General features: G+C 41.7%; 1 protein-coding gene and 1 pseudogene across 1 annotated transcript; one reads left to right on the forward strand and one right to left on the reverse strand.

The window, feature by feature from the left end:
- Positions 1-4,885: 4,885 nt before the first annotated feature.
- Positions 4,886-31,207, forward strand: PLEK (pleckstrin). The gene is made up of 9 exons (XM_020878604.2): positions 4,886-5,042; positions 15,456-15,611; positions 15,853-16,034; positions 17,959-18,050; positions 20,017-20,201; positions 21,860-21,964; positions 27,176-27,259; positions 28,099-28,168; positions 29,502-31,207. Exons 1-9 carry the CDS (start codon positions 5,001-5,003, stop codon positions 29,636-29,638), a joined length of 1,053 nt encoding a protein of 350 aa, XP_020734263.1. The 5' UTR covers positions 4,886-5,000; the 3' UTR covers positions 29,639-31,207.
- Positions 31,208-39,695: 8,488 nt separating this feature from the next.
- Positions 39,696-41,105, reverse strand: LOC139039489 (eukaryotic initiation factor 4A-I pseudogene; annotated as a pseudogene).
- Positions 41,106-60,492: the final 19,387 nt, after the last annotated feature.

Consider the following 60,492-nt stretch of genomic DNA (forward strand, 5'->3'; position numbering starts at 1 on the left):
TCCTTGCTAATCCCCATCTCTTTATTTTATTTTTTTTTCCCCATCTCTTTAGATCAATTGATAGGCAGTGGAAATTGGGGGAAAACTCAAGATCAAGTGCTTATGGAAGATCATGCTATAGAACAGGTGAGGTGATACTGCATAAGAGCTTGGGAAAAAATAGAGGTTAAAGGACAGGCTTTCTTTACTTTAAGAGAAGACCTCATCTGCCCAGAGAGACAATCTCTGCTGGAACAACTGCTTATCAGTCTGTCCACTCCTGTCATCAGAGCCAATTTGAACACCCTCTGGTGTAATTTTTAACTATGAAACTATGACTACAAAAAGAGAGATGACATTTTTGATACTGAATGGCCATGATATTCTTTAGACTCCAGAGAAAACTGGTTAAAATGAAGTCTTTTTGAAATTGCAAAACTGGTTCTTCTTGCACATGTGATTAAAAAAAAATGTTGGCTTGTTAAAATACTTTTTTGGAGTTCCAATTCTGCCTAAGAAACAAAAACAGGCCTAGGAAAAAAACTAAAGTTAAGTCTTACGTCCTTGGGATGCATAGCCCACTCTAACTGGGACTCCAGCCATGAAAAAATTGGTAGAACTCAAACCAAGAAAAAGAGAAGGGGCAAAGAGACATTTTAAATATCAAGCAGAAAAAAGAAAAAAAATTAAATATCAAGCAGAAAACTATGAGATCTCTGTCTATATGGCTATCAAAATTTATGTATCTCAGTGTGTATCTTTGTCCTTGGACAAAATTGCTAAAGGCTGATTGGTCAATGAGTTCTATTTAATTGGCCTAAAGAGAAATAAGTGCTTATGAATCAATTCTAAATTCAAAAAAATTAAACTAAAATGAATTTCAGACTTGTGTAAACTGGGAAATATTCACTATTGAATTGATATCTGGTATTAATGTTTATTTATTGACTTTGTGAAGATACTTTTGCAAATGACATAGCTTTGAGTGATTTATATTTACCAATCTACAGAATGATGTTATAAGGTACAGTTCATGGTTGCTAAAGGAAGGTAAGCTGTGTTTTTAATAAAAAGGTATAAGGAATGGAATTAGATTTTATTAAGGAAAAAGGAAGTACATCTGAACTTGCAGGTGGCTGTTTTCTGAATGGGCAAATAGAGTGATGAATACAGAAGTGTAAAAATGTTTGTGGCAAGTAGAAGAGAGTTTTGTACAGGATACAAGTTTCATAAGACATTAAATTGCCTTTGAAATCTTTCATTGTTACTTTGACTAAATGAATAACTACTGTTTCACAATGAATTTAAGCTGGTACCAATCTGGAATTTGATTTTCTTTTCCTGTTAAAAAAAACAAAGTCTTCTTGGAATATGGCTTTGATAACAGACTATGTAAATTTCTTTGTGCTTAAGTCATTCATATTTGCTTTTAAAATCTTTTGTTACTTTGATAAAATGAATGAGTGTTATTTCACAATGATCTATGGAGACTATGACACACATAGACAAAGCTCATTCTGCTTCTACAAAATTAACCCCTCATCAGGAAATTTAAAATGGATAAACAATGGCTATAAACCAAACAGTTGGGGCTATGGGAAATCCAGGATGGCCGCTTGGCTTTTCCCAGCTCCCTGACAAACCTTACTTTTTATTTGATAGGATAAAGCCTTTCCTGGCTGTGGGGTTAATAATCTCACAATGGAAAAAAAAAAAGGGTTAAAATACGTTTTCTGCAATCTCCAGTGATCCGGGCACCCAACTTATTGGACAGGTCATACAGACACTGGCAAACATTTCATGAGCTTCTTGGAGACCATCACTTTCACTGATGTCCTTTGTGGTCAGGCAAGGACCACAGAACAAAGGAACTGGTTACATGAGATTAAACAGACTGCTAAGTATGAATACAATTTTCATGACTTTTTGTCTGACACATTGCTGCTGCTGCTGCTAAGTCACTTCAGTCGTGTCCGACTCTGTGCGACCCTATAGAGCCCACCAGGCTCCCCCGTCCCTGGGACTCTCCAGGCAAGAACACTGGAGTGGGTTGCCATTTCCTTCTCTGATGCAGGAAAATGAAAAGTGAAAGCGAAGTCACCCAGTCGTGTCCAACTCCCAGCGACCCCACGGACTGCAGCCTACCAGGCTCCTCCATCCATGGGACTCTCGCCATTGCCCTCTCCAGTCTGACACATTACTGGCTTCTAATCTTTGTTTTCAGATATAAAAAAGCTTTTCTCCTCAAGTCACTGATGGTTTAAAACAATTTAGTGATTTGCACCTGTGGGTAAAATTAAAACATTTTTCTTTTCTCTCTGCCTCATCCCTCCAGAAACTCAATACACATGAGTTCTGAACAGCTTCATCAAGGTAAAAAAGACTATCTCCAGACATATACAAAAATCTCGGAGTATACTGGGGAGCCCAAACTCATATAGATGAGGAGATTAACAACAGGTCGGTGGATTTAAAAAATGCAGTGCTACTCTTGGAAGATGAAGTACAACGTCTTAAATTATAAATACATTTAAAGTGTGATTGGAACATTACTACTTTCTGTGTAACCCCCCAGGAATATAACCAATCTGAACACTCCTGGGAAAAAGTTAGACGGCACTTGCTGGACCATACAGCTGACAACCTTCTAGATATTAAAAAACTACAAGCAAAAATCATTGGCATGCAGCATGGTTCTCTTAGACTATTAACAGGTATAGATAACCTTCAAGGAATAGCAGAAAGCCTTAACTCATTGAGTCCTCTTGAGTAGATCAAAGGCATCAGAGGTGGTCTCATTGAAACACTAGCTATGTATTGCAGTTTGTTGTTTTAGCTATAATCTTTGGTTTAGTCCTCAGATACATGTAAAAATCCCTCCGAGAACTAATGAAGAAAGAAATTGTTACAGCATCATATTTTCTGCTACAAAATCAAAAAAGGGTATGTTAACCCCTGAATATCAAGCCACCTGTTATTCTGGCTAAGCCATGAGAAAATCACCATGGGAAAAGAATAAAAGCAAAATATAGCAATACAGCATAACACAAATAAAAGTACATTGGGTTGATCAGTTGGGTTTGTCGTGCCCTGCTAGGCTAAGGAAAAACATAGTGAGGACCTTGGAATGCCAGGTCAGCATATGTTCAGAACACTGCTTGTGCACACCCTAAGATTTTTTCCCAAGGTATATGAGGGTCTATGTACAAGAAAATAACAAAGATGGTTTAAAGTAATCAATAAAATGGGAGATGTGACCGGGGACACAGGAGGCTAATGATTTCATCATAGCACAACAGATACTTTCTGCTTGCCAAGACACTCAGTAAAAGTGATGTAGCTCTGAGGAATGGGGCTCTTGACTCAAGAGGTCTTGAGTTCCCCAGTCCCATCTTTAAAACTTTAATTCTGTCTCTAGTTTCTTTTTCCCAAACTGTGCATTGACCACTTTTGATCCCTACCTTGCTGTGCTGGCCGCAGCAGACATAAAACATCAGAAATTCATTGTTTCACAATCCTGGAGGTTAGAAGTCTGAAATCAACTGGCAGGGCCATGTTCTCTTTGACTGCTGTAGAAGAGAAACTTGCCTGCCTCTTCCAGCTTCTGGTATTTGCTGACAGTCCTTGACATTCTTTGGCATGTAGAGATATCACACAACTGCCTTCTTTCTGTGTGTCTCACTCCTTTTCCATTTTTTTTTTAAGATTTTTTTTTTTTGATGTGGCCATTTTAAGAGTCTTTATTGAATTTGTAACGATATTCTGTTTTATGTTTTGGTTTTTTGGCCACAAGCCATGTGGGATCTTAGCTTCCTGACCAGAGATCAAACCTGCACCCACTGCATTGGAGGGTGAAGTCTTAATCATTGGGTAGCCTGGGAAGTCCCCTTGCTCTTCTTACTCAAGGAAGCCAGTCATATTGGATTAAGGGCCAACCTACTCCAGTATGACCTCATCCTAACTAATTACATCTTCAATAACACTATTGCCAAATAAGGTCACATTCTAAAGTACTGGGGGTTAGGACTTTTTTTTGTGGTTGAGGGTCATTTTTAGATATTCATGTTAAATATGTTTTTGAGGGTTTTTTTCCAATTCAACTTATAACAAGAATGTTGATAGAAATTGCTCAAAAAAGAATTCTGTGGTCAAATGAATTTGAAAAACACATTTCAAATACCATGACGGTAGGATTCTTGGCTGTAGTACTTGCGGGTGTGTGTTTTGGGGGGGGGGCTTTAATTTGTACGGTTTCTCAGACATGTTTGAATACTGGCTCCTTTTTACTGTGGGATTAACATTCTGTGTGACATATGCATCTCACGCCGGATAGGAGACCCCAGCACCCTGGTAAGGACCCTCCCTGCTCTTCTGTCCCTTACCTGCTGTGTGTCCTCAAGACAACTCTTTTCTTCTCTGAGCATAAGTGTCCTTACATCTTGAGAGTTTCACAGAAGGAACAGTATACTGTCCTCTATGGGTTTCTTGTAACAGATGCATTAAATGAGATCGAGATCGGCTGAAACACGCCTCGGAGAATACCTGGAACAGACGTTTACTTAATAGTAGTTGCCTTTATGTTCACCAGACAGTTTCAAATTTCTTGGCATTTTTATTAAGCATTTTGAGGCTCTCAGGAATAATTCCTAAGCCAGGACAATTTCCATGAGTAAGGCTTTCTTTTTCACTTTCGCCTTCCTTTTGCCATTTTTCTCCCTTTAGGAGAATGTTTTCCTTTTTGGTAATAAAAATTGACCCTCAGGTAAATATGCAACCCAACTGTACTTATGGTAAGTCTCCAACATTAGCAAAGAATGGGTTGTTTCAAGCTGCAGTTCCTTATTCCGATCTTCCACCCCAGTGAGGAGAAGAGGATGTGATCACGAGATCGCCCGCAGAGGGGAAATTGTGAAAAGGACCTTGCTCTAGAAAAGCAGCCCACAACTGCCACAGCTCTCAGAGGAGGGTGAGCTTCTGAGACGACTCATCTGTAAGGGCACCTGGCTCTCTGTCCATCCGACATGGAACCAAAGCGGATCAGAGAGGGCTATCTTGTGAAGAAGGTAAGCAAAGTGTCACCTGCGATGGTGACCCTGGGCATAGGGTGGGGGAGGATTGGGGTCCAGCTTTGAATTTTCTACTGCTGAAATAGGAGAGTACTGCAGGTTGTGGAAGGTTGTGGGGAGAAGCAGTATGCATTCCACTGCCTTCTGGTTCTTATAGGTGGAAGGTTCCATCCCAGGTGTCAGCACAGCTTGATTATGTGGGACTGAGAATTCCAGAATGCAGGGTCTGGAAATCCTTCATGTTTTAGAGCATCCTTTTCAAGAGTCATGCCTGTGTGTTATGCCAGAAGACTCAAACTCTTCGGCTATAGAGGTTATTACTAGGAGAAACTACTCATTTGTTAGTTAAATTCTTCCTCCCCCTTTTTATTTTTTTGGAAAGGAAGAAGAAGCGAATGATTAAAGATGAGCTGATATAGTGATACAGTAATGGTAGCTTATTTATCTTTTTTTATTGGACTGAAATCTCTTTATTCGCAGTTCTTAGTCAATTTGTATAACATGCTGTTAAGATGGTAGGTAGATACACCATTTTAAAGTCTAGGAAATAGAGACAGGAGTTTACTCAAAAAAGCTTAGTTTCAATGGTTAGGCATCAGGAAACTGAATTTCATTAGCACTGCTGGTTTGTCTTCTGATGGTGGGTGTGTGCCGCGTCACTGTGAATCTTCCCAGGAGGGTAAGTTCTCACATAGGTTTGTTGGCATCCTGTGGACAACACCTTTATGAGCAAGTAACTCACACTGACCCAAGTGAGCTCAGGGTGTTAGAAGTGAACCAAATTCAGTACATTCCTTTAGAGGCCCAGTTTTTTAATTGATGGAGTGCATAGTGGGACTCTGTTTAGGCCATTCATTGTTTAACCTGAATTTTAGCCTGAAGTGTTCTACTAAGAGGGGGTCAAACTGCTCACATTGCTGCCTGATTCTGTTTTGATTTAAATCTAGAAGGGACCTTAGACCATCTGACCTCATTCCCTCATTCCCTCATTTCCACAAGAGTAAGCTGAGACCCAGAAGCTGGTGACTGCTCAAAGTCACATGGCTGTGACAGTGTTGGGATCAGAAACTTACTCCCTGTCTCCTGGCACTGAGCCTGTCTCCAGTACACTGGGATCTTCAGAGTAAATTCAGCCTAAATTAGGGTTTGTAATGTGTCTGTGGTTGTGAGAGTTACAAGTAAGGTCCGGAGAATAAATGAGCCCTCAGCTGGTATTCTGTCTCATTAGCCATATTTTGAAACATCCTTTGGAAAAGATGCACATATATACACAGAGGTGTATGTAGATACTTTGCAGTAGGCTCTAATAATCTCTTTGAGAACCAGTACTAATTAATGTTGCTATTTCTTTCCTGCTTGCTTAGGCTAGTATCCTGGCAAGAGCAGGTGAATGGCAACATTTTCTGCAAAGGTTTTCTGTTTGTTTTAAAAACAATTTAAGCATCTTGTAATTAAATTGCTCTTATATTGTACACTTGTATTTTTAACTCTATAAATTAGTTTCTCAGAGAGAATAAGTGACTTGCCCATATCCAGCAACTGATAAGAGGACAATCTGGGATTCAAACCCAGGCTTGCCTAACTGCAAAGCCTACCACCATCTCGTTGATCCCAGGAAGCCTTCTGAAAGGCAGGTTTCCCCAGTCAGCTAAAGGGAGGTGAGATGAACTTTGCAGAGCCAGAGTGGGGCCTGGACAAATTGGACTGTGGGCAAGAGTGTATGCAATGACGTCAACCTCTCTTTGTCTCTGATTAGGGGGTTACTTCAGACAATAAGCATAAACATATTTTGGAGGTCCTTGAGAGCATACCACTGATTTGGATATGTTTGTAATCATAGCTTAAAAGAAGAGAGAGGAGCAGGTTATATGCAACCAATAACTTAGACTCCACCAAGTCACCTCCCAAACTAACCTCATTTCTACACAATTTATAGAATGAACTGTTGTTTCTATGACAACCAATCCAGGCATCATGTTGAGTGGAAGGACTGGTCCAAAGAGTGTATTAGGAATTTAGGTGGCCTGTGAGGCTGGGAAAAGCACAGGAATAGGAGTGGTTAGAGAGAGGACAAGGGACTTTTTTAGGAAAGAAAATGGCTGGAAAAGACGGAAGCAGAAGGAGGAAAGCCTGGGGCAAAACAGAGAGCAGGACTCAGTGGTCTCTGCCCAGCAATTCTTCCAAACCTTGTCTTCCAGATACCGTGAAATAATCCCCTATGATCTGCACCCATTGAATTATCATTGTCAGAGTAGCCAGCATATGTGGCCCTTACCTTGTAGCAGGGATAGATCTAACCATTTAATGCACTTTATGTACATTTAATGGGTACAACCACTACCTTTACTTTATGGAAGAGGAAAGTAAGATCTGACTTTCATGGACTGTAGCCATGAGATTTCCCAGGCAAGAGTACTGGAGTGGGTTGCTATTTCCTTCTCCAGGGGATCTTCCCGATCCAGGAATTGAACCCACGTTTTCTGCATTAGCAGGCAGATTCATTACCACCGAGCCACCGGAAGGTGAGGTACAGAGGTAAAAGGCCTTGCCTAAGGTCACGCAGCTACTAAGTGGCAGAGCTGGACTGGAACCCAGCGGTGTGATCCCAGTGTCACAGAAAGCCGTGCCTAACCATGTTCTATGTGGCCCTCATGGGCTCAGACTGCAGTGATTTTCTTTCCCAAAGTGCCATTGTTGTGATGGGTGGTACCCAGGAGAACCTTAGGCTAGAATGACTTCACAGTATTGCCTACAAAACTATGTTATCTTATCTGCCTATATGGTAACCATTTTTTGAGCATCTACTACAAGCTAGGTGTATTATCTCATTAAGTGTATTATCTCATTTAATCTTTATAGCAATGGGAAATTGGTACTATATTATTTTCATTTTACAAGCGAGGAGAGTAAGGTTTGGAAAAAAATGAAGTAACTTGCCTAAGGCTATGTAACCTGGAAGAGACAAAGTTGAAATTTGAACCTAAACCCCTAAAACCCCAGAAACCATGCTATTAAACATTTGTGTCATCTCTCTATTGCTAACCTAATATGTTTTCACTGAGAAATTGTCCAACCTGGAAAAGTTTATTTATATAAAAAAATATACTGCTGAACAAATTAGTTTCCTTGCCTTCAAAGTATTCAAACAGGAACAAAATGACCACTGATCTGGGATGTTAAACCCATGATGTCATGGATCAGACTGGATGACTAAATGATGCCATCTATGATGTAGCAGAAATAAGGACTTCATTGACTGTAACACCAAACTTAAAATAACGTTTCCCACGAGCATGGGAGAATAGTGATACTGACTCATAGTTCTGCTTTAGTTCAATATGTAGTTTTGACCATCAAATAGTTTTCCTTTGAATTCTAGCTGTATGTCAACATGGGAAAAGAGAAGTTTGAGGAAAAGGAGAAGTGAAGAGAGGTGTTTGGGAGGGGCTTCCACACAAAATCAAGCTTCTCCACCTTCAACAATGAGTCATGACTTCTTTCTGTGAAATTGTCCATGTGTAGGAAGACCTGTCTCAGTTTGTGCATTATCACACTGACCTGGAGTTGCAGGTCAAGGTCACTCTCTCCCCGGTTAGACTGTGAGCATTTGAGAGTAAAGATAGCATTTTGTTCACTTTTTTACCACAATACAAAGGCAAGTGTCTGAAATGTGGGGGCTGCTTTATCATTTGTAGAGAAACCAATTAGCAGGGCAAAGGCTAACAGAGTTTTGCCAAGAGAATACACTGGTCATAGCAAACATCCTCCTCCAACAACACAAGAGAAGACTCTACACATGGACATCACCAGATGGTCAACACAGAAATCAGATTGATTATATTCTTTGCAGCCGAAAATGGAGAAGCTCTATGCAGTCAGCAAAAACAAGACCGGGAGCTGACTGTGGCTTAGATCATGAACTCCTTCTTGCCAAATTGACTTAAAGTGAAGGAAGTAGGGAAAACCTCTAGACCATTCAGGTATGACATAAATCAAATCCCTTATGATTATATAGTGGAAGTAACAAATAGATTTAAGGGACTAGATCTGATAGACAGAGTGCCTGAAGAACTATGGACAGAGGTTCCTGACATTGTATAGGAGGTAGAGATCAAGACCACGCCCCAAAAAAGAAATGCAAAAGACAAAATGGTTGTCTGAGAAGGCCTTACAAAGTGCTGTGAATAGAAGAGAAGGGAAAGGCAAAGGAGAAAAGGAAAGGTAAACCCATTTGAATGCAGAGTTCCAAAGAATAGCAAGGAGAGATAAGAAACTCTTCCTCAGCGATCAATGCAAAGAAATAGAGGAAAACAACAGAATGGGAAAGACTAGAGATCTCTTCAAGAAAATTAGAGATACCAAGGGAACATTTCATGCAAAGATAGCCTCAATAAGGGACAGAAATGGTATGAACCTAACAGAAGCTATTAAGAAGAGGTGGCAAGAATACACAGAAGAACTATATGAAAAAGATCTTCATGACCCAGATAATTATGATGGTGTGATCACTCACCTAGAGCCAGACATCCTGGAATGTGAAGTCAAGTGGGCCTTAGGAAGCATCACTCTGAACAAAGCTAGTGGAGGTGATGGAATTTCAGCTGAGCTATTTCAAATCCTAAAAGATGATGCTGTGAAAGTGCTGCACTCAATATGCCAGCAAATTTGGAAAACTCAGCAGTGGACACAGGACTGGAAAAGGTCAGTTTTCATTCCAATCATTAAGAAAGGCAATGCCAAAGAATGCTCAAACTACTGCACAATTGCACTCATCTCACACGCTAGCAAATTAATGCTCAAAATTCTCCAAGTTAGGCTTCAACAGGATGTTAACTGTGAACTTCCAGAGGTTCAAGCTGGATTTAGAAAAGACAGAGAAACCAGAGATCAGATTGTCAACATCCACCAACATCCGGAGAAAAATAGTTGGGACTAGGAATTGGGGCAGAAAGCAAAGAACTAAAGAGCCTCTTGATGAAAGTGGAAGAGGAGAGTGAAAAAGCTGGCTTAAAATTCAACATTCAGAAAACTGAGATCATGGCATCTGGTCCCATCACTTCATGGCAAATAGATGGGGAAACAATGGAAACAATGAGAGACTTTATTTTTTTGGGCTCCAAAATCACTGCAGATGGTGACTGCAGCCGTGAAATTAAAAAACGCTTGCTCCTTGGAAGAAAAGCTATGACCAACCTAGACAGCATGTTAAAAAGCAGAGACATTACTTTGCCAACAAAGGTGAGTCTAGTCAGAGCTATGATTTTTCCAGTAGTCATGTATGGATGTGAGAGCTGGACTATGAAGAAAGTTGAGCCCCGAAGAATTGATGCTTTTGAACTGTGGTGTTGGAAAGGATTCTTGGGAGTCTCTTGGACTGCAGGGAGATCCAACCAGCCCATCCTAAAGGAGATTAGTCCTGGGTGTTCATTGGAAGGACTGATGCTGAAGCTGAAACTCCAGTACTTTGGTCACCTGATGGGAAGAACTGATTCGTTGGAAAAGACCCTGATGCTGGGAAAGATTGAAGGCAGGAGAAGGGGATGACAGAGGATGAGATGGTTGGATGGCATCACCAACTCAATGGACATGAGTTTGAATAGGCTCCAGGAGTTGCTGATGGACAGGGAAGGCTGGTGTGCTGCAGTCCATGGGGTCACAAAGAATAGGACATGACTGAGTGACTGAACTGAACTAAACTGTAGAGAAACCAAAATGTAAGGGGTTCGTATTATAGTAACTTAAAAAAATTTCTAATGGAGTCATTTTTAGACAGTCATGTTAAACATGTTTTTGAGGGTTTTGTGGGGGTTGTTTTTTTTATTGTTTTTCTTGCAGATGAGGCCCAAGGGTTCAGATGAGGATAAGGAATTAGAAGACTAAAGGCATAATAGGAACAACAGGTTTTTGGAACAGATGTGTAGAATCTGAGGATTGAAAGGAATGTGAAGTATTTTGATAAGTATTTAATTGAACTTCTCATCTGTGTCCTGCACTTCTTTTACTAATCTGTTCACAAACATGCTAGAAGACCTCTTGTGCCAGGGAACTCACTAATTTGACTTTCTCCTGTAAGTTATGCAGTAAACTGTTTTTTTTCCCTGAAACTTTCACCTGCTGGGACTTCAAAACAAGTCAGTGTTTCACACCTCTGAAGACAGCCCTCATGTACTCTGTCTGTCCCCTTTTGAGCTCAAACTTGTGAGTTCCAATAATTCCCCAAGAGAGATGCCATTTTCTCTATTTAAAAAAAAAAATTTCATTGGCATATAGAACAGGCTTCACTTGATCTGCCACTTCGAGGTTTCTGGAGCTCAGTTTCATCCTCCAGGTATATCTATATGGTTAGTCAATCAGTCGTGTCCGACTCTTTTGTGACCCCGTGGACTGTAGCTCTCCAGGCCCCTCCGTCCACAGGATTTCCTAGGCAAGAATACTGGAGTGAGTTGCTGTTTCCTTCTCCAGGGGATCTTCCCGACCCAGGGTTCAAACTAGTGCCTCTAGGGTCTCCTGCACTGCAGGTGAATTCTTTACCTACTGAGCCATCACGAAAGCCCTGGGGTATATCTATAAACACAGACTTACAGAGACTAGGTAGGTTTTATTGGATGCTTACTATGTTCTGGATATTGCCCTTAGCAATTTACATAGATTATTTCAGTTAATCTGCCAGTCATCCTAAGAAATATGTAGTAGCATTATTCCCATTTGCCAGATGTAGCAAATGAGGTTTAAACATTCCTCAAGTTCACATTCCAAGAATGAGGCAGAGCTGGGATTTGAGTTTGGGCCACCTATTCCATGGTCACTACTGGTTAGGCTCCATCTAAAGTTAGAGCCTTTCTTACTTTCCTATGCTTCTATTTATATAGCCCACAATTGACATCAGTCATTTTGACATCCCACATCAAAGTGCTGACTCATAGAGCTTCTTTTTGTCCTCCACATGCCAATTTCCCCAAATCTTCATATATTTTATAAATCTTTTAAAAAGACACATTGAAGAACAAGATTACATTTTATTTAATTTGCATTTGTTTGAATGCTATTGAAGCAGTGCATTTCTACATTTATTGGATCCAGATGTTTTTCTCTTAAAAATTGACTGCTTAAAAAAAAATTGACTGCTTATATTGTTTGTCCATCTAAAAAAATTGATAGGGTTTGTATATTTCTTATTGATTCTAAAGGGTTGAAAATATATTAAGGATATTAATCTTTAATTATATGGTAATTTGTTATAAGTATCTACGCCTTTTAATTTGTTTTTCAGTTGTTCAGGGATTTTATTGTTATTGTTGCTGTTTGTTCATTTGTTTTCTCATTGTACAAAAATTCAATTTTTTTATATGGTCAAATATCTTGACCTTTAAGTTTTCTTTTCTCGGTGTCATGTAGTGTCAGACTTTTATGCACGAAACTGGCCATTTCCATGATGATGTACAGTGACTCACTGGGAAACTTTAAATTTGATTCAGCACCTAAAACCTGCCAATTCTGACACATAATTGTATAGATTTTGGCCTATAGTGAAAGAAAACAGACATGTGCCACATATATATTTATTTATATGGATAAACCTTATATATGTACAGTGTCATAAAGCATATCTTTTATATATGATCATGCTATGATGTGATTTGTGATTTAGATATGTTTTATGATTGATGGAGTCACAAAGAGTCAGGCATGACTGAGTAACTAAGTACATAAACACACACACATGATTTTATACACACACACACACACACACACACACACACACATATATATGAGGTTATGTATATAGCTGGCTAAGTGACCTAAAAATTGATTTAGATTCCAATATGACTGAAATTTATGTGAGAACCAGAATGAAGATGGCATCTAAGAGGAAGTGGAAAGAAGATAAAGTTGGGTATCAGGAGACCTGGATTATTATTTTGGTCTCACGTTAATAGGTCGAGTGTACTAGACTCAGTTACTTAAACTAGCTTCAACTTTCCTACTTGTGTGATGAGGGTGATGGTAGATGATACTAAATGTCTTTCTAGCATGGACACTCTGTGATCACACTTCCAGGTTTGCTGTTGTGTGAGCACCGAGATAGTTAAGGACAGAGAAGGGTAAATACAGGGATCGTGGAGGGGAGGGGCTGTCAGGTTACTCCAGGGAGAAGCTGGCAGATGCAGAGAGTGATGGCCCATCATGCTAACCTAACTAACCACTGCCAAGGCTGGAAGAAAATCCCCACTTCATAAGCTCTCCGGATTTCTCTTGTTTTTTTACCAATATCAGCCTCCTCAATGAGCACAATGGCCCTGAATCCCAAATGACACTCTCCACCGAGTGAGCAGACAGACCCCGAGGCTACATTTGAATTAGGAGAGCACAAACTCATTTTGAACAGTTGGCTGCATAGTAGTTTTATTTAAACTGTCTACAGAAGGAATGCAGTGTTGGCTGACTTCTCATTTTATGCCAGTGCCAAGGTCAAAAGCCCTGAGTGACTCTGGCATTTATAAATCTTTGATAGGTGTGAAGTAGAATCTAAAATTTGAGCCGTGAAAGGCGTTTCAGCAGTCATCTGGTCCAACTTCTACTCCTAGCTCTGTCAGTAGGTCTTTCACTAGTTTCAGATACTTGATTTTTTTAGACTTGTCTATATATTTCCCTAAAAGCACATCCCAAATTTTAATAAGTAGTAGTGTCATATTGTTAATTTGTTACTCTTCCTCAATTATTTTGAAAAATTTCAAACTCACAGAGAACTGGAAAAAATAGTGCAGTTAGCTATATACTCTTTCCCTAGATTTATTAATTGTTAATGCATGGCTACATTTACCTTATCACTCCATATTCCTATATAAATATATACACATATTTTTTTTTGCTGAGATATTTGGCAATAAGTTTCAGACATCTTGCTCCCTTGTGCCTAAGTGTATCGACATATATATTCTAAGAATTAGAACATTCTCCACAGTTTTCTTAATTGAATGTACTATATTGCTCTCCTGCCAGCCATATATGGGAGTTCCAGTTACCATCTTTGTGAAGTCTTGCTTTTCTCAATCTTTCAGAATTTTAGCTGCTCTAGTGTGTGTGCAGAGGTATTTCATTGTGGTTTTAATCTGAGTTTCCCTGATGGATTGTGATATTGAACATATTTTCAGAGTCTTTTTGGATACCATCTCTAATGAAATGCCTCTTCCAGTTTTTTGCCCATTAAAAAATAGATAATTTGCATTTTTTTTCTGATTGATTTGCAGGAGTGTTTTATATTCTGAGTTTGTCTCCAGTAGATGTAAAATAGAAAGACATTTGATTGAAATTATTTCATGTATTGGCATAGCGTCTGACCTTGCCCATTTTTTTAAAAAAGGGAAATAATCCAGTGTTAGCATGAATAGTTATTCTGCCTTTACAGAAAAGAGATCGTGTGTTTTAATTAGAAACTTTTTTTTCAGTAACTAAAACAAAGGAAACACTTGGACCAGCAAAATGATTGTTCCATGAGTACTTATCTTCTTTGCATAAATAGTCTTCCTTTTGGGCAACTGGACCTTTATATAGAGGCTCTTGGTATTTTAAGATAAGCAGCAGGATCTTCTGGGAACTGGTTGATAATACCATTTTTGTGGTAGTCATGACAGGGTGACAATCAGGAGTTCAAAGATGAGAGGCGAAGAACACTATTCTCTTCTTTTTCCAAAGTCCGCCTAAAATATAGACAAGAAAGAGAGACTTCCTAGTCAGAATGGTTATCTGTTACTCAAGGCGCAGTTGGCATCAACCCAAACTGAAAACTTTTGAAGAATTGACATGATAGCATCCTGCTGGCATCAGAGACCATTCTGAAAGTGATTTTCATCCCTCCTAGCCATGCCTATACACAAGGCTGTGCTCTGAGTCTCTTGTTGACATTCATACTCAGATAAAATCTGATTCGACCAAAGGATGGAAGTAAGTGGAGCTTCCATGCTGCCATTAATGGCACATGCTACTGATGGTGGCGCTTTTCCAGTGAGTCCAGCTTCAAGCACCAGCTACTACGCAGTCTGAGTTGGCACTTGAGGTAGATTCTTTTGCCATCCTTAAGTTGAACTGAAAACAATGGGCAGGGTTAGGAGCAGAAAATACGCTGCAGAAAGTCAGTCTGAAACACACAAGAAGGAGAGTTGAGATCCATACCATATTCCCTTGTAATGACCCAGGAGAGGCTTATGGGCTAATGATAGATGTGTATACATTTTATATTAAAAATTTTAAAGAAGTTCCAGAAGAATGGCATTCCCCTCCTCCCCTGGTCACACAAATGTGGGTCACCTGCATCCACACTGGCCAAAGTTAGGCTGTGTACCAAACCCTGTGGCATCTACAGAAGAGCTTTAGAAAACATCCTTACCCGGATCTTTCTGTTGGCATTCACAGGGGAGCATGTTCAACTCTTGGAAAGCCATGTGGGTTGTATTGTTAGAAGATGGAATTGAATTCTATAAGAAGAAGAGTGACAACAGCCCCAAAGGAATGATTCCCTTGAAAGGAAGCACTCTGACTAGCCCTTGTCAGGACTTTGGAAAAAGGATGGTGAGTTGACGTCGTTAACTGTGATGAACACTTTGTCAGGCGCTGCCCTCTGCATAGCCTACTAATGTGAATGGAGCTCCCTGGGCCAGTCCCTCTCCGCACCACTCATCCTGCACCCTGGGCATTTGGGTCTTTCTTGGCTAGTCATTTCCAGAACAGGGATGGCTCAACTCCTGTGCTTCATAAACGCCCTCACACCCTTGAAAGGAGTCATTCCTAATGGGATGTGTTTTGATTTCAGTTTGTGTTTAAGGTCACTACGACCAAACAGCAGGACCACTTCTTCCAGGCAGCATTCCTGGAGGAGAGAGATGGCTGGGTTCGGGACATCAAGAAGGCCACTAAATGCATTGAAGGAGGCCAGAAGTTTGCGAGAAAATCCACCAGGAGGTCCATTCGACTGCCGGAAACGATTGACTTAGGGTGACTTTCTATGATTACTTTCCTTCACCCTTCCTTCCTTCCACCCCACTCCTTGAGGCAATCTCGCAGCAGACCCTACTCCAAGGCCTGCTTTGGGCACCTTCGAAGGCTGTGCACACCCTTACCAGTCCTTAGTACTTGCACTTGATGTCCTAAGATGTTTACCTGGCTCTGAAGGAGTGATCGTGGTGTCTCCAAAGCCTAAAAGCTGAGAGGAGGCATGGGAATTCCCTCATGTCTGTGTAATCTTTGCAGAGGGAGGGACAGGGAGAAGGAGAGATAGAGAAAAAGGAGGGAGGAGAGAAAGAGATAATACATCATTGCATTTATAAAATAGCTATAGTAAATTACTCTTAAAAGAAAGCTTTGGGATCTATACATAGGTAGGAAAAGATACGAGCTATGTGTCCAAGCAAGTAAGATTTTTCAAGTTCAAGTTCACACATTCAGCAGGCGTGAATCTCTCTCCTAGGCAGAAATCATTTGTGTCCCGACCTAGCTTAGTGACCTCTGATGTTGACTGGTGATAGTGGACAGGTGATAGTTGTTGCCTAAAGATTGATATCACTTAAGTCCCTTTCTTTAGGAGTGTCTTTATTTTTTACTGGCTTTTGCTTTTATGTGGCACGTACCCTGTAACAGGAGCTTTGCCAGGAAGAATTTCATATTGACTACTTACAGCATCCATCCAGGATTTTGTTTACCAAATGCAGGGAGTCCCTAGGAGGAGAATGGAAAAAGCCCCATGCACACCTAATGCAGGATTTGGCAGGTCATAGGAGTTTGATGAAGTTTGCATACTGAGCTTAGAGAGAATGAGCACTTTCTCTCACCAAGAAAACTTTCTGGTAAAGACCCAAGAGGAGTTGCCTAGTCCAGCTGTAGCTGCTGGGTGGGTGGTCCCTGTGACTGCATTTCTGGCCACAACCGTCAGAGCTAAGTGGGAATGATGTTTGTGCTACATGGAGCCACAAGACACACAAAATTGTTGCTTGCAATTTTTCTGATAAGGTTATCTTTATTATTCAAGGACAAAAATGAGAACATCTCACTATTTTGTTTTATCTCTTATAAATTTTAGGATAAAGTATAAGTTTAGTTAAAACGTTCACTTTCTCGGGACTTCCCTGATGGTCTGGTGGTTAAGACTTCTTCTAATGCCAGGGGTGCGAGTTTGATCCCTGGTTACAGAGCTAAGATACCACATACCTTGCAGCCAAAAAACTGAAACATTAAAAAAAGAAGCAATATTGTAAAAAATTCAATAAAGACTTTAAAAATGGTCCACATTAAAAAAAAAAGAAACTTTAACCCCTTGTCACTTCCCCCTGCTGCTGCTGCTAAGTCACTTTAGTTGTGTCTGACTCTGTGCGACCCCATAGACGGCAGCCCACCAGGCTCCCCGGTCCCTGGGATTCTCCAGGCAAGAACACTGGAGTGGGTTGCCATTTCCTTCTCCAATGCATGAAAGTGAAAAGTGAAAGTGAAGTCGCTCACCCCTACACCCCACCAAAACACATTCACTTTCTTGGAGTCAAATGTCTACAACGGATGGTCTCTTAAAGGGTACAAAGAACTGGGACATGAATATTGAGGCCTGAGAACCTTTAATCTTTGACATATAACTGGGGACAACTCTCCATCTCAGATACTAAAAGTTAAATCAACAGAATTGAGTGAATTTGAGAGCTATTAAATACCTTCCCAGTACATTTTGCCGAATGCTGTGCAGACCACAGAGTTCATGCAAGTATGAACTCTGCCTTCTAATGACCTACTTATGATCCAGTGGAGAGATTAGGCTCAGGTTTCACCTGGGGAAGGGGAAGCTTGTGCTCAGGACCAGCCCCTCCAAGCTGGCGAGTCCAAGAGGACGGGCTATACTGAACCGCTCCTGCTCATCTGTGTGTTTTCATCTGTGCAGTGCCTTGTATTTGTCCATGAAAGACACTGAAAAAGGAGTAAAAGAACTGAACCTAGAGAAGGACAAGAAGATTTTCAATCACTGCTTCACAGGTAAAAGGTCTTGTGGGTCTGATGTGGGGCTTCTGGGGAGGGCAATATGGAGGTCTTGCTTAGCCTTGAGTGTGTGTGGGGGGACGTGGAGTGAGGTGGGGGGTTTGATGTCATGGAACACAGACCGGTGGACCTGATCATTGGACTTCCCCAGCATGGAAAGAAAGAAAGGTAGGCCCATACTTTGTGGTTCAAGGTAAAATCTTAGAAGTTCCAGCTATATCAGTCAAAGGGTCACTTTTCCCCAGAAAATGGCAGGATGTTGAAATAGACATAGAGTTGAGCAAGATGATAAATAAGGATCAAGACACTGAATGTTAGATTTAAGTGACAATATTAGGGATGTCTGAGGCTGCATAATGTTTTGTTGTTCAGTCGCTAAGCTGTGTCCGACTCTCTGTGACTCCATGGACTGTAACATGCCAGGCTCCCCTGTCCTTCACTATCTCCCAATGACTCAAATTCATGTCCATTGAGTCATTCTTAAAAGAGGTATGTAATTACCTCCCTACCTCTTTTACAGGGTCACTGCAAGGATTAAAAGCAGAAATGCACTATTAATTAGTTTTTCCTTCCAAAGAAAACCGGGCAAAGCCTTTTGTATATGAAATTCACGAAAGGTGCACTTATCAACTAACTGCTTTCACTCTTGTTTCAAAGATGGTATACCTTACTGGTTTGATGACCTGGGGCTTGTTAAGTTGATTCTTTGGTTGGCTATATTTGTACAGTATATATTATAGAGCACAGGGAACTATACTCAGTATTTTGTAATAATGTATAAGTATATTTAATAACATAAATTTATATATATGTAATATATATAAATGTTTGAAAGAAATTTGTTTTATTTATTTACTTTTATTGAAGTATGGTTACTTTACAATATTGTGTTTGTTTTAGGTGTATAGAGCAGTGATTCAGTTATACATGTACACACACATATATGTATTCTTTTTCAGATTCTTTTCCCTTATATGTTATTACAAAATACTGAGTATAGTTCCCTGTACTATACAATAGGTCCTTGTTGGTTGTACAAAATATTTTTAATACAGAGCTTCATTGTAGCCTGCTAAGAATCCAGTTAGTGGGTCAATTTCATTTTATTCTTCTCACAGTCCTCCCTTGATTCAGAAGCCTGACTGAATGACTTCTCAAGGTCCCTGCTAGACCCTGCAAAGGTGTGACATTCGATGTAAGGGATGACATCAAATTCTAAATTAGGACATACACATACTAGCACATGCTGTTTTCTGCTTAAAAACTTGCAACAGCTCCTCATTGTCAAATTCTTAATGTGCCATCAAAGCTCTCCCCACGCACCCTGTGCCTTCCTCTCTTGTCTTCTCTTGTCCTCTGTCCACCAGCCCCTCTCCCACCATCTCCCAGCAGGGAGCCCTCATGCCTGTTTGAGTCTGTCCACACTGCTGCTGCCTCAGCTCCTGCTGGTTCCTCTGGCCCCTGCCTAAGCAAATGCTTGACAAACACTGTCACTTCCTCTGTGAAACAGTACCCATTGCCCCACCCAGCCCTCCACGCCTTCCTGCAGATTTGACCCAGCAGCTCCACTGCACTGACCCCACGGCAAGGCACTTGTTACAACACTTACTCATTACCCAGATCTCCCTTTTAGACTCCCCCGGGGGAGCCTCCCCAATAGCCATTACTGAACTTAGCTCTCAGCAGAAGTTCTGGGTCATCAATGGAAGAAATGAGTGGGTTAGTAAAAACGATTTCTTTACGCATGCATTGCTCCTTAAGGAGCATGTAGATGTTTTTTAAAACTGTTTACATGGTTCCTCTTGTTTGTATCTATCTCACTAATTTCATTTTTCCTTTTTGGAGTAACAGAGACGATGAAATAAGTAAGACACCTGGGTGCCCTGCAGCTCTCTAGGGTCAACTGTCAGTGCCTTGTTCTTTGAAAAAGAGAGTTAACCTTCTTTCTGATGGTCCCATCCAGGTAACTGTGTCATTGACTGGCTGGTTTCCAATAAGTCCGTTCGGAACCGCCAGGAAGGCCTCGTGATCGCCTCCTCCTTGCTCAATGAAGGGTACCTGCAGCCCGCTGGAGACCTCTCCAAGAACGCGGTGGATGGAACTGCTGAAAACCCTTTCCTGGACAACCCTGATGCCTTCTACTACTTTGTGAGTGAGGGAGCTCCCCATCTACTCCTCTGGGCGTGGGGGTTGACCTGGGTGGGTTCTAGGTTGATTTCAGTTCATATCTGCTGATGTGAAAGAAAGCACCTAGCCCTACAGCTTTGGTCCATGTCCTTGACTTGACAGCTGTCCCTCTCCAAAATGTCTATCACATCCAGTGAATTAGTCTAAAGGAAAATACTGTTTACTTGAATAGTTTCATTTTTGTTTAAAAATTTGCTGTATTTATTTTTATTTTAAGCAAGGACTTTCTTTTGTAAAAGCTTATTAGGCCCAAGAACATGCCAGGTGGGCCTTCCCTGGTGGCTCAGTGGTAAAGAATCTGCCTGCCAATGCAGGAGATGAGGGGTCAATCCCTGGGTCGAGAAGATCCCCTGGAGAAGGAAATGGCGACCCGCTCCAGTATTCTTGCTTGGGAAATCCCAAGGACAGAGGAGCCTGGTGGGCTACAGTCCATGGGGTCATGAAGAGTTGGATGTGACTTAAGGACTGAGCACATGCCAGGCACCCACTTAGTCAAAGTAGATCCAGTAATGGAAGGAAAAATAACCGGCAAAATTATGGCCCCTGGGAGTCCAAATATACATTGAAATACGTGACTCAATACAAAATATGTTCATCCTTATTCCTTCCCCCTGTCATCATGGATACCTCCAGTGGCATGCTTTCCCACAGACTGGGAAACACTGTACAGTACAACATGGACTTAAACTTGGGTCACATGAGCCATCCGGCAACAGTGGATTTCTAGGGGGATTCTGGCAATTTTATTTCTATTTGGGGTCAGAGCACTAAAGTAAGGAAGCTACTTATAAAAATGAAGTGAATGTACCAAAGAGAGTTTCATTTCACTTTGGGGAAGTTCCTCTGTCAGAATTTTTTTTTTCTTTGCAGAATTTCAACCTGGTTGTTTATAGCTATTTAAATGTAGGACTCTAAAAAAAAATGTAGGTCTAAAAATACCGAGCACAGTGGCTTGTGTGATTCATTGGTCTCGTGTAGCTGAGCAAGGCCCAGTTCCTGCCTGAACTCAGAGGATGTGGCTGGACCTGGGCTCTTGGTCTCTTAAAGTGGGGGAGCTGAGTGGCAGGGGGCATGTGGAGGTTATGTTGTATGCACAGTATCTTATAAACCAGCCAGCTCGCTTTCAGCGGTGTGGCCATGAGGTCCCCGGAGAAGGAAGGCTTTGAAGGGAGAGATGTGCTGAGCTAGACTTCTAATACAGCTTGGGGAACCCAAGAAAATGAAAGTATATTGACAAGATCATACTTGCATGGAGACAAGGGAGCATCTAGCAACAAGAAATAAGCATCTAGGTGGAACTTCCCTGGTGGTCCAGTGGTCAAGACTCTGTGCTTCCACTGCAGGGGGTTCTGGTTTGATTCCTTGTTGGGAAACTAAGATCCCACAGGCTGCATGGTGCAGTCAAAACAAAACAAAACAAAAAAAGAAGAAATAAGCATCTAGAAACAAGAAAAGTTGGGAGGGGAAACAAGCTAACCAAGGAATAGCCTTTAACATTCAGGTTGGGATGTGAATCACAGGGAGAAGGAGTGGCTAGGGGGAAGGGGGAGATGAAGGTGGTATAATTAGCACTATGCCTAAGACTGGAAAAATAAACTGGTTCTTTGGTTCCCCAACAGCCAGACAGTGGGTTCTTCTGTGAAGAGAATTCCAGTGATGATGATGTGATTTTGAGAGAAGAATTCAGAGGAATCGTTATCAAGCAGGGATGTTTACTGAAGCAGGTGAGTGGCCACTATATTCTGCCCTAGGCTTTCTCCCTAACCGGGCCCTGTGTATTCTGTAGGATCAAACGGTATTTTGTATTCTATAGGATCAAATGGTAATTTGTTTGTTTGGTGAATAGTCAACTAGAGAATGAAACTGACCTGGTGAAAGACAGACAAATAGTTAAGTAGATGATCAAAGTGGCATTACGTCAGGAGGACTGAGGCAGGCAGGGCTGAAGCACCTAAAAATAGGGAAGTTTCTATCAGTGTTTCAGGAAAGTGCTGACCTTTTCATTAGTTGGAGATCAGTTGGCAAAGAGATGCCATCCAAAAGACAGAGATGTTTCACAATGAAAGTTCTTCCATTGGCCTGTCCTTCCGCCCTACAAAGTAAGCAGGAAATAGAAGCAAGCCGCACCCAGAAGAGGAACATCATAAACAATTGAGACCAAAAAGTACCATTACAGACTGTGGGGAGGTCACGGTGAGCCCATACCCAGGCCAGCTCTGCAGGAGAGCAACAGACGAAGGTCAAATCCGGTCAGAGGGCATAGACTCAGTCATTATCAGGTGTCAGCAGATACCGGCCACTGTCAGTCTGGGAGACAGGGGCTGGGATGAGCTGAAGAACTCTGGTCAGTTACCAAGTGCAAAGGCCTGGGACACCATGAGGAAGGAGAATCCGATGGCTGGAGCTGAGTGAGGAAGCCAGGGTCAGCACCTGGTAGAGAAGAAGCAATTGAAAAATAAGAATATTCAGAGTGAAACAACTGATGCTAGTATATGTTGTCATAGAAGCCTAAGCTGCTTTATGAGGCCAAGGTCTTGCCCCTTGTGACTGTGCCATGAGCTGTCTCAAAGGCACCGCTCCGTATATGTTAATAAAAGAGAATCTGGCTGCTGCACGATTTCTGTGCATTGTCTATAGATCTCATTGGACTGAGAGATTTGACTTATCTCATGATAGAAGCCTGAACTTCTGGGTGAAGAGGGAGGAACCAAAGTTGAGCATATATTTATGTTTAAAAAGGAGAACTTTGGGTTGACTAAGTATAGATAGAGATTTTTGAGTTTCACTAGAAGTAGAGCATTAATGCGAAAAACTTACCTTCACATTTTATTTTGAGAGAACAGGGTCCTAAGAAATAAAAAAGCCATAGCTTAGAAAGAATTCCAGACTATTCTAATAACTTGTATGCCCACTGACTAGATTAAAGAATGAGCAAAGGAGCAGGGTCAGCCTTACACAGGGTAGGTTCTAGAGGTTGCCCATAGGCAGAGTTTGCCCATCACCTGCTTCCTGCCTGGTTCTGACGAATGTTTGTATGTATATGGCTCTGATCATAGGCTGTTAAGGCAGGAGTCACTTGGGAAGGAGTTTCATTATTTCCTTATGCTATCTTCTATAATTCTATGTTATTATCAGCCATGGACGACTTTTCTTGAATTAATTGATCTGACATGTCTTAATTTAGAGTGGAACCCTGAGAAAACTGAACATGAAGGTTGAATAGGGATAGTTGAAGTCCAGGCTGGACTGGAGTGAGGTCTGGGCAAAGGATGCAATGGAGATGCTGGATGGTCAAAAGTCAGCTGAGGGTTGTGGTGTGAGTGTGTGTTGAAAGTAGTGGGACTAAATGTAGGCTTACTCTTCCATTTTTCTTCATCTTCTTTACGTGGCCGTTGATAGGTACAGGTCAGCCTTCAATAGCTCAGGTGGTGTACATTTGAATCCTTCAGGGATCTGTTAAAATTGCACCCCAGGCCAGTTAAATCAGAGTCTCTCTATGTTACAGGTCCCCAAGAGATTCTGGTGTGTGGCCAATGTAAAGAATTACAGAGTTAACCATTTTCTTAAAAGTTAGTTTATCCTATTGTCAAAATGTCACTGTTTAAATAGTCATAAACCTCCTTTTAACATGAAGAAAACAATTTTTTTTTCATTCAGGAATTTTGTTTTTTTAATATTCCCCCCACCTCTAATTTTTAGGGGAGGGAGAGGGAAGAAAAACCTCTTCTACTTGAATTGATAAGTAAAGTTGCTCAGTTGTGTCCAACTCTTTGCGACACCATGGACTGTAGCCTACCAGGCTCCTCTGTCCATGGGATTTTCCAGGCAAGAGTACTGGGCTGGGTTGCCATTTCCTTCTCCAGGGGATCTTCCTGACCCAGGGATCGAACCCAGGTCTCCAGCATTGCAGACAGATGCTTTACTGGCTGAGCCATAGTCCCCCTTTAATGTTTCTCGTCCCTTATCTCAGTGGTTTATAATCCTAGCTCATAGCAGGATCATCTGAGAGATTTTTGAAAATCTTTTTAAGTACCAAAAAAACTAATCAACCCTGTGTCTTCTGTTGTGAGTTAGCCCGGGTTACCTGGTAGAAGCCTTATCTCAAAAAAGGGCACCTGTGCTCCATACTTCATAGGTGGGAAGGAAATGCATCCACTTGGGGGTCAGTCCCTACCCTCATTCTACCCCCTTCACTGATTCCAGAGGCATTAATTCTGTTTGGGGGACATAGCCAGTTTGAGTATGAATGATACTGGATTATATTCAACATAACCCTCTTTATATAATTCATTCTGTGACTATGATGAATAAAATACCTCATTTCTCAACCACATGTAGATTCTTTGATGAGAAAGGACAATGTTTTATACATACTTTTCTTGTATCTGCTGCGGAGTTCAGCACCCTTAGTCTGTAATAGACAGCAAACATTTTTAGAGTCAACTAAGTTGAATGTAAGTACACCCGTTCCTCAGTACCCACAGAGGACTGGTTCTAGCACCCGCCATGGATACCAAAATCTATGGATGCTCAAGTCCCTTATATAAAATGATGTCGCACATAGAAGATGTTGATAGAGCAACAACAATTCTTGGAAACCCCAGCTGTGCTTGTATTCCTTAAAGTGCCTCAGGAAACACTCAGTCAATGAAAGACAACTCTTCAGCACCTCACACCGTGTGCCAATGAGGACCTCAAGACAATGTGGTAGTTGGCCAGGGTTGGCTGATTTCACATCCTCCTGTACCTTCCTCTTCCACTGACTCCTGAGTACTTGATACTCACCCAGTGATTGTGTAAGAGAACATGATTTGTGTGCCTGTAGGTCTGGCGAAAATGGTGTGGGGCAGTAACCTTAGTGTTCTTAGCCTTTGGGTAACATCAATTAAGGCAAAGAGCAGGGACTCATAAAAAGAATTTTAGAATTGATGCTTTACAAAAGCCATATAATATTGCAGATAGAAATATTCTGTTTTCTCCCATATGACTCTTCAGTGTTTTTGGCTCCATCCTTCAGGCAAGTATAGTGTTCTTTGGAGATGAGCTCCTTGACCAAATGCTCTGCCAAATAACTTAAACCCATTCTTGAAAGTGCTCTGACCTGGCATTATGAAGGAGACATCATTTGCTAAAATCACAGATATTCCATTGCTTTCTATATAAACACAGCGAAAAACTTTGGAAGCTTTCTGTATGTGCCTCTTAATACGCGGTGCTTCAGAAATAACACATAATATTCTTCATGTTGGCAATATGGAAACTATATACTTTCTAATCTAATTTTTTTAACTTCTGGAGTTAAAAGTCACTTGAATTTACTGTAGGAAATCGTAGAATCAGGTTTAGCACAATATTTTAAACAACTACTATCAGCTAATTGAAATAACTGGGTAATTCAAGGCAATTACAAATAGATACGAAGTGGCTCCCACATGCCAGGCGTAGTGCTGGGCATGGGAGGAACAAAGAGAAAGAGACACAAATCCTGCCTCAAAACCCACAGTCTAGACAATGTCAGTGTTTGACATTGGAAGAGTCATTGGTTCTCTAGGGAAGGGCCAAGTCCTGTTCTTCCTCATTGTGTCTGTCACAACCACTACTGCTTCCAATTTCCATTGCTGCTCCCTGCTGTTAGTCTCTACTAATTTTATGTTGGAATTATTGTAATCATTTCTTGATGGTCTTCTTTCTACCTTATTATATTTCCCCTGGCTTTATCTTTAACCCCTAGCTGATCCATCCTATATTTTGTCACCATATTAATCTTCCTAAAATGTTACAGTACTCTTTTTGCTTCCAACTCAAAAACTATCAGTGACGACAACCCCTGTGTCTTATTTTTACTGTCTCCTTCCACTTTTCCAAACTTGCCTCTGCTATACCTCATAACCCTGACTTCTAGCCTGATGGTCTTACTCGCCAGGGTCTGAATACGCCTTAGACATTCCCACCACTGCTTTTTCATTGTCAACAGTCTTCCCACCCACCTCTTTCTCACCCGTCTAACTCCTGTGTGTCCCACATGGATAAGTGAAGATTTTTATGAGGCTCTCTTTGACATGCCAAACCCACAATTATATATCCTTCATTTAAATCCTTTGAAACTAGGACCTACTGAACAGCACAGGGAACTATACTCAATATCTTGTAATAACCTATAATGGAAAGGTATCTAAAAAAGAATAATATACATGTGTGTGTGTATAACTGAATCACTTTGCTGTATACTGGAAACTAACACAACATTGTAAATCAACTATATTTCAATGAAAATTAAAAAAAAACAAATGAAGTTTCCAAATAATAAATAGTAAATTAAGAAAAAATCCTTTGAATCCATATATATGGAATCTAGACAAATGGTACTGAAGAATTTATTTGCAGGGCAGCAATGGAGAAACAGACATAGAGAATAGACATATGGACATGGGGAGAGGGGAGGAGAGGGTGAGATGTATGCAGAGGGTACCATGGACATTTACATTATCATACGTAAAATAAAATGAAAAATCCTTTGAAAAACTCTTATCTATAGAGATTATTTGGTTTGGACATTTGCTATTTTATATTTCCACATAGATTATAAACTCATTGAAGAGCAGGGCCATGTCTTAGATCTCTTGATAGCCCCACATTACCTAACATAGTATGTTATACATGGTGCTGTCTTATATGATGCTAAAGCTGTGAGATGATCTTAGAAATAATTTAACCCACAGTTTAATAACATCTAAATTGTTCATAGGTTCTAGTGCTATTTCTGACAAGGCCTGGGTTGTGGCCTGGATTCTCCTGGAGATAGAATGTCTTTATGCTTTTCTTCTTTCAATTCAACAAGACTTATCCTGTAGGATGTGTAGACTTATCCTGTAGGATGTGTACTGAGTGAGGCTAAAAACTCATCCTTCTGTTTTCTGTGTTGATCCTGGATATAGGGCCATAGGCGGAAGAACTGGAAAGTGAGGAAGTTCATCCTGAGAGAAGACCCTGCCTATTTGCACTACTACGACCCTGCTGGGGTGAGAAACGGTGCTCCATAAAGCCTCCCACGAGAAGCTTGTGCTGCTCCTAATCACGGGGCTGCCCAGGCCCTTCCTGCTCTGCGCCCTTCGTCTTCACCCTCCCTCTTCTTTTTCCTCAACCTGCTCTACCTTTTCCAACCCCTTCTTATTGCAAAGATCTGAGACCTTAGGCTTTGAGGCCAGCAGAATCTCAGGGGATGGAAGAAAATATCATTATATGGTCATTTATTAGATCAACACAACATAACTTTTAATTATTTATCCCAAGCTGATATTTTCAGAGGAACTCAACCAACCCACCACTGTGCTCTTGGTTTAATGTGCAAAAAAGTGATGATTCCTCTTCGAGGACTATTTCGATGAGAGCATCTTTTGAGCCCAATCGTGTAGGCTGTTGACTATTCAGAAGAGGGCTTTTTCCTTGATAAGTTGAGTCATGTCTATCTGGGTTGGGTCCTCAGCTTCTGCAGGGCTCTCTTGATCCCCTCCTATGAGGGTTCTACTACTATGTCTGTTGCTTGGGGCCAAAGGACTCTGGAAACACCTGGCCATTCTCCCATGGGGTGTGATGGTTCGGCCTCCCTACCTGCCCCGGCTGTCACTTTCCTCCAGACGTGAAGCTCAGGTTGACTGGCGTCTCCTCGTCCTCCCCGCCTCCCCACCTCCCCGCTGTGTGAAGTGGGAAGAGGGGTGGAGGATCCAGAACGGGTTCCCTTTAATCTCCTTCCGCTCTTCTCTAAACCACAGTGAGCCTATGTGGCTTTTGCACCAAGAGGATCAAGTATACGCCTATATTTTACTTTGGAAACATAATGAAGGACTCCTTTCTCCTTTAGGGGGAAGATCCCTTGGGAGCGATTCACTTGAGAGGCTGTGTGGTGACCTCAGTGGAGAGCAACCCAGATGGTAAGAATGAATTTTGGGGGGAGAGAGGTGTGTCTCCCTGGGCTCCCTTCCCACACCTGTGCACCCTGAGCCAACAGCAACCAGTCCCTCACTCACTGCCTTACTCAGGCATGAATGAGTTCACTGTCTGGAAACTTCAGAGAGAACCAAAGCTGTTCTCTCTCAACTGCTGCCCTGGCTCTCTGGGTCTTGGGGAGCTGTAGTGGTTTTGTGGATGCCTTGAATAAATCCTAGCACAATGCTGAGAAAAACCCGTCACCTCAGAACCGGCTTGGGTGGGGAGACTTTTTACCTGTAGTGTAGTGCCCAGCCTTCCTCAAAGTGCACCTTTACAGACCAGGAAATGTCCCACAACAAGAGGAACATTTGTGCCGGGAGGCAGTGTGGGGAACAGGAAGTGCTCTGGGGTGATGTTAGGTCTAGGTTACTTAGTTAGGGGCACAATTTTGAGTGAGTTGCCTAACTAAGCTGGGTCTTGGCTCCTTCTCTGAGAATGATGGAGTCCTACCAGCTGACTCTTGGGTCCTGATCACAAGTCTATGATTTGGTGATGAAATGACTGTCGTCTCAGGTGTAGGAATGAGTGAGTAGTGTCAGCAGGAGATGCAGTTCAGAACCCCAGAGCCTGGTTTCTCTTTGTCATTTTGGGCTAGTGATACTGTAGAGGTGGACTGGAAATGCTGCAGCTGCAAATGCCTAGATTTTAACTATTCCTGGATCTGCTCCCTCCCCTCTCCCCTTAGAGTCATCCTTCACTGTCAGGGTGGGGAGTGTGCTCCTTTTTGATCTGAGATGGATGTGTTTTGAGTCTTGCCACAGTATTGGCCAGTTTTCTGCCTTCTGATCTTTCAGTAGAGATGCTCACTTAGGGCTTGATAAAAATTAGTTTAGACTACACTGATGGTACTGGCGGCACATCTTTTTTTTTTTAATTTCTTTTTTAAGAAAACTAATATTGAGGTCCAGCTCTTGGTTTATATTGTGAGTGGAGGAAAGGTACTCACGGACACTATTACAGGTTATCATTATACACTGAGTGCACAGTGAGAAATTTAGTTTGCTTATAAAAGAAAATGTTTCTCCTTGAGTGTTACACTTACTTCTTAAACACACAAACACAATCATACTACATACCTGTCTATATAAGTACTATATATATATATAAATCATACATATATAAGTGTATAAGCATACAATAATGGTAAGTTTGAAAATCACATTTAATTTCCTTAGAACGCTTGGAAAATGGGGATTTCATTGCTTGCAGAAGGAGGGCGAGCTCAGTGGCCTTTCTGATGCCCATGCTCACTGTCATCACTTTCTCTCTCACCAGGCAAGAAGAGTGAAGAAGAGAACCTCTTTGAGATCATCACGGCTGATGAAGTTCACTATTTCCTGCAAGCAGCCACCCCCAAGGAGCGCATCGAGTGGATCAAAGCCATCCAGGTGGCCTCCCGGACGGGGAAGTGAAGACACTCCCTCCCGAGGGAACCACATGGATAAGCTCAGTCCAGGGCCTGGCCACTTCTGCAACAGAAGGCCCAGGGGTGGGATATTGTCATCCTTGGGGGTCCTGAATGTAACTAACCACATGCCGTGTGATGTTTGCCCACACTGACCACATCACTCGTTGAAGCCTCTCTGCCACTCTCTCTGTCCCCTGGGCAGACATGCCAAGCTGTGTAGCCTGGGGATGCTACCTACCCTCTCAAGCCTCAGGTTCCTCCTCTGGAAAATGAAGGAGTTGAACTAGGGGAGTCCTGTCCTCCCTAGCTTCAAAAGCCTGCCAATCTAATACCCATGGCAGGGCAGCTGGAGTCCCTCCATGACCAGGTCCTGGCCTTCAGAACCTGAAACAACTGTTCCTTTAAAGCCTGCCCATCTGTACTAAGCACTAGCACAAGCTTCTTTTGTTCCCTTTTGCTGCCTTCTCCTGCTCTTGGCACAAGTTCATGTATCAACACCAAGGAGAACCCTCTTCTTCCTTCTTTGCCCTCCCCGGAAACTTCCGGACAGCCCATAGTGCAGCGGTGGTTTTTAGCTTGAAGCCTTGTGACTTCAGTCTGGAAAGTTTTGTCTTCTGAGAAAAAGGCCCGAGGAAGCCAGGGGTAGCTGAGGGTCCTCTCGTCTCCCCGAGGCCTCCCAGAGCAGGCGGTTGCACTCTACTGGGGGTTGGTCAGACAAGAAGCTATCTTTGCCTCTTTCCAGAGGGCATTTCTAATTAGGAGCAGGAACTCCAAAACTGTGAGATTCTGATTCATTTGAGTGTTTACAGAAAAAAGTGGCCAGAGGGGTTTTCTCTGTGGGGTCTCTGCTTGGGTGAGGGGGCTGGACAGCTGCCTGATTGAAATGTCCCCTGCCCCAGCCCCTCCCCACCCTCACCCCCACTCCAGCTCCAGAAGGTGTAGGGTCTCGATCACAGGCCAGCTGATGGGATGATGAGTTTATACAAAGACAGCTCTGGAAGGACTTAGCTTGAACATGGAGGCGGCTGTCACATCACACCGTGCCTTCAGTTCTTGAGTTGTTGAGATTGTGGTCATGCCTTAAAGCATGTGCTTTAAGCACAAGCTGTCCCATCTCCTGCTTGGCCAACAAAGGGCCTCATGGGCCCACCATCATTCAGAGGGATCTGATCTAAATTCAGATTGTGTACCTGTTTCCAGTTTTTTTTATTCTGTCTGCCAACTAATGATTCTAAACCAAAATTGAGAAAGAAATTAAATATGTTTGTGAAGGTGTATTTTCCAACTTTTAGACTTTTAATTTTAAGGCCCTAGTGAGGAAAGAAGAGTAGCAAGTTCTTCTTGATTTTATCAGCTCCTTTTTCCCTCCCCCAATTCCACACAATATCCTTGAGGCTATTCTTACCCTCGGATTGTTTTCTCATTGGCCAAGAGGTAAAAGATTACCTTTTCTGTGATTCTTTAGTAAACTATTAGAACATGCACAGTAGTTTTTCTACATTCATGTTAGAAGTATTTATTAATGTGTAGTCAATTTTAAGTTTTGAAATAAATTTGACCATGTTGAGTGTCATCTTGGTGTGATGACTGTGATGTTTTGTCTGTCGTGACTCCTTTTTTACCACCTACTTTCCCTTACTGATTTCCACACCATCTGTCATCTATCAAGTCATCCCTATGAATTTAAAATTGTTTAAAAAACAAAGTCAGTGTATTCTAGGGAGCAAGACGATAGGGAAAATAAAGATAAGGCTTAGGGATTAAAAAGATATATGGACATCTTTCTAGTCCCTAAATCTTTATCACTGATTAAAAAAATAAATTACTTGCATTATACACTTTTTTTCTTTTCTTATTTATTTGGCTGCATCGGGTCTTAGTTGTGGCATGTGGGATCTTCATTGCATCATACAGGATCTTTCATTGTAGCACTCAAACTCTAGTTGTGGCCTTAGTTGCTGCTCAGCATGTATGATTTTAGTTCCCCAACCAGGGATCAAACAAATGTCCCCTGCATTGCAAGGCAGATTCTTAACCACAGGACCACTAGTGAATTCCCAGTAATTTTTAACTTATGAGAACTTGATTATAATGTTTAGGCAAGCAAAAGGGTCCATACATAGCCATTACCTATTAAGAATGCTGAAAACTATTTACATTAGAGGAAAAGAAGTTTCTAACTGAAAGGCTGCTCAGTATTGTTGAGCAGGATGTGCACTGCTCAACTTCAGGGGGCCTTATTCACTCTGTAGTCTAGGTGATTGTCATCCCCTGGAATTTGCATTACACAATTTGCATTACACATTTGAATATTGTGGTCTGCAAAGAATTCAAAACATCATTATGGCTTCCTAATGGGGGCAATTGGAATGAAGGCTATCACTTGCCAAAGTAGATATGTAGAGTATAGGTATAGATATTATCCCGGAGTAGGAAATGGCAATCCACTCCAGTATCCTTGACTGGGAAATCCCATGGACAGAGGAGCCTGGTGGGCTATAGCCCATGGGGTTGCAAAGAGTCAGACACAACAGAGCAACTGAGCATGCATAGATATTATGTCTGAATTGCTTTGGCTCAGAAATCATCTGTGTGAGCATGCTTAGTGGTTCAGTTGTGTCTGACTTTGCAATCCCATGAACTGTAGCCTGTCAGGCTCCTCTGTCCATAGAACTTTCCAGACAAGAATACTGGAGAGAGTTGCCTTTTCCTACTCCAGGGAATCTTCCCAACCCCTAGAGTAGAGACCCAGGGATCCAACCTGAGTCTCTTGCATCTCTTGCATTGGCAGGCATATTCTTTACTACTAGTAAATAATTGGCCTTTCAGTGCAGAAATAAGCAAACCACACAGGGCAGAGCCCCAGAGTGATGAATATTGCCCTCAGTGATGAGGGTGAAGGAATGTACTACCTGTCATTCCATTTGAAGAACATAAGAAGCTGGGAAAAGGGCTGCTCAGCATTCACCCAGGATTCCAATTTAGAGTGGGGAGAAAAAAATTGGAAAAGAATAATTTACAAGATAATTAGAAGAATATATATAAAGGGGGAATATGGATTCTTACATCATGTAACTGACAACAAGTCGGAAAAATAAAACATTAAGTCTGCTAAATCTAACACCCTTCTGGAAAACAAAAACTAGAAGGAGGACTTGTAAGGTGAGGGCTTCCCTGGTGGCCCCGCTGGTAAAGAATCTGCCTACAATGCAGGAGACCCCGGTTCAATTGCTGGGTCAGGAAGATCCCCTGGAGAAAGGAGAGTCTGCCCACTCCAGTATTCTTGGGCTTCCCTGGTGGCTCAGATGGTGAAGAATCTGCCAGCAATGCAGGAGACCTGGGTTCAATCCCTGGGTTTGGAAGGTCCCCTGGAGAAGGGAACAGCTTACCCACTCCAGTATTCTCGCCTGGAGAATTCCATGGACAGGGGAGCCTGGCAGGCTACAGTCCATGGGGTCACAAAGAGTCTGACACAACTGAGAGACTTTTAGTTTGTGAGGTGAGAATCTTACATGCAGGTGGAAATCCCAAGACTAATTTAAGGAAAGATGTGAGGTGTGTCTTGCAGACACATAGGTACACATAGAGTGGCTAAAATCCTACCGATGGGAGATGTCTTTCAAAAACAGAATGAAGAACAGGCTTAGATTAAAAGAACAACCAGTTTTCCAATGCTTGCTGGTGAGAGAGCTAAGCAGCGCATCCATATCATTTCCTGTGGATTTCAGGTGAAGTCCTCTATGGACAAACCCCCTCCCATCCCTGGCTACCACCTATGTTACCCTCAGGGTAAAAATAAAGCCACAAGAAGAATTATTTAAGATTTCATGTTCCATTTGTGTCTTGCTCCGAATAAGAAGTTTCATGACTGCATAGGGTGCTTCCCCATGTACACTGCAGTATTATTTATAAAAACCAAGATCTGAAAGCAACCTCAGTGCCCACCAATTGATGAATAGATAAAGAGGATATGATGTATATATACAATGAAATACTACTCTGTCATAAAAAAGGAGTGAAATCTTGTCATTTGCAATAACATGGATAGACATTAAGGGTGTTAAACTGATTTAAATAAGTCAGAGAAAGACATATACAGTCTGATTTTACTCATATGCAGAATCTAAAGTTAAAAAAGCAAAATACAACAAAATCTCTTACATACAGAGATCAGATTAGTGGTCACCACAGGGGAAGTGGGTTATGGGTTGGATAAAATGGGTGAATAGAGTCAGCTGGATGGTAATGAATGGCAACTAGATTCATGGTGATTTTTCTGTAGTGTATATAGATGTTGAGCTATAACATTGTACACCAGAAGCTTTAGAAAACAAAACTGCATAGAATAGATTAGGAGATGTCACAGAGAAAAGAGTGGAAGAAAAAGAAAGTTGGAATAAGCTTGATTATAAGAATAAACTCCACTTGAAATGATGGCCCTCAGTGATTTTGGCTCAGCTTCAGGGTAAAGGGAAGGTAAACTCAGATTTCACTGGAGGAGAGAAATGGGGATGGGGGAGAGTGTTTCTGGTGCCACTTTTGCCATTGGACTTTGAACTGCACTAAGGTACAGGGGAAAGACATATGGGTGTTTCTGGGGCAATCAGGTGATGCAGTACAAAGTACAGTCATTCTGACTCCTGGGACTTGGCTTTGAAAACCCCCACTGTGACTTACAGGTTTCTCTTGTGGCTCAGCTGGTAAAGAATCTGCCTGCAATGCGGGAAACCTGGGTTCCATCACTGGGTTGGGAAGATCCCCTGGAGAAGGGAACAGCTACCCACCCCAGTATTCTGGCCTGGAGAACTCCATGGACTGTATAGTTCAAGGGTTCACAAAGAGTCAGAGACGATTGAGAGAGTTTCACTTCACTTCTGTGACTTACACATCTGAGTATTGACTTCTTTATCCCTGAAATGAGAATCAGAAAGTACCCCCTCACTGGACTGTTGTTAGGACTCAATGGAAAAATACCTGTCAGTCCCCTGGCACGTGTGGGTGCTCAGCAAATCCTAGTTTTCTTCCTCCTGACCCCTCTGCCAGGGAAGTTGTCGTGGTAATCCAAGTTTTTAAGGCTTTGTAGCAATGGATTTCAACTTCTGGTTTATATCAGAACAGGCTGTGGAATTCTTTCCCTGAGCCTCCGTGTCAGGAATTCTGATTTCCTAAGTGTGCAGTGGGATCTAAAGTTTTGCATTTCTACTTTTTAACAAAAACAAGACTGGTAATTTTAATCAACATTAAAGTTAAAAACTACCAATAAAGTGCTTGAATCCCCACTGCTTCTAGTGTAGACATTAAAACTTAGCTTTAAAGACTTTTCAAGAGCTGGCCCCCAGTACCTTTCCTGAGTAATTGCTCATTTGCCCCCAACTCTGGACACCTGCCCTCTCTCTGATCCTGAGAGACCAGTAGCACCAAGGGACCCTTGAGGCCCAGAACACTCTCTGCTTCCTGTCTCTTTGGCCCCCTCATTCTTCTTCATCCTTCAGGGTCCAGCTGGATTCCTTAGCGCCTCACCCTTCTCTCATATTCCTCTACGGCTGTGGTCGACCTTACACCTCTGAACTTCTCCATTATCTGCTTGCATCAGGTATTTAGGAACAGTTGCTTACTGTGTTGGCTGAAGTTACCAACTCTGCTTCCCGTTTTAGGGTTTGTGTTCTTTGAGGTCAGAGAAGTGTCTGTGTCTTACAACTCTTTCAATCCTTCCTAACACTGTGTAGCAGGTACACTATAAATAGCTGTTAGTTAAGTAAAGTGAATGAATTAGTTACTAGTCACAACAGGAGGCTCCAGATATACCGTCTTGAGCTTAGAGAGATCACTGCAGCTGTAATAGCAAACATTTCCTCTCTGCTACCACCATTCTAAAGACTTTGCAGATATGAACTCAGCTAATGTTCATAATAAATCTAGGAGGTTTATCTCATATTATTCCCGTTTTATGGATAAGAAAATTGTGCCTGGAATGATGATAAGACTTGTCCAAGAACACACAGCTAGGAATTGTCCAAGTTGAAATTCTAGCCAGGTCGGGCTGACTCCAGAGTTCATGCTTTTAACCCCTACTTTAAATTTCCCCTTCATAAGTGCTGACTATGAATGCTAGGAACTTGGCTACATACCACACGAGTTTTCCACTTAATTTGTACAATTCATTTTTTTCTAAAATTTGGAGACATATTTGAGTCCGGGTTTTGATTTGAACTTGCATCATTTCACTATAGTTAATAGCAGTTTATGGTAGAATGGCCACACTTTGAATTAACCCAACCATGCTGTGACTCCATGTCTACCTTTTTCTAAGTGAATGTTATTTTGCATCATCTTTTTCAAATTGATCTGATAAGTTCTCAAAAAAAAAATTAGCTTCCTTATACTCAATCTACAAGTAATGGAAGACATTACTTTGATTGGAAAGAAGAGAGAAGTTGCACAGTCTAGAAGTGTTTCCTATGGCACAGAGTGGAGGAATGATTGGAAATGGGTTATTTTTTGGGTTGTGTCCCCAGTTTGCAAATGAAGGAAATGTGTTTAGTCATACTGGGGAAGGGCCCCAAGGTGGTCGCCCAAGGAGATTCAAACACAGATCAGCCTGGCTTCTGAATCCCGGGGCTTAAGTGTTCTGTTCTGTAGTGGGTAGCTCTTGCTCTCACTGCCTTTCTGCTCTTTATCTTGTTGCTAAGGGAACACCTGGTTTACTCCACCCACCCGCCTGCCCTGTCAGCTGCAGCCATTTCCTGTCAGGCCACGGCTACCTTCTAGGCTTTTCTTAAGGAAAACCTCTAAGGTTAGATACAGCTAGGCAAATAGCTCTGCCCTCCTGATGCTGGTTTTGAGGCTTTTGAGGATTGTATTTTTAATGTTACATGTGGCAAAACATTTCCTGAGTTGACTACTGTGTATGTGTCTATATATGGACACATATGCAATATATATATTTATTTGTATGCTTATGTGCGTATTTAAACTTTTTAAACCTAACTACTGAGATCATTGGGTGGATGCACAGGAAAAATTGCTATGTGCTCAAAAGCCATGCTTTGTCAATAATAAGAAACTAAAACATAACTCAGTTGGTAAAGAATCCGCCTGCAGTGCAGGAGGCCCCAGTTTGATTCCTGGGTCCAGAAGATCCACTGAAGAAGGAATAGGCTACTCACTCCAGTGTTCTTGGGCTTCCCTTGTGGCTCAGTGGGTAAAGAATCTGCCTGCAATGTGGGAGACCTGGGTTCGATCTCTGGGTTGGGAAGATCCCCTGGAGAAGGGAAAGGCTACTACTCCAACATTCTGGCCTAGAGAATTCCATGGACTGTATAGTCCATGGGGTCGGAAAGAGTTGGACACGACTGAGAGACTTTCACTTTCAAAACATAATAAAAGGGGGGACATTGTGATGAAGACATATGGTTGGCAAATAAGCACATGAAAAGATGCTCAACATCATTAGGGAAATGCAAATGAAAACTGCAATGAAATGCTAAGGCATTTCTAGTAGAAAGTCTAGAATTACAAAGACTGACCACTACAAGTGTGGGCTAAGTGCAGAGGAACCGAAACTGTTGTATGCTGCTGGTGGGAAAGTAAAATTATTACAACCACTTTGGACAACAGTCTGAGAGCTCCTAAAAAAAGTTGAACACACACCAGCCAGTCTACTCCTGGATGTATTTCAAGAGAAGTGAAGGCATATGACTATACAAAATTTATATATGAATGTTCATAACAGCTTTACTTGTAGTAATTGAAAACTGGAAACAACCCAAATACACAATAAAAGGTTAATAGAGAAACAAATTATGTATACTTATACCAGGGAATATTACTCAGCAATAAAAAGAAATGAATATTCAACATGGTGGTGTTGGTTTAGTCGCTAAGTCGTGTCTGACTCTTATGACCCCAAAGACTGTGTAGCCTGCCAGACTCCTCTGTCCATGGGATTCTCCAGGCAAGAATGCTGGAGTGGGTTGCCATTTCCTTCTCCAGGGGATCTTTCTGACCCAGGAATTGAACCCAGGTCTCCTGCATTGCAGGCAGATTCTTTATTGACTGAGCTACGAGGGAAGTCATGACATTCAACATGGGGTGAATGTCAAAATAAATTGTGGTGAGTGAAAAAAGCCAGACAAAAAAGTGTACCTACTGGACTCCTCTGGTGATCCAGTGGTTAGGAACCCACCTTCCAATGCAGGGGACACAGGCTCAATCCCTGGTCCGGGAACTTGCCACATGCTGTGGAGCAACTAAGCCCATGAGCCACAACTACTGAGCCCTTGTGACGCAACTACTGAAGTCCGCACACTTTAGGGCCCATGAGCTACTACTTCTGAGCTCGTGTGCTACAGCTGTTGAAACCTGTGCACTTACAGCCTGTACTCTGCAGCAGTAGGAGCCACGGCAATGCAAAGCCCGCACACTGCAACTGCTAGGAAACTTTCTCTTAAATACCCTATGCCCCTGCTTCGCACCCAGTCTCTCACATTGACCTGCTGTCTTGTGACTTGCTGCTTTATTTTAGACTGGAATATAAAAGAGAGTTCCTGTTATTTTGAAGTTCTGGTCAGTGGGTTTTGTTCAGTCAAATGTTTCCTGTAATTTCAATAATCAAGTTCCCTTTGAATGGTGGTTCAGAGGAAGTAGATTGTCTGATGTGCACAAATCTTGAAGCTGAACACACTTCCAAGAAAGGTCAGAGTGAGAGAGAAATGTTGAGTTAGCTGGTGAGCACACATTAAAATTGAAGTGTGTTTGGCTTCATGATCGGACAAGAAAGCCTGAAGTTCCTCCCAAAAGCACACGTCTAATAGATCAACCCACTGAAGGTGAATAATTTTAAATAATTGTGAATTTTTCTACCCCTACTACAAAAAGAGATTTTACCCATAGTCAGTAGGCAGAGGAACAAGAAATCAAATTGCCAACATCAGCTGGATCATCGAAAAAGCAAGAGAGTTCCAGAAAAATATCTATTTCTGCTTTAGTGACTATGCCAAAGCCTTTACTGTGTGGATCACAGTAAACTGTGGAAAATTCTGAAAGAGATGGGAATACCAGACCACCTGACCTGCCTCTTGAGAAACCTGTATGCAGGTCAGGAAGCAACAGTTAGAAATGGACACGGAACAACAGACTGGTTCCAATAGGAAAGGAGTACGTCAAGGCTATATATTGTCACCCTACTTATTTAACTTCTATGCAGAGTACGTCATGAGAAACACTGGGCTGGAAGAAGCACAAGCTAGAATCAAGATTGCTGGGAGAAATATCAATAACCTCAGACATGCAGATGACACCACCCTTATGGCAGAAAGTGAAGAAGAACAAAAGAACCTCTTGATGAAAGTGAAAGAGGAGAGTGAAAAAGTTGGCTTAAAGCTCAACATTCAGAAAACTAAGATCATGGCATCCAGTCCCATAACTTCATGGCAAATACATGGGGAAACAGTGGAAGCAGTGACAGACTTTATTTTTGGGGGCTCCAAAATCACTGCAGATGGTGATTGAAGCCATGGAGTTAACAGACACTTACTCCTTGGAAGGAAATTTATGACCAACCTAGACAGCATATTAAAAAGCAGAGACATTACTTTGTCAACAAAGGTCCATCTAGTCAAGGCTATGGTTTTTCCAGTGATCATGTATGGATGTGAGAGTTGGACTATAAAGAAAGCTGAGTGCTGAAGAATTGATGCTTTTGGTTTTTTTTTTTTTTTTTTTGGCAGTTTCCAAGTCATTTTATTCAGAATTTTGTGTTTGTTTCCTGAATCAATAAATACTATACAAAACAATGTAAAAATGGCTACCATTTTCTCTCCCCTCCTCCCCCCACCTGGGGACAATCCCCTGGGCTACGTAGTTCAGGGGTTTGCCCTCCAGATTTGGCCCAGCAGATGAGGTGGAGCAAAATTGTAGCCCCTACTGAATGCATGTTTTCAGAGGAATTCAGCTGGGGTGGGAGAGCCTCTAGGGTTTGGAGGTTGACTACGTTAGGGAAATGGATTAGTGTTTTTTGGGAGAAGACGGCGCCTACCCCAAAGAAAAGGGTGTCTAAAATGTTCACGGTTCCTTCTTTTGCCTCAAAAAGTGACATTTATTCAAAGAGTCAAAGAAAAAAGAAAGAAAAAAATGACAAGATGTCCATCCCTTGGCTCCCTTCCCTCCCCCCTCCTGCTGCTCCTCAGCCCCCTCCAAGGTTTTATCCCTGGCTGGTGCTAGGTAGCACAACAGCCCCCCTCAGATGAGGTCAGCAACACTGAGGGGCATTTCCTCAATGGAGGTGTTGTAGAAGGTCTCGATGTCTCGAAGAATCCGCTTGTCTTCTTCTGTCACCATGTTAATAGCCACACCCTTACGGCGGAAACGTCCGCCACGACCGATTCTGTGGATATAGTTTTCCCTATTGGTGGGGAGGTCATAGTTGATGACTAAGGAAACTTGCTGTACATCAATGCCTCTGGCCAGTAGGTCAGTGGTAATCAATACTCTGCTAGAGCCAGAGCGGAACTCCCTCATGATAACGTCTCGTTCTTTTTGGTCCATGTCTCCATGCATGGCAGAGACCGTGAAGTCTCGGGCATGCATCTTCTCGGTGAGCCAGTCCACCTTCCTCCGGGTGTTGTTGAAGATGACTGCCTGGGTAATGGTCAGGGTTTCATACAAGTCGCACAGTGTGTCCAGCTTCCACTCCTCTCGTTCCACATTGATGTAGAACTGACGGATACCCTCCAGCGTCAACTCTTCCTTCTTGACAAGAATTCTAATTGGGTCCCTCATGAACTTCTTGGTCACCTCAAGCACATCAGAAGGCATTGTAGCTGACAGCAAAACCACCTGGGTGTTGCTGTTGAGCTTCTGGAATATGTCATATATCTGGTCCTTGAATCCACGGCTTAACATTTCATCAGCTTCATCCAGTACAAACATCTTGATGTATTTGGGAGACAAGTATCTCCGGTTAAGCATGTCGAACACACGGCCTGGGGTACCCACGATGATATGAGGGGCTTCCATCTGCAGCTTCTGCACCTCAGCACGTACATTGGTACCCCCAATGCAGGCATGGCACGAGGCACCCATGTAATCTCCTAAGGCCATAACTACCTTCTGTATCTGCTGGGCCAACTCTCTAGTGGGTGCCAGGACCAAGGCCTGGGTGGCCTTTAGATCTAATTCAATCTGTTGCAGAATTGATATGGCAAAAGTGGCTGTTTTCCCAGTCCCAGATTGGGCTTGAGCAATCACATCATAACCCTTGATACAAGGAAGAATGGCTCGCTGCTGGATGGCAGAGGGCTTCTCAAAACCATAGGCATATATGCCACGGAGGAGTGACTCTGAGAGGTTCATGTCATCAAAGCTGTCGACAATCTCATTCCAGTTACTCTCGATGACACCTTCGGGTTCCATCCCATCGGGGCCATTGTCTCTGGATCGGGAATCCTGACTCGCAGACATGATCCTTAGAAACTAGCAGAATTGATGCTTTTGAACTGTGGTGTGGGAGAAGACTCCTGAAAGTAAGTCCCTTTTACTGCAAGGAGATCAAACCAGTCCATCCTAAAGGAGATCAGTCCTGGGTGTTTATTGGAAGGACTGATTTTGAAGGTGAAACTCCAATACTTTGGCCACCTGATGCAAAGAGCTGACTCATTTGAAAAGACCCTAATCTAGGAAAGGTTGAGGGCAGGAGGAGAAGGGGACAACAGAGGATGAGATGGTTGGATGGCGTCACTGACTCAATGGACATGGGTTTGGGTGGACTCCTGGAGTTGGTAATGGACAGGGAGGCCTGATATGCTGCGGTTCATGGGGTTGCAAAGAGTTGGACTGAGCGACTGAACTGAACTGAACTGAACTGAGTAGGCAGATCAAATGCCAGACTTCCTTTACCAAATCCTAACCTCTCTGAGCCTTGGATATACATCTGTAATGTGGAGAGGTTGACATTGACATTGTACCATTCACATGACAATTAAATAAAATCATGGAAGTGAAATGACTGAGGTGGGCATGAATGGTCAATATACAGTAGTTTAGCAACGGTTAAAATGGGATCCTTTTTTTCTATTTGGATGATGCCCTTAAAATGTCCTGGTACTGTACTCCCTTGTCAGAACAATGCTAGACTTGAAAAGGTAGACAAAAGCCAGATGTAGGACTCTTTGTTCTTCTCCTGTCTAGGAGATCTAAATAGGAAGAATTTAGAAATATCATTTGGAAATCAAGAAGACTGTTTCTTTGGGGAAATCACTTGCAGTGCAATGGAATTTTTCCTTTTCACTCCATGAGGGTACTTCCCTTCAGCCCAAGTAGACCGTGAAGGGCTTTAAGAAGACTGTCACCTTGACCTGAATCTGGTGGAATCTGTGTAGACCAGAAGTTGATGGCAGATCACAGCTGGAAATAGCCTCAGGCCAGAGGCTGTGACTGGTGTGTCCTGGCGGCAGGAACAAGGAGCAAAGGTTATACTGGAATTGGGCTCTGCTCCGTAGGGCAATGGCCATTTGAATGAGTGTGTCCCAGTGCGGGCCACAGGCAGAAGGCCACGTGGGGCTCTAAAAAATTCTGCCAGAGGGGACTGCCTGAGCGGAAGGAACATGACCTCAACAAATGGAATAGACCGTCAGATTCTCATGGACAAAAGGAGAAATGTAGGCAGCCAGCCATGGGAGCACACATGGCAGTCCTCGTGAGAAGCTCATCTTAATGTTGCTGGGGGTGTCTGTGAGGGCAGTGTCTTTGGGAGCCACCAAAACCCCCCTGAAGAGGCAGCTTTGAACTTGTACAAGTTGAGAGGAAAGTAATGCAAGATAAGATTGGTAACCAGAATGCAAAACCTTTCCTTCCCTTGCCTCCTACCTCCCCCAACGCCTTTTGCTTCTGGAGGAGCTGGAGGAAGCAGGGGCAGGGGTACAGGTTACTGTCACCCTTTCTCCTGCAGAGCTCTCAAGCCCCCCAGGACTGATCTGTGAAGGCAGCCTCCTTATCTCTAAATGAGTTTTGGAGTACTGAATGGAGTAATATACTGCATTTTAATTACCCAGTTGAGATGGTTTTGTGACTTGAAGTAATTGGAGGATTTTTCATTACCCCGGAGACTGAAAATATGATGGAACCTGCCTGATCGTCCATCAAGAGTGGAGAAAGATGTAGTCCCAGAGAACTGATTTAAATGGGTTATGGGAGTGGGGCTTATCATGACTGCCTCCTAGGAGACCAGCTTTCCAACATAATGGTTACAGTAGCTGTGGTTATGACAGGAAGACGTTATTTCTGGAAGGCATATGTGGCAGTCCTGAAGGCTGCTCACTCTATCAGCTCAACTCTCTCTCTTCCGGAAACCTGGAAGGACCTCACTTCCCAGCCCCTCAGGGTTGGGTGTCGTCACGGGGCAGGTTCTGGGTTAAGCATTTCAATGTGATGTGAGCCCTTTGGGGTTCTCTTTTCTCTTATCGGAGTCCAGATCCAGCCTGTAGCCTCTGTGCAGTCACATGGAGCCCCTGAGCACTCGAAAGTGGCGAGGCCAAGCTGAGATGTAAGTGTAAAAGACATATCAGATTTCAAGGACTTAGTACTCCCCAGAGCTTGTAAATATCTCACTGATAATTCTTACATTTATTACTTGTTGAGAAGATACTATTTTGAATACAGTGGGTTGAATGAAAAGATTCTTAATTTCATCTGTTTCTTTTTACTATTTAAAATATGACTATCAGAAAATTTTAAATGTACATATGACTTGCTTTATGTTTTTTAAAAATTTATTTTATTGAAGAGTAGTTGATTTACAGTGTTGTGTTAATTTCTGCTGTACAGAAAACTGCGTTATGTTTTTATTGGATAGTATGTTTCATATATCAGTCTCAAGGGTTTCCAAAGTGAGGATATCAGAAATATAAAGATCCTACAGTCAACCTATAATGAAAGTGTCATGTGAGCAAGAAATAACTGTTTAATAATGTTAAATAATTAAATAAAATTTAAATAATTTTAAACCATTGGGGTTTGGGGTTGTTTGTTACTGCAGCATTAATAACCTAGCTCTTCTGATTGGTTCAACATGGAAGAGAAAAAGCAGCAGAAGTGAATTTCCTATCCTCCCAAATCTCCATGAACGTCTATTTTTCTTCTTTGGACTCCACGTCTCTATGGCCAACAACCAAAGATATCAAAATCTTTAAGGCTTTTCCTTGTCTTCTGAAAAAAATTTTGTTCCAGTAGTCATTCAGAAGGAGAATAGCAGAACAAACATCACTGGATTTTTCTTTTTTGGCAGTAACCTGACACACGGGAAGATAACTTTCCAGTCGTCTTTGGGTTAGTAAATGAGTCAACATAAAAACAGAAGACTCAGTGACCCTGTTTGGTCACTTGTTTCCTGCCACAGTGAGTGATCCAGTTGGATAAACAATTGCTCTTTCTGTTATGCCTTCCTTCCTGTTCCTCTGGCTCTCTAGGCCTCTCTGTGAATGGTTTGCATTAGCATTTTACAAGTTCATTCTGACCACAGTGTGGGTATTTGGAGCTGACAGAGCATCTTTGGGAGAATAGTGGCAATAAAGGTCATTACTGTAATCCAGGTGAGAGGTAGCAGAATCACAGCCGTCAAGGTGAGGCAGATGAGAGTCCATTTCAGTCAACAGTTGAAGAAATATCTATAGAAGGTGCATCATATGTCTGAATCTGTGCTAGAATGAGAAGTAAATACACCTTACTTCCTGCCCTCAGAGAGCTTGTAAGCTGATGATTTCAATACCCTGTGACTGCTGAGTGTTCTGATGGGCAGATTAAGAAGGGAAAATGGGCTGTATAGGGTAGACTTCCTGGAGGTGGTGATAACTGAGTGAAACCCTGAAAGATGGGTAGGATTTACCAAGGCAGAGAGTGTAGGAGACAGATTTGACAGATACTTTTAGGAGAAAGACTCAATCTTTTCATTAAGAAATTGAAGATGATTTCCAATTTCTGACATAGCAACCGGAATTCCAATGACCATTTTGTTGATGAGTGTAAGAAATCCAAAAATCTGCAGCCCAGTTAGTGGAAAGGATAATGCATTTAAATGGAAAAATATTGAATTTAAAGTCCTAGTTAGGAATCTAGGAGTGATTGTTCAGTAGGAATTAGGAATCTACAGGACTGGAACAAAGAAGAGTTGAAGTGGAGTTTGAGGTTTTGGAGTCATGAACTTGTCTGGGGGCATTTGAAGCTGTAGTGATGAGGGAGAACATGAGCTCATGTATTCATTCACTCACATATTCAACATTTACTGCGTGCCCACTGTGTCGTAACTGAAGAACTGTGAGATCAATCTGCATCAGTGTTTTAATGACAAACAAGAGTGTAGACTCTTCTTTCAAGACTCTTGATAGTGCAGAGAAAAAGATAAACAGCTGATAATTAGAAATGGGATAGAAAACAAGAGAACACTCTTTAAGGATGAGGTAGACTTTATGGAGTTGAAAAGTTGAATATAGTCTACACTCAAAAAAATTTTTTGCCATTGAGAGAATATAGCTTAAAAATTTCAACTGATTGTACACATAGTTGTTAATATTGTTAAATTTGCAGAGATTTCAATAATCTTTATTAATGATTGTAATTAATTCATTTACATGTATGTATTGTCTGGTTCTTCTGTTTTGCACATGGGCACAGAAGACTTCTGCTTCAAAAGAAACTGGCTGGACCAACTTTAACTGACCAACTCCTGAGCTAGGTCTCATGCAGGGGCACAAAAGTCAAGACCCAATCATGCCCTGTGGGGCAAAGCATCTGTTTATAAAGCTTAACATAAGTGAACTGTATAGATGATCCCTGTGATGAGGCCACAGTTGTACTTAATATCATAAAAAGTAAGAAAGTGGATATATCAAGAAAAATCTACAAAATTGGCTTGTGGCTCTGTTTATACTGAATTAGTAACTAAGGAATTTGAGCTTTCCCTTTTTCTTTGGAGGCAATGGGGAGCCATTTGTTCAAGGGGTCCTGGATGGAGGTAACTTGGGAGAAGGTGACTCATGGACTAGGAAATTAGGTAGTGAACTTTTGTTTATTTGAATTGCTGGTATTAAGAGTGTAGGCAGTAGAAAAAAGGATGAAGATAACCATTTCAGAGGAAGAATCCACAGATAGTAGAGACCAAATAAGGTGGTGAGAGTTGAGAGGTACTTAGAGAGAACTGTAGTGTTTTGATCCTCTGAGAAGAGCAGCTCTTTAGCAGAAAAAGGAAAATCAGAGCATGAGGGTGGGTTTGGGACATGAATTTGTTGTAAGGAGAGTGGAGATGTAGGGGTCTACTTAGACTTACAGGCAAAGAAGGGTTGCAGTCCTAGGAGATGGGTTCCTCAAAGGAGAATGTGTAGAATTAAGATATGAACATAGCTTTATGTTGAAGAGCTGGGACTACCTATGGATGGAGTTCAGGAGCAGGAAGAGCATCCAGCAAAGAGGTTGGACAAGATGTGGTTAACAGAAGAATGCTTTCAGACGCCTTGGGAGAAGCATGATTCTGCAAGAAAACGGAAGTGGTCAACAGTGTCAAAGACATGGCGGGTGCCTGGTGGGTGAGAAGGCTGAGGCCTCTAGAAGGCAGTTGGGTGTGGTCATGAAAGCACACAGTGGTGAAGTTTCAAAAGGATGATGAGGGGAAAAGTCACAACACAGTGAAAATCGGGTACGTAGTATTAATAAAAAACAGAAGCAGTGGTTGCAGATGATTCATTCTGGAACTTTGTTACATTGCGTTATAAGGGAGAGAGTTGAGCTGTAGCTTCAAGAAGTATACTAACTCACAGTAACTCATTCATTATTTGTTCAGTGAGCCCACGTTAATTAGAGTCTATGAGTGCTTGTTCACTGCTAGGTGAGTAAGGCAGGTAAGGTCCCTAGGATTAGGGAGTTCTCATTCTAGTGTAGAGGAGTAGTACGTAAACAGTTAAGACAATTTCAGATACTGAAAGTGCTATTGGTGAAAATAAAACAAAGCAAGAAGTTCCACATACTAGTCTGTGGAAAGAGAAAGTGCATAGATCTGGAGGTAGGATTGAGTGTTGCATGATCAAAGAACAAAATAAGGGCCATTGTATCTGATGCTTGACTAACAGAGAGACAAGGAAGAAACTTGGGTTATATTCCCAGTGCAAGAGGACATCATTGATGGATTTTAAGGAAGTGACATGTTCAGATTGACAGCTTTCAAATTCTCGTTGGCTTCCTCAAGAATAGACTATGGAAGGAAAAAATTAAATCTTGGGAATGTGAGAAGTTGCTGACTCATTCAGGGAAGGGGTAAGGTTGGTTAATCCAGACTGGTAGCTCTGAATATGGAGAGAAAGAGTCAGAATGAGGATATGTTTTGGTGGTAAAATGATCAATTAGGATCTGCTAAACAAGGGAAAAGACAAATGAAGGATGACTCCTAGGTTTCCTAGCGACTGGACAAATGGTAGAGCATTTGCTGATATGAGGAGCCTGGAGGAAGTACAGATGTGGGGTGTGGTAGGATGTTAGCATCAGGGGTTTTGTTTTGCTCACAGTGGCCTGTTCTGAGTCATCCAGGTAGAACTGGGGTCCAAAGGGTTGGTTAAAACCAAATGAAAGATTTTTTTTTCTAAATGGAACACAATCTTTGTAAATTGTAGGCTAAGGGTAGGAATATGTTGGAGACAATAAGAAAGGATGAAATGAGGAAGGAAGGTTTTGGAGGTGGTGATGAAGGGTTGTATCATGGGACCAGACAGAACATTTTCATGGAAAGCAGGAGTGATACCACTAACATGAACAAGGAAATAGAGACAGATGTAGAAATAGATTTCTTTAAAAGTTGAGAGGAATAAAGAGGGACGAGGTTATGCTGATTGCCCTTGACATCTCTCTAAAGCAAGAGAGGAAGTCACTGCAAAGAGGGGTTTGAGTGAGAGGAATTCTTGGGGAGCTTCTGGAGAGTTGTTTGTAATAGATGTTTTGGAGACTTGCTTGGGAGTAAAGAGCATCCATCTCTATGTAGTACAAAGAGGGAGAAAATCTTTTTGACCTCTTTTAGAAGTTCTATCACTAAGATCCTAAAGTAAGAATGAGGAATCCAATGGAAATGAACCTGGGCACAGAGGTTGGATGAGTTACTAGCAGGAGGTCAAACACATGTTGGTAGACTAGGTGAAGGGCGTGTGTGGGATCTGAGCAGGGGTCTGGAGTAACCAGAAAAACCATGCGTGCTGAGATGGGCTGAGGAACCGATTAGGTTCCTGATATAGGCCAACATGGAGTGAGTTCACTGTGGGAACGTGATGTGAAAGTATGGCTATAACAGTGGTCCACAGACCAGCAGCCTTAGCACCCCCTGGAAGTCTGTTAGAAATGCAGAAGCTGGAGTTCCAGCCCAAATCTCTGAGTCAGAGCATGAGTTTTAACTAGATTCATCAGATGATGTCCTATGCATATTACAATTGGTAATGAGCTGCTCTACGGAATGAGCTTGCAAAGGTTAAATATCTTTAAAAATAAGACTGGTGTGTTTCTGCTGAAGATCAGAAGATCTCTCTTAGGTTCAGTCGTTCAGTCGTATCTGACTCTTTGCGACCCCATGGACTGCAGCATGCCAGGCTTCCCTGTCCATCACCAACTCCCGGAGCTTACTCAAACTCATGTCCATCGAGTCGGTGATACTATCCAACCACCTCATCCTCTGCCACCCACTTCTTCTCATGCATTCAGTCTTTCCCAGCATCAGGGTCTTTTCCAATGAATCAGTTCTTCCCATCACGTGGCCAAAGTACTGGAGTTTCAGCTTCAGCATCAGTTCTTCCAATGAATATTCAGGACTGATTTCCTTTAGGATTGACTGGTTTGATATCCTTGCAGTCCAAGGGACTTTCAAGAGTCTTCTCCTAAACCACAGTTCAAATTCTTCAGCATTCAGCTTTCTTTATAATACAACTCTCACATCCATATACGACTACTGGAAAAACCATAACTTTGACTGGACGGATCTTTGTCAGCAAAGTAATGTCTCTGCTTATTAATATGCTATCTAGGTTGGTCATAGCTTGTCTTCCAAGGAGCAAGCTTCACTCACCATCTGGAGTGATTTTGAAAGTGAAAGTGAAGTCGCTCAGTCCTGTCCGACTCTTTGCGACCCTGTGGTCTGTAGTCCACCAGGCTCCTCCGTCCATGGAATTCTCCAGGCAAGAGTACTGGAGTGGGTTGCCATTTCCTTCTTAGAGCCCAATAAAACAAAGTCTCTCACTGTTTCCACTGTTTCCCCATCTACTTGTCATGAAGTGATGGGATTAGATGCCATGATCTTCATTTTTTGAATGTTGAGTCTTAAGCCAGTCTTTTCACTCTCCTCTTTCACTTTCATCAAGAGGCTCTTTAGTTTCTCTTCACTTTCTGCCATAAGGGTGGTATCATCTGTGTATCTGAGGTTATTGATATTTCTCCCAGCAATCTTAATTTCAGCTTGTGCTTCATCCAGCCCAGCATTTCACATGATGTACACTGCATAGAAGTTTAATAAGCAGGATGATGATTTACAGCCTTGATGTACTCCTTCCCTGATTTGGAACCAGTCTGTTATTCCATGTCCAGCTCTAATGGTTGCTTCCTGACCTGCATACAGATTTCTCAGGAGGCAGATCAGGTGGTCTGGTATTCCCATCTCTTGAAGAATTTTCCACAGTTTGTTGTGATCCACACAGTAAACGGCCTTGGCATACTTAATACAGCAGAAGTAGATGTTTGTCTGAAATTCTCTTGCTTTTTCTATGATCCAATGGATATTGGCAATTTGATCTCTGGTTCTTCTGCCTTTTCTAAATCCAGCTTGAACATCTGGAAGTTCACGGTTCACGTCCTGTTGAAGCCTAACTTGGAGAATTTTGAGCATCACTTTGCTAGCGTGTGAGATGAGTGCAATTGTGCAGTAGTTTGAACATTCTTTGGCATTGCCCTTCTTTAGGCTGGAATGAAAACTGACCTTTTCCAGTCCTGTGTCCACTGCTGAGTTTTCCAAATTTGTTGACATATTGAGTGCAGCACTTTCACAGCATCATCTTTTAGGATTTGAAATAGCTCAACTGAAATTCCATCACCTCCACTAGCTTTGTTTATAGTGATGCTTCCTAAGGCCCACTTGACTTCACATTCCAGGATGTCTGGCTCTAGGTGAGTGATCACACCATCATGGTTATCTGGGTGTGAAGATCTTTTTTGTACAGTTCTTCTGTGTATGTTTGCCACCTCTTAATATCTTCTGCTTCTGTTAGGTCTATACCATTTCTGTCCTTAATTGTGCTCATCTTTGTATGAAATGTTCCCTTGGTATCTCTAATTTTCGTGAAGAGATCTCTAGTCTTTCCCATTCTATTGTTTTCCTCTATTTCTTTGCATTGGTCACTGAGGAAGGCTTTCTCATCTCTCCTTGCTCTTCTTTGGAACTCTGTATTCAAATGGGTCTGTCTTTTGCTTCTCCTTTGCCTTTCACTTCTCTTCTTTTCACAGCTACTTGTAAGGCCTCCTCAGACAGCCATTTTGCCTTTTTGCATTTCTTTTTCTTGGGGATGGTCTCGATCCCTGCCTCCTATACAATGTCACAAACCTCTGTCCATAGTTCTTCAGGCATTCTGTCTACCAGATCTAATCCCTTGAATCTATTTGTCACTTCCACTGTATAATCATAAGGGATTTGATTTAGGTCATACCTGAATGGTCTAGTGGTTTTCCCTACTTTCTTCACTTTAAGTCTGAATTTGGCAATAAGGAGTTCATGATCTTAGCCACAGTCAGCTCTCAGTCTTGTTTTGTCAGGGTTCTCACAAAACGTGGTTCACTGGAGAAGGGAGTGGCAAAACACTTCAGTATTCTTGCCTTGAGAACCCCATGAACAGTATGAAAAGGCAAAAAGATAGGACACTGAGAGATGAACTTCCCAGGTCGGTAGGTGCCCAATATGCTACTGGAGATCAGTGGAGAAATAACTACATAAAGAATGAAGAGATGGAGCCAAAGCAAAAACAACATGCAGTTGTGGATGTGACTGGTGATAGAAGTACAGTCTGATGCTGTAAAGAGCAATATTGCATAGGAATCTGAAATGTTAGGTCCATGAATCAAGGCAAATTGGAAGTGGTCAAGCAGGAGATGGCAAGAGTGAACATTGACATTTTAGGAATCAGTGAACAAAAATCTCCTGGAGTGGGTGAGTTTAACTCAGATGACCATTATATCTACTACTGTGGGCAAGAATCCCTTAGAAGAAATGGAGTAGCCATCATAGTCAGCAGAAGGGTCTGAAATGCAGTACTTGGATGCAGTCTCAAAAATGACAGAATGATCTCTGTTCATTTCCAAGGCAAACTATTCAATATCACGGTAATTCAAGTCTATGCCCTGACAAGTAATGCTGAAGCAGCTGAAGTTGAATGGTTCTATGAAGACCTACAAGACCTTCTAGAGCTAACACCCAAAAAAAGATGTCCATTTTTTTTATAGGGGACTGGAAGGCAAAAGTAGGAAGTCAAGAAATACCTGGAGCAACAGGAAAATCTGGCCTTGGAGTACAGAATGAAACAGGGCAAAGGCTAATGGAGTTTCGCCAAGAGAAAGCACTGGTCATAGCAAACACCCTCTTGCAACAACACAAGGAAGCCTAATAGGATAAAAATTATGGTAGGATAACAAGCTTCTCAATGACATTCATAGCCTATCTCCTGGAACATGTGAGTATATCAGGATACTTGGTAAGAGATAATGAAGGTTGTTAACCAACTGCCTTTGTTTTTCAGGTTTTTTTGGTTGTTCGTTTTGGGGGTTTTGGCAGGGGGTCTGTACCACACAATCAGTTCCTCCATCAGGGATTGAACCTGTGCCCCCAGTGGAAACACAGAGTCTTAGTCACTGGACTACCAGGGAAGTCCCATTAACCAACTAACTTTAAAAGAGAAAAACTCTACTGGATTATTCAGGTGGACCCAGCATAATCACAAGGGTATTAAATAGGGGAAGTGGGAGGCAGAAGAGTCAAAAACAGGAGATGGCATCATGTGGCCATTTTTGGCTTTGAAAATAGAGACAGATTCTGAGCTAGAGAATGTAGGAAGCCTCTAGAAGCTCATAAAGGCAAAATAAAATATAGCTTCTCCCACTAGAGCCTTCAGTGGGGAGCACTGCCCTACCAACACCATGATTTTAGCCCAGTAAGGCCCATTTGGACTTCTAACTTTCAGAATGAAAAGATAATAACTGTGTGCTATTAAACAAGTCATTAAACTTGTGGTAATTTATTACAACAGCAGGAAATTATTACAATAAATTTTTATTGAAAGACAGCATACAATTAAATTTTAAAAGCATCAAAATTTTGTCTTCCACATATTATATCATCTGAGCCACCTGGAATGGTAAAGAATCTGCCTAAAATGCAGGAGACCCAGGTTTAATTCCTGGGTCGGGAAGATCTCACTGGAGAAGGAAATGTATTCTTGCCTAGAGAATTCCATGGAAAGAGGAACCTGACAGGCTATAGTCCATTGGATCGCAAAGAGTCAGACACAACTGAGTGACTAACACTTTCACATATTAATATATACAACCCCTAGTTATCAAACATTCCAGCATCCTACAAATTTCCTTCCTGCAATTTCGCAGATTATATGCCACACCCCTTAAAGTAATCAATATTCTGACTTTTACAGTAATTCATTTTTCCTAACTGTATCCTAAAGGAAAAGGCTGGCATTTTGAATATTTACAGCAAATGAGAAGAGAATCCAGAGAAGATTCTTTTTCTAAGGGCCTAATTTTTGTGACTTAATAGTATGATTCAATAACACAAGATCGTTCTTTTCAGTGTGAACTTAAGATATTTGGTAGAAATCTTTGTGGCTTTAACATCTTGATCTTCAGATCATGTTCCTTTGAAGTGACTATCTTACATCACCCTGCTGATTTCTGCTTCTTCCTAGATAACCATTATCACTGGCTTTTGTATTCTTGGAGCTGCTATTGAAACACTTTTATTAGTCTCTTAGAATCCCACATCCTTTGGAATTCTTGCAATGTTTTTCACCCTACTACCAGATGTTTATCCCAGACAGCACCGTGGCTGACCAACAATACACTCATGTGATTGGAGGACATGGGTATTAGTTTAAGTGGGAGGGATGTTTGAGAGGGGCATAGGTTTTTTTAAACAGTCTGTTTTTCAGTAAAAATTTTTGTGTTGGATTGGTTTTCTCTCCATTAGAACCTTCTGGATTTGGTGATTGAAATCATTAGTTTTGACCAAGATGGACTCCCTATAGTTCACGAGTGTTCATTAGAGTTTAAGCAAGGAATGGTTAGAGGGGAGGGCAGAGATTTGTGAAATACATGGGATTAAATCCTTGAGTCCTTCATCCCAGGTGGAGGAGTTTAGAGTTAAAACATTTGACTCTGTACAGAAAATACATTGAAGGGAGCCAATAATGAGGCAAGAAAAACCAATTAGGAGGTCTTGACAAAATCCAGGCATTCTTTTCCTATGGCTGAGGAGTATTCCATCGTGTGTGTGTGTGGACTAAGTCACTTCCATCGTGTCTGACTCTTTGCAACCCCATGGATAGGCTCCTCTGTCCATGAAATTTTCCAGGCAAGAATACTGGAATAGGTTGCCATGCCTTCCTCCAGAGGATCTTACCAACCCAGGAATTGAGCCGGGTCCTTTGTCTCCTGTATTGGCAGGTGGGTTCTTTATCACTAGGACTACTTGGGAAAACCCACATCTTCTTTATCCATTCACCTGCTGATGGACTTTTGGGTTGTTTCCATGTAGTTGGCTATTATAAACAGTGCAACAAGGAACATTAGGGTGCATGTATCTTATTGAATTATGGTTTTCTTTCCCACTTCTAAAACAAATATCGGAGAAGGCAATAGCAACCCACTCCAGTACTCTTGCCTGGAAAATCCCATGGATGGAGGAGCCTGGTAGGCTGCAGTCCATGGGGTCACAAAGAGTCGGACACGACTGAGCGACTTTATTTTCACTTTTCACTTTCACGCATTGGAGAAGGAAATGGCAACCCACTCCAGGGTTCTTGCCTGGAGAATCCCAGGGACGGGGGAGCCTGGTGGGCTGCTGTCAATGGGGTCGCACAGAGTCAGACACGACTGATGCAAATTAGCAGTAGCAGCAAAACAAGTCTATGTTCTTTTTTAAAATCAGAAAAACGTAGATATATTTCAAAGTAAAATATATTAATCTCTCAGAGATTAACAGATAACCATTACTATATCTACTACTGTAGACAAGAATCCCTTAGAAGAAATGGAGTAGCCATCATAGTCAACAGAAGAGTCCAAAATGCAATACTTGGATGCAATCTCAAAAATGACAGAATGATCTCTGTTCATTTCCAAGGCAAACCATTCAATATCAAAGTAATCCCAGTCTATTCCCTGAAAAGCTAAAGTTGAACAGTTCTATGAAGACCTACAAGACCTTCCAGAACTAACACCTAAAAAAGATATCCTTTTCATCATAGGGGACTGGAATGCAAAAGTAGGAAGTCAAGAGACACCTAGAGTAACAGGCAAATTTGGCCTTGGAGTACAAAATGAAGCAGGGCAAAGGCTAACAATTTTTCCAAGAGAACTCTCTGGTCATAGTAAATACTCTCTTGAACAACACAAAAGAAAACTCTGCACATGGACATCACCAGATGGTCAATACCAAAATCAGATTGATTATATTCTTTACAGCCAAAGATGGAGAAGCTCTGTACAGTCACCAAAAACAAGACCGAAAGCTGACCGTGGCTCAGATCATGAACTCCTTATTGCCAAATTCAGACTCAAAGTGAAGAAAGTAGGGAAAATCACTAGACCATTCAGGTATGACCTAAATCAAATCCCTTACAATTAGTAACAAATAGATTCAAGGGACTACATCTGATAGACAGAGTGCCTGAAGAACTAAGTATCCTGATATACTCACATGTTCCAGGAGATAGGCTATGAATGTCATTGAGAAGCTTGTTATCCTACCATAATTATTATCCTATTAGGCTTCCTTGTGTTGTTGCAAGAGGGTGTTTGCTATGACCAGTGCTTTCTCTTGGCGAAACGCCGTTAGCCTTTGCCCTGTTTCATTCTGTACTCCAAGGCCAAATTTGCCTGTTGCTCCAGGTATTTCTTGACCTCCTACTTTTGCCTTCCAGTCCCCTATACAAAAACGGATATCTTTTTCTGGGTGTTAGCTCTAGAAGGTCTTGTAGGTCTTCATAGAACCATTCAACTTCAGCTGCTTCAGCATTACTTGTCAGGGCATAGACTTGAATTGCCGTGATATTGAATAGTTTGCCTTGGAAATGAACAGAGATCATTCTGTCATTTTTGAGACTGCATCCAAGTACTGCATTTCAGACCCTTCTGCTGACTATGATGGCTACTCCATTTCTTCTAAGGGATTCTTGCCCACAGTAGTAGATATAATGGTCATCTGAGTTAAACTCACCCACTCCAGGAGATTTTTGTTCACTGATTCCTAAAATGTCAATGTTCACTCTTGCCATCTCCTGCTTGACCACTTCCAATTTGCCTTGATTCATGGAACTAACATTTCAGATTCCTACGCAATATTGCTCTTTACAGCATTGGACTGTACTTCTATCACCAGTCACATCCACAACTGCATGTTGTTTTTGCTTTGGCTCCATCTCTTCATTCTTTATGTAGTTATTTCTCCACTGATCTCCAGTAGCATATTGGGCACCTACCGACCTGGGAAGTTCATCTCTCAGTGTCCTATCTTTTTGCCTTTTCATACTGTTCATGGGGTTCTCAAGGCAAGAATACTGAAGTGTTTTGCCATTCCCTTCTCCAGTGAACCACGTTTTGTGAGAACCCTGACAAAACAAGACTGAGAGCTGACTGTGGCTCAGATCATGAACTCCTTATTGCCAAACTCAGACTTAAAGTGAAGAAAGTAGGGAAAACCACTAGACCATTCAGGTCTGACCTAAATCAAATCCCTTACGATTATACAGTGGACGTGACAAATAGATTCAAGGGATTAGATCTAGTAGACAGAATGCCTGAAGAACTATGGACAGAGGTTTGTGACATTGTATAGGAGGCAGGGATCGAGACCATCCCCAAGAAAAAGAAATGCAAAAAGGCAAAATGGCTGTCTGAGGAGGCCTTACAAGTAGCTGTGAAAAGAAGAGAAGTGAAAGGCAAAGGAGAAGCAAAAGACAGACCCATTTGAATACAGAGTTCCAAAGAAGAGCAAGGAGAGATGAGAAAGCCTTCCTCAGTGACCAATGCAAAGAAATAGAGGAAAACAATAGAATGGGAAAGACTAGAGATCTCTTCACGAAAATTAGAGATACCAAGGGAACATTTCATACAAAGATGAGCACAATTAAGGACAGAAATGGTATAGACCTAACAGAAGCAGAAGATATTAAGAGGTGGCAAACATACACAGAAGAACTGTACAAAAAAGATCTTCACACCCAGATAACCATGGTGGTGTGATCACTCACCTAGAGCCAGACATCCTGGAATGTGAAGTCAAGTGGGCCTTAGGAAGCATCACTCTGAACAAAGCTAGTGGAGGTGATGGAATTTCAGTTGAGCTATTTCAAATCCTAAAAGATGATGCTGTGAAAGTGCTGCACTCAATATGTCAACAAATTTGGAAAACTCAGCAGTGGACACAGGACTGGAAAAGGTCAGTTTTCATTCCAGCCTAAAGAAGGGCAATGCCAAAGAATGTTCAAACTACTGCACAATTGCACTCATCTCACACGCTAGCAAAGTGATGCTCAAAATTCTCCAAGTTAGGCTTCAACAGGACGTGAACCGTGAACTTCCAGATGTTCAAGCTGGATTTAGAAAAGGCAGAAGAACCAGAGATCAAATTGCCAATATCCATTGGATCATAGAAAAAGCAAGAGAATTTCAGACAAACATCTACTTCTGCTGTATTAAGTATGCCAAGGCCGTTTACTGTGTGGATCACAACAAACTGTGGAAAATTCTTCAAGAGATGGGAATACCAGACCACCTGATCTGCCTCCTGAGAAATCTGTATGCAGGTCAGGAAGCAACCATTAGAGCTGGACATGGAATAACAGACTGGTTCCAAATCAGGGAAGGAGTACATCAAGGCTATATTGTCATCCTGCTTATTAAACTTCTATGCAGTGTACATCATGTGAAATGCTGGGCTGGATGAAGCACAAGCTGAAATTAAGATTGCTGGGAGAAATATCAATAACCTCAGATACACAGATGATACCACCCTTATGGCAGAAAGTGAAGAGAAACGAAACAGTCTCTTGATGAAAGTGAAAGAGGAGAGTGAAAATTTGCCTTAAGACTCAACATTCAGAAAACCAAGATCATGGCATCCTGTCCCATTACTTCATGGCAAATAGATGGGGAAACAATGGAAATAGTGACAGATTTTATTTTTGGGGGCTCCAAAATCACTGCAGCTGGTGACTGCAGCCATGAAATTAAAAGACACTTCCTTCTTGGAAGAAATGTTATGACCAGCGTAGACAGCATATTAAAAAGCAGAGACATTACTTTGCCAACAAAGGTCAGTCTAGTCAAAGCTATGGTTTTTCCAGTAGTTATGTATGGATATGAGAGTTGTACTATAAATAAAGCTGAGTGCTGAAGAATTGATGCTTTTGAACTGTGGTGTTGGACAAGACTCTTGAGAGTCCTTTGGACTGTAAGGAGATCCAACCAGGGCATCCTGAAGGAAATCAGTCCAGAATATTCATTGGAAGAACTGATGCTGAAGCTGAAACTCCAATAATTCGGCCACCTGATGTGAAGATCTGACTCGTTTGAAAAGACCCTGATGCTGGGAAAGATTGAAGGCAGGAGGAGAAGGGGATGACAGAGGATGAGATGGTGGATGGCATCACTGACTCAGTGGACATGAGTTTGAGTAAACTCTGCGTGTTGGTGATGGACAGGGAGGCCTGGCGTGGTGGAGTCCATGTGGTCGCAAGGAGTCGAACACGACTGGGTGACTGAACTGACTGAACTGACGGAGACTTCCTTACTTTACTATTAAAATTTTCAAGATGAAGTCCTGAAATGTTTTTTAACTATTCACTATCATATTTGATTACATTTTCAAGTGGCATCTCCTTAAGTAGACTTCCTAGTACCAATTACTCTTGGATAAAAGAGTCCTCTGACTCTAGTGCTCCCATGTCGATAACATGCCTCATGATGATCCAGTCTCTTGTCCCAGCCATTCTTTGAAATATAACAGAAAATTTTTAGCTATAATGAATGAGCTACACAGGTTTCTGTGGGGAAAAACATAGCAAAATACATATCAAGAAAGAAAAAAAAATCGGCTATGACTTCCTTCTCAAGGAGCTCAAAAGTCAATTCACCCTTAAAGGAGCAGAGGCTGTTTGACCACCTTGACCACTCCCAGAAACCTGGCTCTATCGTTGATGTTGATTGGGACTTTGTTTTCTGAGAGTTCTGCACTTTACCTGTTACCCCTGTCTCCTGGAGAGACAGTCCAGCAAATGTTCTTCATTGGTAATGATCCAGCATACATGGAAAGTTTTCCAAAATTTTACACAGTACTTAGAAAAAATATATTTTCTGGGTAAGACAAGGCACACAAGTAAGGTGATTTATATGGCTTTAATTTTAAACAAGATTGACTGGTGAGTCCTCATTCTCTTAACTACATGAGATCTTTAAATTCCTTTGTTGAAGCACTGCAGTTATGATGCTGGAGTGGATGGTGCTAAACTACCCATTAATTTTGTTTTTGTTCTGTTTTTGGCAAGGCCATATAGTTTGTGGGATCTTAGTTCTTAGATCAGGGTTTGAACTCTTGCCCTCTGCAGTGGATACATGGAGTTTTAACCAGTGGATCACCAGGGAAGTCCCCTACCTGGCAATTTTGTAGTCTTCTGTAATTTCTGGTAATTTTGTAATCCTCTATAATTTCTGGTAATTTTTTAATCTTCTGTAATTTACAGATAAAAAAACCGACATGAAGCTTCATCACAAATAAGGCAATGGGATGAATGGTGAAAAAATCCTAAGCTTGGATTTGACTTACACTTAAAAAAAAAAAGAAAAGAGTTTATGGTATAAAAATGGAAGCTTTTAAACAGAGAGTGTAGTATTGATTTTTCTAGGCCCATCATTGAGAAATTCAAGAACATCAGAGGAACAACAACAACAAAAAATTGGGCACACAGATGGAATTGGAAATAAGAATGTTATTGGACTCCCCAACAGCAGCACTGAACGTGTAAGACAATGGATCAATGCCTTCAAAATTCTCAGTGGAGTTTATTTTTGACCTCGAATTCTATATTTGTCTCCCTTAAGGCATTGTACCTTCAGTTTCTGAGCCATTCTGGATTTCCACTATGCTTCTCACTCGGATTCTTTCTGGTATCTCCCCCTGCAGGCACTTAAGATTCCTCTTCCTCTTCCTCTGCTAAACCATTTCACATTCCTCTAGCTTCTTTCTGTTACCATACCATGTCTTTCTTTTTTTTTCCCTTTGAGAAAACCTTTATTACAATCGTTGAATTAATTTGAGAAAACAGCACACACAAAAAAGATTTATGTTGTGACTGTAGACTTTGGTTTTGTGTCTTTTTAAGGCATACATTTCCCATTTATTTTAAAATTTTGAACATAATTGTTTTCCAAAATATTTTTGATGTCAGTTATAGAACTTCTCCCCATGAAAGCGCAGTTCCTGACCCTTGAAATACTACTCCTTTCTATGAGACTGAATGTGCCCCCAAGGGACCTGGTGCATCACGTACTTTTCACAAGGCTGTGCAAATACTAATAAATCAATCCTTGTGGGATCGAATATGCATTTGGTATGCACTTTAATTTTCATAGATATATAGAATACTCTTTCAGCTTTGTCCTTTAATATTAAAGGAAAGGAGAAAACCTATACACAAGTACTAAAAAATCTGATCTTCTCCAGAAATCAAAACAGTATCAAACAACAGTTGTCCTTCAGAACCAAATATGTGACTATTAGCTGATGCTTGTTTTTCCTTTCTCGTTCTTTCTTTTGAAAGTGAAATTCACTTAGCCGTGTATGACTTGTGTGACCCCCCATGGACTGTAGCCTGCCAGGCTGCTCTGTCCATGAATTTTTCCTGGCAAGAATACTGGAGTGGGTTGCCATTTCCTACTCCACCATACCATATCTTAATGCAGTCTTAATGAAGATGCAATTTGTATTGCTGTTTCTTTTACTTCTTCTTGTTTTGGGGTAATCTGCAAGCAAGCGCATAAGTTTTTCTCTTGCCCCTTAAGATGGAAAGTTCATTTTTCTTTGTATTACTTATTCATTCAGTCTTTCAGCAGATACTGATTGCTGCTGTCAGCAAGCCTGAGAAAATAAAACAAAGGTAAGCTCCTAATGGCTTTATTACAATCTATGGGCAATTCTAATTCCATCCTGTTCTTCCCATGCAAGTAGATGACTCAAGGTAGTGCTGAGTCGCTCAGTCGTGTCCGGCTCTGCGACCTCATGGACTGTAGCCCTCCAGGCTCCTCTGTCCATGGAGTCTTTCCAGGCAGGAATATTGGAGTGGGTTGCCGTTTCCTCCTCCAGGGGATCTTCACCGACCTACAGACCGGACCTGAGTCTCCTGTGACTCCTGCATTGCTGGTGGATTCTTTATACCTGAGCCGCTGGGGAAACCCACAGTAGATGACTAGGTCAGGCTTTAATTCTCAGGAAGGCAAAAGGATAAAGCACATTCAAATTGTGAACACTACCCTGTTTCTTGTACATTTTCACACCCCATCCCACATCCTCTCAATCCT

This window comes from Odocoileus virginianus, chromosome 2, assembly GCF_023699985.2.
Source record: "Odocoileus virginianus isolate 20LAN1187 ecotype Illinois chromosome 2, Ovbor_1.2, whole genome shotgun sequence".
NCBI lineage: Eukaryota > Metazoa > Chordata > Mammalia > Artiodactyla > Cervidae > Odocoileus > Odocoileus virginianus.

Bases quoted from the DNA above. Each gene is read 5' to 3' on its own strand.
- PLEK (XM_020878604.2), top strand. From the start codon at position 5,001: ATGGAACCAAAGCGGATCAGAGAGGGCTATCTTGTGAAGAAG. The intron at 21,965-27,175 runs GTGAGTGGCCAC...TCCTGGATATAG, and splicing joins AGGGATGTTTACTGAAGCAG to GGCCATAGGCGGAAGAACTG. The intron at 27,260-28,098 runs GTGAGAAACGGT...TTTCTCCTTTAG, and splicing joins ACTACTACGACCCTGCTGGG to GGGGAAGATCCCTTGGGAGC.